The sequence below is a fragment of the Oreochromis niloticus genome, linkage group LG3 (assembly GCF_001858045.2).
Source record: "Oreochromis niloticus isolate F11D_XX linkage group LG3, O_niloticus_UMD_NMBU, whole genome shotgun sequence".
NCBI classification, from domain to species: domain Eukaryota; kingdom Metazoa; phylum Chordata; class Actinopteri; order Cichliformes; family Cichlidae; genus Oreochromis; species Oreochromis niloticus.
Genome location: NC_031967.2, coordinates 80,116,450 through 80,188,538, shown reverse-complemented (window position 1 = coordinate 80,188,538; position 72,089 = coordinate 80,116,450). Strand labels below are relative to the sequence as shown.

The following is a 72,089-nucleotide window of genomic DNA, read 5'->3' as shown; positions in this document are numbered from 1 at the left end:
AGCCGAGGGAGGTCAACGGTGATCACTGACTGTTTTAGGAGCTTTTTGAGATTAAATAGAAGAAAATACAAAACATTAAACATGTTAACAACACAAAAGCCATATTAAACGCAGACTACTTTAGGCCCGGAAGTAGGATTCGTCACGTCATCACTGAACAACCGGATAGCTTACAAGCGTGCTAAACGTCACTAATGTCTCACATCTGAAAACTTGCTCTCTCTCTCTTTCTTTCCGTCACTCCTAAAACGTCCCCTTCTCCCTAAACAACCAAGTGCCACATATTGCCATATCATTTTTTTTGATTGGTTGACATGGTGAACTCTAACACCAATAGGGAAGGGGTGTTTTTTCTTTTTTCACTCTCAAGCGGAGAGTGTTTGCTAGCGCTGTCATTAGAAAACTGTTTTGTTCAGAAGAAAACATTGCGTGTATTTTTTATCGTGACTCTGGTTTTACGTGGCCCATCGACACAATTTAAAAACATGTATAGTTTGAAGTCCGCACTTTAAACCCAAGTTGAAATGGGTCGCTGCATCTCGTAGCTGTGTCATCTTGAATTGGTCATGTGATTTTGATGCGCCAGAGCGTCCGTCAACCTCAGAGGGTTAACATAATGGTGTGACCCAGTCTGTCTTTGCATGTGATTGGCTGCATGGTCCCACCTCTGTCTCCATAGAGACCAGCAGGGCTGAAGATTCAGCTCCACATTAATAATTAATAATAACTGACATATGAACGTGTATCAGGGCCTGATGTGGCCCGCTGGCCGTATGTTGGACACCCCTGCTTTAGCTGCTAAGTCATGGCTGAACGGGCACAAACAGAGTCACGCTCACACTTGTTTCTCACTACGCTCTGTGAAAAAAGAAAGAAAACAAACCCACTCATGATCTTCAGAGTGTACATTTGATTTATTTGATGCTTCTGTCGACATGAACAATAGAAAAGCAGCTGCTGACATCAAAAATGCAAATGTTGTATTTACAGGGTCCCTGCAGTCAGCTGAGACTGTAGAGAGCTCTGGTGTGGTGGGAGCAGCGATGTGTGTGTGTGTGTGTGTGTGTGTGTGTGTGTGTGTGCGCACTGCACAGAGGTACTGTGGGGATGAAGGAGCTCTCAGGGCCTCCACAGCCTCCTGCAGGAGGTGGAGGTGCTGTCCATCATGCAGGACAAATACAGCTTTAGAATTGAACAGCTCGCTTGTTTAAACACAATATCAGTGAGGGTTGTATCATATGCACTTGACAGCCACAGCGACACAGTGATGTAGAATATGAGCCAAGAGGCCACGTGCTGACTCTGCTCTGAAACTAAGTGCCATTAGAGCTGATCCAGAGCAGGCAGCTTCAATGCTGACTCAGCAGCAGTGAGCCTGATATTTCTTTGTAACATAGCTCGAGTGCTGCTTTGTTTCCTTTGCTTTGTGTCTCTATCTGTAGCATCGTGACTGTACGACAATTTTCCTGTGATGCACCGTGAAACAGCGAGCGCCGTACAAAACACACTCAAGCACTTAGCCGTCTGTGTTTAACTTTACAAATCTTTCTCTGCTGTGCAGCTTTGCTACTTTCAAGAAACACTGTGTTTGTTCTCAGTAACTCATTTAAACACACACACACGCAAAACATGCCAAATAAATCTATTTTCAAACGAAGGTGTTTATACTTTAAGTCTGTATAGCTGCTGATACTTAACACATGAGTGTTGTCTGAAGAAGAGGACTCTGTTGCCATGGTAATCCCTGCATGAATGGATGCACAGATGAACTTAGCCTCATTTTTTCGCGTTATTATTTTTTTCTAACTTCTTCATACTTTCTTAACTTCGATTTTCTTCATTTATAAAACTTAAAACTTGAACAAAGAGGAGTTTAAATTACACACAAGGACGTAATTATCACTTTAAAGCAAATAAACTGTCTCTAATTTTATGGCAATTTGGTTTTAATGGCAAGAGAAAGAAAATCAACGAAGACTCCAGAAAGTTACAAAGTGTTGACTTGTTTGTGAGCAAACCTGCAGACTGAGCAGGTCTAATGATGATGTCCTTCTGTGTAAGTCATCGTCTGTTCTTTACTGTAGAAAAGCCTTTTTAAAAGCTGCCTTCGGCTCGTGTGCAGCCTGACACAGTGTTATCTCTGGGATTTCCCTCAGGTCTGCAGAAAGTGTCCTTAAAGTTGAATATTGTGACAAAGTGAATGTAACAGTGAGACTGAGCTGCTCCGTCTGTTTCTGCTGACTTCAGCTCCTTAAACATCCTGATTTATCAGCACTGCAGGGGCACGAATGTCACTGTTACAGAGACGCACACAGAGCAGGAATGTGACTGAATATGGAGTCACTAACAGGAAAAACACCTTCAGCCTCAAACATGCAGTCAGCTGCTGCACTGGCCTAATGACAGACGTGAGCTGAGCTCAGGGAGCAGCAGAGGGTGGAGGCTCATTTCATACGTCTTTAAACTCAGCAGTGTGAAGTCCAAAGAGACTGACATGTGACAGAGAAAAGCATCAGTGCTGTCGGTTCCAGCCTCACTTTATAGTTTGTTTTTATTTCTCTGGATGATGCAGGGAGCCTGGCTCAGCAGCTGCTGTCATGTTGTAACCATGTTCCTGTGACTGTAGTGTGATAACTCTGTGACTATGTGATGGACTTACTGTTGATGGTGTCCTGTATTAAAGTGTTACAGCAGCCGACCTGTCTGTGTGTCACTGTCTGTTCCTCCAACCTGTGGACTGCAGCCTCTTCAGCAGCAGCTGTTCGCTGTTTGCACCATCTACTCACATATTCTTCAGTTTAAACGTCTTTATTTAATCTGTGCTTAATACTCAACAATGAGGCTGCATCCAATGTTAAATGTCTTGTTATTCTCCTCATCTCAGAAACTATACTCAAATATAATGAGACTCAAACTGGAGTGTTGTAAAAATTGGGAGGGGGTGGAGCTTTAGGCAGGCAGCAGCGATGGGGTGAATGAGTGCAGCAGCCCCACCCACCAGCCTCTGAGTAACGCAGCTGGCCTCCAAGGCCCCATGTGTGTGCAAAATAACTAATTACTACATTATACTTTGCTACACTAACGAGTAAACAGGACTGTTAGCCAATTAAATCAGTGTTTGTGGAGCACCAAATATCACTGTAGCAACAATCAGCGTGTAGCACATGAACACAGTAACAGGAAGCTAGCATGGCTAATGCTAACTGCTAATGAAACTTTGAATAAACTTAATTTAATCTAATATTCAACTCTGAATTCTAACTTTAGTACTTTTAACAGAGGCTATTTTTATTCAGTGTGGTTTTATTTTATTCATAAAAGCCTTATTTTTATGTATTTGCTCCTACCAGGGAGAACACATGAGGTTAAAGGACAAGTTAGAGACCTTTTGTCTCTACAATGGAGAACAGCTTTTTAAACTCTGCACTCAGCTTTGTGTCTCCAACATCACTGAAATGCAGACAGGTGCTTATCTTAAATTTTTACTGCTTTCTTAACTTTTTCTCAACACTCTTGTCTTTAAATCTGCTCCCGTCTCTCTGTGTACCTGGCCTGTACCATTACACTTGCTGTCCTTCTTTAACATAACGGTGTGACCCAGTCTGTCCTTGCATGTGATTGGCTGCATGGTCCCACCTCTGTCTCCATGGAGACCAGCAGGGCTGAAGATTCAGCTCCACATTAATCATTAATAATAACTGACATATGAACGTGTATCAGGGCCTGATGTGGCCCGCTGGCCGTATGTTGGACACCCCTGCTTTAGCTGCTAAGTCATGGCTGAACGGGCACAAACAGAGTCATGCTCACACTTGTTTCTCACTGCTCTGTGTGAAAAAAGAAAGAAAACAAACCCACTCATGATCTTCAGAGTGTACATTTGATTTATTTGATGCTTCTGTCGACATGAACAATAGAAAAGCAGCTGCTGACATCAAAAATGCAAATGTTGTATTTACAGGGTCCCTGCAGTCAGCTGAGACTGTAGAGAGCTCTGGTGTGGTGGGAGCAGCGATGTGTGTGTGTGTGTGTGTGTGTGTGTGTGTGTGTGTGTGTGTGTGTGCACTGCACAGAGGTACTGTGGGGATGAAGGAGCTCTCAGGGCCTCCACAGCCTCCTGCAGGAGGTGGAGGTGCTGTCCATCATGGGGATAATTAAGCTTTAGAATTGAACAGCTCGCTTGGTTTGCACACAATATCAGTGAAAGTCGTATCATATGCACTTTACAATCACAGCGACACACAGTGATGTAGAATATGAGCCAACAGGCCACGTGCTGACTCTGCTCTAAAGCAACGTGCCGTCATGATGATGGAAATACTTGATGATGATGATGATGATGATGGTTTTAATAAAGCATTTATAAATATTTCGGTCCCTGTGTTTGAATCCTTCCTTTGTAGTTTCAAGACTTCCTTAGAAAAGGTTGTTTGTTGTCAATGAGCCAATTGTGCTGTAGCTCTCAAACCAATCCAAAGCTATTACTGTCTCAGTGCTCACACACACACACACACACACACATACACACACACACACACACACACAAACACACAGCTATACCTCCCAAAATAAATCCTTTTAGAAAATAGAAAAGTACACACTTCTGTATCTTCTGAGTGAAGATGACTCTGTTGCCATGGTGAATTCATGCTTTAGTGGACGCACCGACGCAGTAAGCCCACTTGTCCCGCAGTTATTATGGGTTTTTCCAGCTTTCTCAGAATTCCTCCAACTCTGAATTGATTTGTTAATTAAAGGAGCAGCAAAATAGCAACAAACACATGAAGGCTGTGTATGAAGAGACTTTCATGTCACTGAGTGAGAAAGTAAGTGAAGCTTAAATGAGCTGTGGGCCACTGTCGTCTCATTGGAGGCCACGTTAATGTTCAAGAAGTAGAAAACAAATAACCAAACGATAAAAAAAGGCACAAATATTTCAGAAAATGTAGCATTTTGTTTGTTATTTGCATTTTTCAATTATTGTATAACAAGACAAAACTGCAAACTTTTTTTCCTCCCTCTAAACTGACTGACTCCTTTCATTGAACTGCATAATAAACACATTGGTCCTCTGTTTCTGTCCAGACAGACAGACATCATTTTGTTTGTACTTAACAAAATAAAAGTGCAGACATAAGTGTACACATTAGTTTTTGAATCTCTCACTGAACTAACAGCCAATCCCTCAACCCGCGCCACGGGTTTGAGACCCCTGACCTAAAGGATTCAGAGCAGGCTCAGAGACATGGATCAATCTCCAGACCTCAGTCCTATAAAACCTGTGGAGGGAGCTGAAGCTGGGAGCAGCTGAGAAACCTCTGAAAGCATTCAGAGAGTTTCTGTAAAGAGGAGAGAACCACAGTCCCTGCAGGTGAGCAAACTGGTGACCACCAACAACAACACAAGTGCTGGCTGCTTCATGCACATTAGCTCGTGTGCAGCCTGACTCAGTGTTATCTCTGTTATCTTCCCTCAGGTCTGCAGAACCTGTCCTTAAAAAGTGTATTAAAGTGTTACTGCAGCCGAGCTGTCTGTGTGTCACTGTATGTTCCTCCAACCTGCAGACTGCAGCCTCTTCAGCAGCAGCTGTTTGTCAGTAAGTGTCTCACTGTGATGTGGACTAGAACACACACACCACACAGTGTGTGTAGGAGCTCCACAAAGTGTCTCAAAGCTGCTTTCCTCCTCATGTCCAGCAGGGGGAGCTGCTCTCAGAGGCATGACATCACGTACAGTTAGCTGAAGCTTTACACTCTTATATTTGTTCATCCTTATAACATAATCTCCACAGTTCATGTGAGGCACTCAGCAGTGTGATGTTCACAGTCCAGCTGTGGCTCTGATTCAAACAGTGCTTATTATTAGAGGCAGACAGAAATCAGCTACCCTCACAGAGCAGCAACCCCAGTCAGGCAGTGAGGTGGGAACATCCTGCTTTCTGTGTGTGTCACTGTATTCATCATCATCTACATGATCTCAGGCCTGCCGTCTGATGCAGGCTTGACTCTGACTATGAAGGTGGAATGTATATTGTCATGGTAACCCAAGTATGATCAGGAACAGGTGAGTGACCAGCCCGCCTACTGACCAATCAGCTCTCATGAGGGTGTGTCAGAGCTGTGTGGAGAGCAGCAGGGTCCACAGTTGTTCACAGCCTCTGAGTCTTTGTTCCTCTGATGAGCATCAGTGTTGATTATAGAAGCTCAGACACAACTTTACTCTCTGACTCTTCCTCCCATCAGCTGCTCTGTCAGCATTAATATAGGATCCTGCATATGACTGACAGACGTGACGACCTTTGATGACCTTTGATGACCTTTGATGACCTTTGTGCCTGTAAACTCTGTTTTTCTACTTAAATTGACTCTGAGCGTAAAGGATGAAAACTCAAACCGTCCCTTAAACATTAATTTAATTAAACATGACTCTTCCTCACATTCTCCTCGTCTTCATATTGATGGTACGTTCACTAAACATCGTTAATACTTCACACACACCAATGTTGTCTCAAAATATCCAACATAATAAATCGATGTGTGATATGGGACAGGGTTTAACGCCACTGTCACTACTGTGAACGGAGCGAGCTGAACAAAACTCTCAAAATGACACAAAATGTAAAACTGTGAATAGAACAAATAGAAATAGAGACTGAATGAAATCTGACCAAAAATTCTTCTCTTTAAACTGTAACACACCTGGATAACTGTTGTTTTATCATTACAGACACTCAGGTGTGATATGTGAGGACTCCAGCACACACCTGGTTACTGCTCTCAGGTCACCTGCTGAGCAGTCGTGTAACTGTGCAGAAGGTCGAGCAGCTGTTTCCTGCTGTGTCTGGGATTTATTTAGGAGGAAGAGAAGATGTGTTTGTCTCTTCTTCTCTGGAGCCAACAAAAGCTCAGCTCCACCCCTGATACGCTGTCCTTCAGCTGCAGATACTGAGTGTATGTGTAAACTGGATCTCATAACTGTATTTGTTGAGCCTGTAGTTTCAGAATGTTGTGAGTGTAAAGGCCAGTGATGTGGAGTAAAGCATTACTTGTAACGTGTAACTGTAATCCGATTACTTTTTTCAAGTAATGAGTAAAACAAGGGATTACTATTGCAAAAAGGGTCATTAAATCACTGTTACTTTCCTGTAAGCACGCTGCGTTACTAAACCGTGATTTTGTTTGCAAGATTGACTCATGACAATGACGTCTATTGTTTTATTACCTATTCAGGTTGTGTATCATGTTTCTAAAAAGTAACTAAGTAACTAATTACTTCTGAAAATAAGCAATCAGTAAAGTAACAGGAATTCTTTTTTGCAAAACTAATCAGTAATTAGTTACTAATTACTTTTTTCAAGTAACTTGACAAACACTGGTAACGGCCTCTGTGCTGCTGCTTTAACTCAGCTTAAAACTCTGCAACATAAAATGTTTTTACAGTGTCAGCCTCGTCTAGAGCAGGGCTGTCAAACATAAGGCCTGGGGATCAGAATCGGCCGGCCAAAGACTCTGATTTGGCCCATTGGACAGCTTTAGAAAATATAGAATAGAATATTCTTTATTGTCATTGTTACAAGTACAATGAAATTGAGAGATGTCTACGAAGACCCGTCCAGGCTGCACCCGCCTCTCCCCCCGTGGTGACTGGGATGGGCCGTCCTTGTCCTGTAGAAACACTGAGACGTGCTGCTGAAGCTGCTCTCCTTTATATTAACATGTCTCATGGATCAAAAGTGCAGTTAAACTTCTTTGCACGGACAGAAAGAGGAGCTTCACTCGTTCAGCCCACTTACAATCCACATGTATATGTGAATAATCATTTTGACGCGTAGAGGATAAGGACAACACTGCACTGACAGAATCCAGAAACTAGAACAGCTAAGGTCAGAAACCCGAGAGAGGCGCGAGCAGACCAACAAAGACGATCAGATATCTCCTGCACCGAGACACGGACACTAAAGCTGGATGTGAAGACAGAACATGTGAGAAGATAGCGCGTCCCAGAGGCCAACGAGGGAACAAGATGTTCCCACGTGAGCTGAAACAAACACATCTTAAACTTTATATCGTGTATATTTAACCTCAGCTGTGCTCTCAGACCGACTGTGGAGCGGCTCCCAGCAGAACTGGGTTCAGATTTTTGAGGCACGTTACATCACCTTCATGTCCCGGGTCCATGGGAGCTCTTATAACCACCTGGTAAAGAACTCTATAGGACCAGTGACTGTAATACAGAACCATCACTGTGTGAGGACACAAACCAGTATCTTTGATGGTGAGGACAGGACCCAGTAAACTATCTAAATACTGCAGATTTAATGAGGCTGTGCTAAATGATGAGGTCACTAATCAGGAAGTGCAGAAAGATTTAACAGAACAGGTTTTGTCACATGATGATGTCACAGTCTCTCTGTCTATCCTGTGGGAGGGGCCTAAAGTAGGCATGAGTATTACAGCCATTTCCTCCAGACTGAGAAAACAAAGCTGAACCAGAGAAACTAGAGACAGAGCAGCAGCAGCCACAGAGACAGGAGGTGTCTGCATAATTAGCGGTGGTGGAGTTTGGCTGAAATTCTTTACTATCCAACAGCTGATGAAGGTCACCATGCTCACCTGTGATCAGCGTGGGAGGAGTTTCAAGCCTTCAGACAGACGGCTGAAGATCCAGTGCTGCACCGACGTTGTTGCGTCCTGAGACATGGGGACAGCAAATGACTTGTCAACGCATCTGCAGGAGAAGAAAACTGAACTTTATTAAGCAGGAAAAGAACAGAGAACCACTAGATGTCAGTAAAGAGCTGCTCCTCATCATCGTGTGCTTTCATGCTGTAACTTCTACATCAGGTTCTAGTGCACAAACATGAACCTGAACTGAAACTGTTCAGCAGCTCTCAGTCTTTGTGTGTCCACATCTCTGCTGGATGGACTCACCCACTGAAGCCAGGACTCAGTGTGGAGCTGGGTGTGGAAATGTATCACCATCACATGACACAGTGGGGTCCACAGTGAGTGGCACCGGTGACGCGTGCAAGCTCACAGTCACTGGGAGGCTGAGTGTGGAGTCAGTGTTGCTGTGGTTTGTGTGTGTGTGGAGATGAAACACACCTGTGTGTGCTGTTCCCCTCACATCTGTTTGACCTCTGTCACAATGAGCTGACCTCTGCTCCTCCTGCCGTCTCTCACTGGACTAACTTTGTTAGCTGCAAAACGATTGTGTCCACAAAATGTTTCCTTACAAGGTGAAGAACGTTTCATTTAAACCAAATTTAATTTTAAATTAAACCAATTTTCATTTTCAATTAAACCAAATCATGGATTTTATTGTGAAAAACCTCCTTCAAACATGTCTGAGTGGTACAGAGTCTGTGGATTTTCCCACAGACGTTGCTCCTGTGCTTCCACAGCTGTCACACAGACACATTACCATGTCCGACAAAAGCTGCCAGATTTGTACTTTTCCACATCCTTAAATCTGTTTTCAAAGTAAAAGCAGCACTTCCTGTTTCCATGGAGGAAATGTAAAATGTCGTGGAAGGTTTAAACATTGTTTGTGATGCTGTTGACGTCTCATTTTCAGTCTGACATGTTTTATACTCACATATGTCTTGTCTGTGTTTCTGTTATGATGTCATCATTTCCCTTGTTGTCGTTCATGAAGCTTCATCCTGTTTTCTGTGTTGGATTTGATTGTTTATCAGCTGATTACAGCTCACGTGACCATCCACCATGTTTCCTCCAGCCTGTGATCAGACTGGTGCTCCACCTGGTGGTGGTGATGCCTTTCAGCTGTTGCCATGGAAACAGAAACTGCTACATGAGACTGTGTGTGATTCAGTCAATGTGACGTGTTTTCTTTAAAGATGAGAGATGCTGAGATCAAAAACATGTCGCTATGGTTTCAGTAAACAAATCCAGCAGGAAATGAGATGTTTATGGTGAATCTGCTGCAGCGTTTCAAACATGGGGGGGTTACTGTTGTCACGTGACGCTGATATGGCTCAGCAGAACAGACAGATGGAGGATAGAAAGATGATGGATGGATAGATGGATGGATGGATGGAGGATGGAGGTATATTGTGTGCGGTACCTCTTTGGGAGAGATGAGCTCAGTGCTGCCGTGGAGGGAAACCCCTTCTCCTGTCAGCAGGCTCCATGGTAACGAGCTCCTCGACGTCACAGGTTAAACTCCAACACGAACACTGACACGAGCATTTTGCAGGTATCCAATCCTTTTTATATATGTTCATAAATCGCGGAGACACTACAGCTACACACTGCTGCGTTTGAGCTTCCACACACGTGACTCACCGGGACATGTGGTCACGTGACGGAAGCTGCGGGAGGATATTCTTGCGCTTCTACACAGAGGTTTACGGTAATGCGTCTTCTTCGCTGATTGAGCCTCAAAGGAAAACATAATTAATGTTTGTGTTAATGACTAAACATGTGATAATTAGACCTATTATGGTTCACCGTTTAAGATAAAGGCTGTGTGTGTGTGTGTGTGTGTGTGTGTGTGTCTTTGTGTGTGTGTGTGTGTGTGTGTAAGAGAGAGAGAGATCTACCATTATGCATAAACACAGAGGCACATGGTCATACTTGCAGCTGACACCGTAGACAAACGCACAGTTTCAACTGCAGATAAAGGTCAGAGTTCAGAGGTCATGTTGTTACCTTTTCATGTTTCACCACAGAACAGTTAGTGTGTGTAACAGACTCTGTGATCCTCTCTGAGATCAGTGCTGTGGGTCCAGGTCAGAGCACATGTTGGATCTCTGATTCTTTCACGTCCATATTAAACAGCTGCTGCGATGAACTGTGACTGTTAGCAGTAACTCATTAAACATGTCTGCACACTGTGACAGAGCCGTCCTCCATCAGTGAGGCTGAGATTAGAAATGCTCACACTGGGAACAGGAAGCAGATTTCTGTCCGACTGTCATGATGGTAAAAGGATGAAATCCTCTGTAACACAGTCAGGCTCTTACAGCCCATAATAACAATGAACACTTATTAAATATGAAACAATCACGTTAGATAAAACTGTTTTTAATAAAATATGTAAACAGATCCAACAACATTAAGATCCAAATCATTAGTTCCAGCTGACATGGACTGGAGTGAGGACACCAGTGACTGAAAGAACCAGTGTTTCCATAACAGACTCATGAACATCATTATGTGTTATGTTAGTTTCTCATCCAGCACAGACACATTATTTCTGTTAGTTCCTGTCAGCTGTCAGCACTCTGTATAAGCACGACTGTGAACAACACAAACTTATTTTCAATGTGTCACATAAACATTAAGTGTGTATTTGATCCAGATATTTCTCAGTATGTTTCATGTAGCTGGAAGCAAAGTCACATCAGGCCTTAGAAGGAATTCATGAAAGTCTGAAATCTGTCTGCAGTGCAGTGGAGTGATCTCCTCCCTATGAATGAAGTTAGAAGTCTGGAAGTTCAGGAAGCACAAATGTGATGAAGGTGAAGGTGTGGAGCGCTGTGTCAGGCTCTGCTGTGGAAATGAACTTTTGCAATATTTTCAACTGGAAAAAGAAGCAGGGTATGAACTTTGTAGCTCAATGCAAAGCTCAAGGGTTAAAGGTCAAAGGTCACCCAGGCTGTGAGCAGAAGCCTTAATGCAGGAAAACAACTTTCCAGGATTTTTCCCCAAATTCCAGGTCAGATTTCATTGGTCAGAAAAAAGAACTTCAAATTTGGATCCAGTACTCGTGTCACGATGCTGACGCCCTGACTGCTGATCAGCTGATCAATCCTTTCATTGTTCACCAGAGGACGAGGAAACATTATCACTGAGTTCAGTTTGGACAGTCCACCAATCACAGAGCTCCATCAGTGACCTTACAGTAACTACATTCACCAGCAGAGCTTTGATTGCACTTGTCTCCACCACCACTAGATGTCTCCACACTGTGCTGACTCCAATGAATGATCAGAGCTGCTGAGTCTGAACCTCTTTACTCGGTTGGAGGCGGCTGCTGCAGCCTCACCCTGACACACACAAAGCTCCACCTTCAGTTCTGACACTGAAACATCCACTGTAGCTACAATGATGCAGATGTGACTGTCAGCAGCTGGATTTCCTCTCCACAGATTTGTTTCCATGCTGATCACAAAAAAGCAACAACTCAGACAGATCATTAGGTACAGCAGCTTTAACAGTAACAGTGTAATTGTAGAGTCTTTACAATTTAAAGTGCATGAAGGCAACTGTTGCTGTGATTTGATGCTATGTTAATAAAACTGAATGAATAAGTGATGATATTTATCCAGACCGTCTCTCTGATTGATCTCTATGACCTAGCCTCAGGAATAACTTCCAGCCAGCAGCCTCGTCCCTGCAGGAGTGCTCACACAAAGCTCCCCATCCATCAGTGCTTTAATCATGGTTTTAAACTTTCTCTAATAAATCACTTTCATGGAGCCTTTATTTCACCCAGCTCTCTAAGCTATTTATCTGATTCATAACTTTAATTTTATTGAAAACATTCAACCATTTAAACGATTATTAATTTTTATCAACAGATTTTTAACAGGGACTATAAGGAATGAGGACATTTATTCCACATTAGTTCCTCTTAACTGGACATAATCACATAACAGTAGGTCCCTGCAGATCTTTGTCCATGTTTTACATCCTTCTTTACACAGATGTCTTTTCATATTTGATGTCATGTTAATTTGAAAGCTGAGCCTCCATCTGCCACAGCCATGTTACCAGCATAATGTTATTTTATAGCGGCTGGAAGATTTCTGAAAGTCACCAAAAACAACAAAAGTGGGACTTCCTGCTCCTCACGAAGGACTTCCTGCCAGTTCAGACAGAAAAAATAACCAAAGTATGAACAGCATTTCTTCATTCACATGACCTTTGACCTCTGACCGCTGAAGCTGGCTGATCTTTTCTGCTTCCTTTTCCATCAATTTGAAATTAAAGGCCCTTCTAAAAGCTGCTGGACAGTTTTTATTGTGAAACACCGAGAAACAGTTGGAAACACTGATTTTGTTCTTAAGAGTATGTGTGGCTCTGACAAACGGTTCTTTGCTGTGAGAGACAGAGCATCTCCTCCATCTGTGTTTAGCTTCCTGTAAGGACAGGAAGTGATGCGAAGGTTTATGACGTGTGAAACTATGAGGAAGCTGAACTCTGTGGCAGTCTGCCGTGATGTTTGATTGCACACACTAAACTGAACTGAAAGAGAGTGTGTGTGTTTTAGTGTGCAATAAGAAGTGACATTGCTGTCGGTCCATCTTCCGGAAGTTGGCCCAATGCCCATTTATGGACATTGGGCCTCATTTATTAATGTTTGTATGGAAAAGTTCAAACTTCTTGGAGTTTTCGCACAAAATTTCCATAATCAGATTTATGATGTGCTGTTCTTCTGCCTCCCTGGCCGCTGTGTCAGTGGGGATGTTGTCCGCTCTGTGTTGTAGCGTCCTGATGACACCCAGTTTGTGCTCCAGTGGATGATGAGAGTCAAACCTTAAATACTGATCTGTATCTGTAGGTTTACGGTACACGTCAGCTTTTAGATGTCCCCCATTACTGATGGAAATCTCACAGTCTAAGAAGGCCAACCTGCCACTTGTTATTATTTGTATTATTTTGATATTATTGAGCCATGATGGCGCCTTTTAAACTCTGCGTCTGCTCTTCTTCTGCTCTGCTCCATCTGCTCCATCCAGATCTTTGCATCACCTTATCTTACACACTGACTCCATCAGGTTACAGAGAGCTAAATGATGAATGATTATTCTCATGGCGCTGATCTTTCCACCCAATGACATCTGTCATCACAGTCACATGACTTCCCCTTGTGTGAATTAATGTGTTCTATTTAGTTCTGCAGTTTTTTATTTCTAGAGTACATCTGTATTTTATTCATTTCACACAAACTATTGATGTAATGTCATCAAATGTCCACTAGATGTCAGCAGTCATCAGTGGACATCAACCTTCATGGCTCTGAATACACAAACATACATGTGCACTTAAATGAGCTCACATTATTGATCTGGACTGATGGATCGCCTTTGTTTTTATAAGTCAGTGTTGCCATGGAAACGACACTAACACACTATCTAAACATACAGTGGATTTAATAGACTTCAGTCTTGATTCTGTATGGAAACAATAACCTGACATCTTTGATCATAAGTTTCAGAGCGTCGCCTGTAACCATGGTTACTGACCTGCAGCCTGACGTCACTCTGAGCAGCTGCATGTATGAGTGCACACACATGTATGCAGCTGCTCAGCTGGGTGGATGTGCTGGTGGAAACAGTGAGTGTGACAGTGATGGGCAGACGCATCATGAGCACGTGACTGCTGTCAACAAACACACATGCACAAGTGTATAAAGGTCTGTACCCCTGTAGTCCTGCTGCTGTGAGCGCTCACATCACCCAAACCCAAGAGGACCAAGCAGCTCTGAGCAGCGTCACCTCCACTGCTGAGAACACAAACATGTCCAGGAAAGCTGTGCTGGCTTTGATTCTTCTCTGCCTGTTTACAACTTCTGTAGGTGAGTGTTTGCATAAATCGTGTGTTTTGTCTGCACAGCAGTGATCATGCACAGGTATATGTGTCTGTTTCTACACGTGTGCATCATTTAGACTCTTCTAATGTTGGAAGGAAAATGAAAACAGCATTTTCTTCACTTCTGTGACTAAAAAATCTGCTGTTTTCTTTTCTATTCTACATTTTTATTTTTTGCATTTCTGTGAAGATTCAGACATCAGCACTGATTATCTTTCACATGTCAAGAGTTTTTTATTACCGTGCGCTCACGTATAAAACATACGGGCGCGCACACGTACCAGCAGCCTGATTGCATCATATTCAAAAAATCATTAAAAATCATCCCTGATAGTTGACGTGAAACTTTGAACACATTCTTCCTCTGCTCCACCTGTTCTACACCTGCTCAGTTTCATCCCAAACTGCGTTCATGCTCCCGAGAAATTAAAGGCCAAGTCTGCTCAAATGTATTAACTTTAAAGGAATGTGATGAACTCATGTTAGACATTTATTAAAAACCATCTGTGATTGTTGATATGAAACTGTCAGTTGAACACTCCTTTGGGTTACCTTCTCTACATGGGTGCCAACTTTCATTACTTTTCACTCACAGTATATATCCTATAGCAGCGGTCCCCAAACATTTTTGCGCCACGGACCAGTTTAATGTCAGACAGTATTTCCACGGACCGGCCTTTAAGGTGTGGCAGATAAATACAACAAACTATAATGATACGACCACGACAAAAACTAGTGCATTTTTTAAATATAATAATAAACACGAATTCACTGCGTAGTTGTGTAACTTTATTAGCCTCCTGAAATACGCCAACAACTTTGTGAGTAAAATCCTTCTCTCTGCCCCTTAATGCTCTCTACTCGCTGTGGTAATGCGTAAAATTTTTTTTTCAAAATAAGACACACAACTACAACACGAGAAAAGACCCAGGGAAACCGAGTTAACGATATAAACCCTGAAAACCATAAATTTCACACCCGAGCCTCAACTCTCGCGGCCCGGTAATAAATGACTCGGGACCGCTGCCCCATAGTTCATGAAGAGGATGCAGAACAGAAGGATCCTAATGTTTTGATAACATGAAAATGTGGGTTTGCTCAAACACAGCACGAGGTTTTTAGACAATAATTTAAAGAAAAAATATCTAATTTTTTTTTTTTCCATGCTGTATTTACTCGACATATAATGGAAAGCATTGATGGGTTCAAGTCTGACCTACAGCCCTGTGATGCATGTCTTCCCTTCTCTCTTTCTTCTTACTATCGAGAGAGTTGGAACAGAGAGAGATTAAGTCCCCTCCGGCTTACTTATCATTACATCTGAAAGAGGGTAAAAGGACTAAAGAGCCAGGCTTTTATTTTGAAATGATAGAGTGCTATAACAGAGTTAATATATGTGCTTGTGCTTATAGTAAATAATCTTTATTCTTAATCAATCAATGGGAAATGTTACGTAATAAATATATATTCTCAGTGCTTATTGTCTGACTATATTGTTTTATGTATTTTAATAATAAAGGCCTGTATAAAGCAAGTCCAGCTGTGAGAGAGAACTAGATAAGAGGGTGACAGGTCGCCTTAGCAACAGAGGCATATTAATAAAATACAGGAAACCAGACAAAAAAATCGGAACAAAGTAACACAGAAGGAGTTGTTTTTATCGAAACTATGTGTGACGTGTAAAGGACCAAAATAACACCTATATGATACACATTTTTGGTTTCTAATGCTAGAGATCTGAAAAATGGCTTTGGGCTGTGCAGGTCTCTCTCTTCCGGAAGATGGTTAAATAAAATAATTATAAATATTTTGACTAACTGAGTCGTGTTCTCTCTATTTAGTAAAAGAATGACAAGAACCAGATTTATTAGAAACTAAAGATTTATATACAGACATGAGGTAAGGGTAGAGTGGAAACACCTGGGGAACACAGCTGAACAGAATTCACCAAGGAAGGCAAAGCAGAACGTAACACATGGGATAAGGAACTATCAACGGGAAACAAACACAGAGCGAGGCATAGCCTGTTTATAGTTCTTCTCTTGTTTTATTAGTCCCCACCTCTAACAAGCACAACAAATATATAGACAGCAAATAACTGAAACTTAACTGAACATTAAGACACTGATAATATTCAGTGCAGCCTGTTGAGTGGTGTTTTGAGTAACCTGTATGTGTAGTGCACAGATCCTCCTTCCTGCCTGGTCATCTACACCCTACTACATGTGGAGCTCGGAGTCCAAAACACTCTGATCTGTCATGTGACCGGTTTCTATCCTGCTCCCGTCAACATCACCTGGAACAAGAATGAGCAGAAGGTGACCGAAGGAACAAGCACCAGCATTCTCTTCCCCAACAAAGATGGTTCCTTCAAACAGACATCCAGGCTAGACTTGATCCCAAAGAAGAGAGACGTCTACAGCTGCACCGTGGAACATGTGGGCCTGACCCAACCAACGACCAAATTTGATGGTGAGAAAATTCAACCCAATTGTTTTACATTATACTGTTTCACAGCAACAGCAATCTCAAGGCACTTTATATTCTAAGGTGTCAATAATATGAATAATATTAGAGAGACAGAACTTTTATCAAAAAGGAAAGTTGTAAGCCGAAGCTTCTAGTACTACTATTTGATAATCTACTTTTAAATACTCTAGGAACTGTAGCATCCCCGGTTGAAAAGATGGTCTCTCAAACTGATGGTTCACAATCCTTTTGTTAAACAGTGGTGTATGTGAACACACCATAAGAGAAACATACAGAACATACATACAACATACAGAATAAAAGACTATTAGTAAATCAAACAATGTGTTACCTTTAACCTTTTGACTTATTCATTAATCACAAAGTAATTATCTTTAACTTACATAACATATAACAGTGAAATCGTTGCATCGCTGCCTAAACATGACGAGGTACGTTAGCACCCTCTAGTGGGTGAAAACTTAGCCTTTATCCTTAGTAGCGGTCAGCAGCTATATGCTCCGTAAAACAACAAAGTACATATCCACAGGACAAACTTTGTTACAAACCTTGTTCCCTCATCAACCAGGTGCTAAGGAACTGCTTACAGCTCAGGATTGCACCTTAATAGCCATTTTCTCATATTCTCGTCCATTAACCATTGAGCACACCTTCTCTCTGTTAGTGATGTGTCGTTCGCGAATGAAACGGCTCTTAGAGCCAACTCTTTGAAATGAACGACGCGAGCCGGCTCCTTATTGGGAGTCGTGGGTTTTTTTTCTTTTTCTCACCCTCTCTCTCGCCCTTTTTTCCGCTTCACTCCACATACGAGCCTTGTGCTTTGCGCTGGGCAGAGGGGGGAGGGGCGGTAGTTACACTCGCAGTAGCACAGGAACAGAGCAGCAGGGAGAGAGAGAGAAAGAGAGCCAGGGACAACAACGTCACATTACAAAGGTATAGTAATCCTCCACAACTATTTTCAGTTGCGGATGATAAATGATACAGAAAGTTTATTCATGCAGGCCCATATGACAGAGAATGTGCATCTTCTTTTTGTTTTCAGATCTTAATTTATATTTAATTGTGTTGTGGTTTGCAGTGTTTTGTGTTGTTTCACTTTAAATTTGTTTAAAAGGGAAAAGCTGAAAATTTAAATAGTTAAAAGTTTAAAATGTGAATAGTTGGTTTTTGTATTATATGATTTATTTATTACATTTTATGTGGAGAGAATAAATAAAAGTATATTTATGGCAGCCCTTAGAGACAAAACACGTACGAACTCCAAAACACGTAAAAACTCCAAAAACGTACGAACTCCAAAACACATAAAAATTCCAAAACACAACAAAACACGCAGTGTTGAGCTTTTGTTGCCTAGTGGCTACACAAGCCAGGAAGTATCAACGACCGGATTTGGTGTGTGGTAGTAACAAGTAAATGAACTTTTTTTTGTTTTTAAATTATTTGAATAAATGTCTTGATGCAATAAATATGAGTGCTTGTCTTTAAATACACAAACAATACACATATGTTTTCAATTGTGTAATTTAAGTGATCTAGGTAGCTCTGTTTTGGAAGTTCAGTTAACACTAGAAATGTGTTTAGGAGTTTGTACGTGCTTTTTGGAGTTTGTATATGCTTTAGAGTTTGTACGTGCTTTGTCTCTAGGGGCCACCGCATATATTTATATATAAACATATATAAATAAAACCACTTTTTTTTACATGAGTAATTCCTTTTGTGCATAATTTTATATTGTTGTTCATAATAAATTAAAAGCAACAAAACAACCTGAAGAGCCGGTTCGGAGCAAAAAGAGCCGGCTCTTTTTAGTGAGCCGAGCCGAAAGAGCCGGATCTCTAAAAGCATCCGCTCAAGCAATATAATAGTCACTCATAAGTAGGGATGGGTACCGGTATCGGCACCGGTTCTGACATAAACGGTAGTAACCAGACCGAAAAGCAGCGCACATTTCGGTGCTTTTTTTTTTCCTGAGATGTGATACACTTTAGATTCTAGCCAATCACTTTACGTTTCCGAAGATAGTGGGCGGGCCCAGGTATGTACGTTCTTTTAGAGCAGAGCTACAGATTAAAATTGCCCAAGGCGAAGCGGTCAAAAGTCTGGCTGTACTTCACAGCAAAAGATGCAAACTCAGCAGCCTGCAATACTGTGCAAAGGAGGTAACTCCTCGAATCTGATGAAACACCTGGCGACGCATAGCGTTGTTTTAAAAGCCGAGAAACGCGCTGTATTTGATAGCTTGCTGCGAGACCTCACACCTTGCACATCTACTGCGGGTGTGGTGCCTGTTATCGGACCTGAAGTTAGCAACATCCCCCAAAAACCCGAAGAGGAGAGTCCTGGCCCCTAGCCCTGCCAGTGTAGCAGAAATGATGACGGATGATGATGCAGCAGCAGCCGTTCTCCTCTGCGTGAGTAGCTTCATGTTGTTCGTGTGTAATTAACGTTGAGTACGCTAACCACATTATTACATTAATGCATGTAAGGTGAACTAGCAAACACCGTCATAGTTACATGCGGCTGTCTTCTTGTTTGATGGCAGATGCTCCCTTCACCCTGGCCAAAAAGACTAAAATGACCATGTGTTTGTGATTTGGCGCTGCATAAATAAACTTGAAGTGAATGGAATTTAAATGAAATTGTCTAAAATAAAGTCACGACCTGGCTTAACAGATGCAACAGAGTGGAGAGTGACACCAGAGTTTGTGGAAACATTAGTTTCATTTTGAAATACTCTGTTAAATAGTTAAAGAATAATAGTGAGGAGAGCATGAGTGGAAGAAGTCATGTGATTTAGCCCAACCTCAGGCACACCTTTATCCACACCTTGTCAGGTGTCAACTGACAATGAAGCCTTGGCAACTGAGAGTATATATATATATATATGTAGTCTCATCAGCTTCTGTACTTTATACAGAGGCTGATGAGCGAGGCTGGTCAGCAGGGCTCACAGGCCCTGATTTGGGCTTTTCTGAACAAAAGTGTTGGAGCCAGTCTGAGTAAAAGCAGGCAGAAAGCATCAGAGGATGAGGGTGGAGGAGCAGTCTCCATGCTGGCCAGGGTGGAGAGACAGACTGGAATTCAGTGTGGATAGACCGAACCCGGGTTCAAAGGGTTCTCATGCTGTACAGGTGGGGACTAGTGCCAGAGCCTTGCTGCCCTCACACCTGGAACTGGGAAGGGTGCAGGGTGCTTATGGAGGTTTCTTCCTGTTAAAAGGGAGTTTTTCTTTCCCACTGTCATCAAAACGCTTGCACATAGGGGTGTCATATGATCGTTGGGGTTTCTCTGTATTATTGTTGGGTCTAGCTTACAATATGAAGTGCTTTGAGGCGACTGTTGTTGTGATTTGAGGCTGTATAAATAAAGTTGAATTACAAAGCAGATTTACAGCTTGGATTAAAAATGGGTTTTGCCTCTGCGTGAGAGGGCTGATTAGGTTTTGTGTCCTAACTTATTCACCTGGATCATTGTAATTATTGATCTTAGTACAATCACACATCACGTTATTGTGTTACCTAAAAATGTAATGTGATTACAGTGAAATGATGCTCCTCACCAACTGTCTTAATATTTCAATACAGAACTGATGCTCTAGTTCAGTGGTTCCCAAACTCTTTTTTGCTAGGCCCCCCTTTGTCTCATGTGTGGGGTGAGTGCACTGCAGGATACTTTGTTTTGATTGTTCTTTCAGTTACAGCCCCTTGAGTTATTTAATTAGATCAAGTAAGGAATAAATATTAAAGAGAATTTAAAGCAGTATAAAGGCCAGCCTGTGAGCCCCTTTGATATTATGTCTGCACACATGAGGCCGAGGTACTAGGAGTTATAGGACAACACTGTAAAAAAAAATTGTTGTGAAAACGTAAAAACTCAAGGCAACCCACTGCATTTACGTTTTTAGGTTCTGATGGATAACTTATAATTTCAAGTTTAGGAGAAAAGTTGCTTCAATTAATGTTTTTGTGTTTACAAGACTAATAACTGTGCTTTTTCTTAACTCATATTTTATTGTTTTACCAATGTAATTCCTAAAGTTTACACAACATATATTTTTTTGGTTTAGGAAATTGATTGGCAAAACAAAAAAAATTAAAATAATCAATTATAATCGGACTGATTCTTATGTATCGCCTTTCTACTCTCCTTGAGCACTCAAAGCGTGCCACATTCACACAAGCACTGTTTCTATGCTTTAAGTGCTTTCTGACTACCATTCACACACATTCATACTCCGATGGATGCACCAGAGAAAACTTGGTGTTAATATCTCTCCCCCAAATATTTGGCATGCAGGCTAGTGGGAGCCAGGGATTGAACCACCAACCTTCCGATCAGTAGATGACCCGAAAAACATAACACCCCTGCTTGTGTCAAAATTTGATTGATGACCCTAGCCTTGACCTTTTGACTCTGGAAGTGTGTAATATGATCCATAAGCGTGACACCTGTTGTGACACCTGTTGTGAAAAATAAAAAAATGTTTTCTTCCTTAGAGGGAGGAGAATAAAAACAGAGAGGGGCGGCGCACTATGCGCAGACACAAGATGGATGCTTTCATTCTGCACCCGTGCGTTCCTCTGTACTTGGACGGGGAAGAGATCTGGGGATCAGAGAGGGAGGAGTTCCTGAGACATGGGGGTGACGCATCAGGTTTCTGCTGAGTCAGTGCTGTATAGAGAGACAGAGCAGCAGTTAGTTTTCCACAGACAAACTCATAGTTTGAATGTTTAAATATTATGACAATTTTCTCAGTAAAGAACTATTTCTTTTTTCAATAGCGGATGTAATTTTACTTTCTTATATTACAGGCACAATAAAATAAAAAAAACTTTAAGATTATCTGACTAGTAACGGATTACATATATATATTATATATATATGTAATATATATATAATATATATATGTAATATATATATTATATATATATTACATATATATATATCTGTCAAAACTTCTGTCTCCCATTGCTGATGTGATCCTCCTTTTTTGTTCCCTATTAATGATCTACGGTAATTTATGATATTGCCCTCATAAAATAATAAGGCTTTAATGAAATTATTGTGATACAGAGATTTGGATTCTTGTGCATGCTTTGATGCTTTGGATAAAAAAGTAATTTTGTCAAGACTGAATGTAGTTTACCAGCTGCTCCTCAGTCCAAACTGACTTTATGGTTCATACGTGTCAACTCAGGGAACTCCTGCCGTGACCTCCCCTCTGTGAGCGCTCACACACACACACACACACACACACACACAGAAGGAGAGAAACAGAAAGATCATTAATGCAGAGGCTTGCAGCAGCTCTTGGATTTTCACTCTCTGCCGGATTTCAGAAGAACGGTCGCATAAATTTCATTACAAATTTTTTTTACCTTTGCTTCAATGTGTCTTTAAATCCTTTCTCGTTCAAATTGTTTATTCACATAGTAAAGAAGTAGCTCAGTAAGTAGGAACAGCGATAGTTTAAAGACATTTTCTACAATAATTTCATCATCCACAGTTTGTGAAAACTGCCGTTAAAAAACAAATCTGTAAATTCACAAATGATGGACTCTTTTCAGAGGTACGCTTCATGTACTGATTAACATACACTTAAAAGATGTACATTAGGCTGCACACTGGTTATGCCATTACGGATTTTGCTCAAGAGTCTGTTTAAGCTAAAAACTTGAAATATATGTATGTATATTTTAAATCAGTAACATAGATAAAATGTTTTTGGATAACAAACGAGTCACAATTTAAACACTGTTTGAATAATCAAAGAGATATTTATAAAGGGCAGGCTTACCGGGAGCAGAGAAACACGCTGTATTGTCTCTTTTGCATGAGACACACCAGAAACGCTCTGTGCGTAAGTATAGAGAGGAGGAATTCCCATTCATGTACTCTGCAATGTGCATTGTGTCCTGTTTACTTTTTTTCTAAATAAATAGCTGTGAAAAAACTCATCAAAGTTGAGGTAAGTATTCACCATGTTTTTTTTATTAGGGTCAAATTTCTCTTTGTGTAAAAATTAAGCCAATATCCAAGTGTCAAAGGTCGGTTCTAAAAAACAAGTCAGTCCCTGAAGCTTATTTGTGCCACAGATGCTAATTCAGTGACTGTGTGTAAGGAATGTTTTGGGACCTGTCTGATCTTAAAAAACTAACTTTGTTGTTACATTACAGCAATATTGAGGAAAGATTTAATGGCTGATCATGGAGCTGAATGAAGGTCAAAGGGAAACTCCCTGCCACGCTTCCGGTTATGCTGCCGGAAATAATAAATAATAATAAATAATCAATCAATTAAATAATCAAATTACAGCATTTACATTTATGTTAGACTACTTTTAATTAACTGCTTTAGCCCACTTACAATGAAAATTAAAAAAAAATCTTGTTCATGACCTGTGTAGTATGTTAACACTATTGGAAGTAAAAATAACTTGAACTCCAATTTTGAAAACACAACTTTCTTTCTTTTTTTAAAAAAAAATAAAGCTCTGACTTGTATTATGAGTCTGTGGTCTGGGAGAGAGTCCTGTAACTCTCTGTCTGCAAAATACAGTATATAATGACCAATGTTGGGCAAGTAATTATAAAGTTACTTCTTCAAAAAAGTTACGGAGTTTTGCAAACAACAACGTTTTTTGCAGCTGTTTCCCTAAAAATGCAGCCAAGGTGTTTTTTAAACAAACATTTCAAACTATTTACAGAACAATCAGCTGTTCTGCATCAAATCTGATGCCACACAAATTATTTGTGCCACTCCAAAAAATAATTTCTGTCCACTATGAGATAAAGGAGAACAACAGCCTGATACCTGCAGGCCTGACAACAGGAGATGTATCACTGCTGTAACACCTGTAACATTCAGCAGCCGCCTCATTGTTCTGACACACACAACAAAACTATTGACTACACTACACACTAACTACACACTAACTACACAAGATTTGCGCTAAACGTCTCAAATCTCTCACATCTCAAAACACCGCAGTCACTCCTAAAACTTCCCCCTGTTTCTTAACAACTAAATGCCATGTTGCCATATCATTTTTTGATTGGTCCACATGGTACATTTTTCGACCAATGGGAAAGGGCGGGGTGTTTCGGTTTCGTCTTTGCTCACAGGCTTTCGAGCGTTTTCCTTATAAAACGCCGTTTTTAGCGTTTCTTCCCGCAGTAAATATAAACAACGACAGTATTCAGGAAGAAAACCAAACATTGCAGATATTTTTATCATAACTCTGGTTTTACATGACCTATCAACACTATTTGAAAACTGGTATAAAGTCCACACTTTTTCCGTCAATTGTTCGTCTGTCCTGCTCACATCTCCAATGGTTGTACACGTTGTCATTAACGTGGCTTCACTCCACATCAGCCACGCCACTTTGCTAGCTAAAACACCGGTGTTGGCACATATTTGTCGTGTTATTCAATTATACGCAGGTCCACTGTACGATTCATAACCACACTTTATTTATCCATTCTTGCTCTGCTCCCCACATAACATAACATTCTATTCAAAACACACCGGTCTCGCCCTCTAGCTGCCATCAGCCTAACTACACTGACTGCATTAACATCTACTGCAGGCACGTGCAGAGGGGGGGGCTGGAGGGGCTTGAGCACCCGCCCCTTTCCTGATGGGTGCCCAAAGTGCCCTTTTGTTGAGGCAACTTTAAAAAAAAAAATTATAATTTTTTTTTTATGTGTGTGTGCGTGTGGAGTCCTGTCTGTGCCCCTCAACAATAATATTTAACTATTAATCACAGTTTTGCTAAATAAAAGGATCTCGCTTGCATTAGTCACATGATCACATTTAACCAATGATCGCCCTTGACGGCTGGTTACGTGCTGGTTACGAGCTGGGAACGAGCTCACAAAGAGCACGCGCATTTTTTGCGGTCTGGAGCTGTAGGAGAAACACAAATTAACTCAGACACAGACTGATGTGACAAAACCAGTAAGTAGGTGTACAGCGCACACTGTAGTCTAAAGCAGCGGTCCCCAACCCGGTACCGGTCCGTGAGTCGTTTGGTACCGGGCCGCGAGAGTTGAGGCTCAGGTGTGAAATGTATGGTTTTCAGGGTTTTTATCGGTTTTCAGCGTTATTTTGTTATCGTTTTTAGCGTTAACTCGGTTTTCCTGGGTCTTTTCACGTGTGTTATGAATAAATCTTCTTTTTTTCGGTACCGGCACTAGTTTTATTTTGTTGTATTTATCCGCGACACCTTAAAGGCCGGTCCGTGAAAATATTGTCGGGCATAAACCGGTCCGTGGCGCAAAAAAGGTTGGGGACCGCTGGTCTAAAGCACACAGGAGTATTGGCTTATTACGTACACGTTTTTAAGCTGTCTTGTGGCAACTGACGAACTGAAACAAATGAGCGTGCTGTGTGTGCAACAGCGCGACAAACTTTACCTGTCCTTTTATTAACTGCAGAAGTAGTGCTGGTCATAGCTGCTGGCTCACTGTGTAAGGCTGTCGTGGGTCTGTAGCATATTTAGTTTTAAAGTACGTTACAGGGCTTTTCCTGCCTTTCTGGGGGGATTATATTTCACTAAAAAACGATCTAATATGCATGTCCACATAATTATGCATTATTATAATTATAATATTTTAAAAAAACACATGCTGTATTTTAAAGAGCATACATTAAGAAACAGATTATATTAGATTTATATTTTAAACAAGACAAAACTGGGATTTTACAGCAGTAAAATTATTGTATCTCTACAGTTTAAAAATGTAATAAGATTTCTGCCTGCACAGAGTGGATAGTGAAACAAATGGAATCATCATAAATACATTATTTCATATTTATTGCTTCCCCCTCCTCATTGCTTTATTATTGTAGCTCTAGTAATAAATAATAATGTAAGGATTCTGGATCAACACCATGATGCCCATATTATATACAGTATTCTGAAGAAGGTCTGAAATGTCACTATATGTGCGTGCATGTGTGTGTTTTATGTATATGGATTTTTTAAATTATTACTCATAATATAACATTGTCCAGACATGCCTGGTAAGGACATGAGGAGGAAACAGTAGGAGCTGTGTGAGGCTACTAAAGGCAGTGCTATAACATTTTTCTGTCATCATTTTATTATAGATTAAGTGTAAGAGTTGTTAGGTGTGGATAATTAAATAATAGTGTATTGCAATAGCAAGTTGTGCCTTGTTCTCAGATAGACAGCAAGTGGAGAGTGATAGATGAGATGAGGAAATAGGAGGAAGAGAAGCAGAGTGAATCACAGGCAGAGCCTAATTTATTTCTCACAGTTTTTTGTTGCTTTATGGTTCCAAGCGCTGTCACCAATCTTTGCATTTTGTTATTATCTCATGACACTTGTTTAATCAGCTACCATCTCTCCTATGGACTTTTTAATGTCTACAGTCTCAGATCAACACAGCCCTGCCCTCCAACACTATCAGCAGCAGGAGCAGAAGCAACCCCTCAACAGCAACATTGTACCCATCAGGTAAAACATAGGCTACGTTTGCTTTGCCTTGTCGCCACCTTACAACAGTGATATAGTATGATGCGGTCCCATATTAGATTCTTGATGAATGTGTGTTGTTGTTATTCAGCCTGGTTCAGTGTGCCCCTTTTTAACTTTGAGCACCCGCCCCTTTAAACATCTCTGCACGGCCCTGATCTACTGTACAATGCAACTACACCACAATATTTACTTTAATTTCAATTCAGGTTAGATTTTTTTGTCTGTATGCGCAACGCAGATTTTCTCTGCTCAGTGACCGTGCCAACAGTGCGCAATTGTGCACGTGCGCAGCTTAGAGGAAACATTGCCTGTGTGTGCTGTTGCCCGTCACATCTGTTTGACCTCTGTCACAATGAGCTGACCTCTGCTCCTCCTGTCGTCTCTCAGTGGACTAACTTTGTTAGCTGCAAAACGATCGTGTCCACAAAATGTTTTCTTACAAGGTGAAGAAAGTTTCATTTAAAACAATATTTGGATTTTATTGTGAAAACCTCCTTCAAACATGTTTCAGTGGTACAGAGTCTGTGGATTTTCCCACAGACGTTGCTCCTGTGCTTCCACAGCTGTCACACAGACACATTACCAACTTCATGTCCAACAAAAGTTGCCAGATTTGTACTTTTCCACGTCCACATCCTTAAATGTGTTTTCAAAGTAAAAGCAGCACTTCCTGTTTCCATGGAGGAAATGTAAAATGTCGTGGGAGCTTTAAACATTGTTTGTGATGCTGTTGACGTCTCATTTTCAGTCTGACATGTTTTATACTCACATATGTCTTGTCTGTGTTTCTGTTATGATGTCATCATTTCCCTTGTTGTCATTCATGAAGCTTCATCCTGTTTTGTGTCTTTGATTTGATTGTTTATCAGCTGACTACAGCTCACGTGACCATCCACCATGTTGTGATCAGACTGGTGCTCCACCTGGTGGTGGTGATGCCTTTCAGCTGTTGCCATGGAAACAGAAACTGCTACATGAGACTGTGTGTGATCCAGTCATTGTGACGTGTTTTTGTTTAAAGAGTGAGAGAGGCTGAGATCAAAAACGTGTCTCTATGGTTCAGTAAACATTTGAATAATTCCAGCAGGAGATTTAGATGTTTATGGTGAATCTGCTGCAACGTTTCAAACATAGGGAGTGACTGTGGTCACGTGACGCTGATACGACTCAGCAGAACAGACGGATGGAGGATAGAAAGAGGATAGATGGTTGGATGGATGGTTGGATGGATGGTTGGATGAAGGATGGAGGATGGAGGTATATTGTGTGCGGTACCTCTTTGGGAGAGATGAGCTCAGTGCTGCTATGGAGGGAAACCCCTTCTCCTGTCGGCAATCTCCATGGTAACGAGCTCCTCGACGTCTCAGTTTAAACTCCAACACGAACACTGACACGAGCATTTTGCGGGGATCCAATCCTTTTTATATATGTTCATAAATCACGGAGACACTACAGCTACACACTGCTGCGTTTGAGCTTCCACACACGTGACTCACCGGGACATGTGGTCACGTGACGGCAGCCGCGAGTGGATTTTCTTGGGCTTCTACACAGAGGTTTACGGTAGCTCGTCTTCTTCGCTGATTTATCCTCAAAGGAAAACATAATTAATGTTTGTGTTAATGACTAAACATGTGATCATTAGACCTATTATGTTTCACCGTTTAAGATAAAGGCTGTGTGTGTGTGTGTGTGTGTGTGTGAAGAGATTTATTCTAGAGACACTTCTTCAGCTAAGAGTCTAAGGGTAGAAACACACAGACGCTGCAGCATTTACTTGTATACAAGGGCGATCACAGAACGCTCACATCAGAGTGGGGGCCCTGCGATGCGCGCTCTGTTCTATCACTTGTCTTTATTTATATGCAAAAGTAATACAACAGTGAATACGTCTATTCATAGGCAGAGAAATGTTAGTGTGTAGGGAGTGAAGATAAGAGTGGTTCAGGTGTATGTGTGTGTGTGTTGTGGGATACAGAAAGACGCGGCCCCTCTTCTTGGGAGCGTCAGATAAAAGTGTCCAGCTCTTCTCTTCCTGGCAGGAGTGAAATAATAACAGCTTGTTCAGCTATTATCACTGTGAGAAAGAATTTATAAAACAGTCTTGTAGTGGACAACAGTCTAAGTCATCAAAAGGTCAACATACAGTGTTCTATCATATGCAAACTTATATCATTAAAAGCTTATACTGACTACCAGTACAATTTTCCATTGACAGTGTGTGTGTGTGTGTGTGTATGAGAGAGAGAGAGAGAGAGAGACCAACAATTGTGCATAAACACAGAAGCACATGGTCATACTTGCAGCTGCAGTGTTTTTAAATAGATTAGTTGCTCTAATGTTAAGTTTAAATGACATGAGAGTGAATATACAAAATAACTTTATTAACTATCTGCACCTCAGGCTGAGGTTCAGTGTCTGATCCTGGGTCGGGCAGATCTCCCTGGTTACAATGACAGTAAGTGACAAACGAGCAAAGAGAGAAAGGATGGACATGGACAGAGATGTGAAGGGGACAAGAAGTGTTCCTGGTCCCCCTAATAAAGATTGAATAGCGTGAAAAGTTTAAATAGACTGAAACACTGTAGACAAACGCACACTGTCAAATATAGATAAAGGTCAGAGGTCACGTTGATGGCTTTTCATGTTTCACCACAGAACAGTCGTCTGTGTAACAGACTCTGTGATCCTCTCTGAGATCAGTGCTGTGGGTCCAGGTCAGAGGATATGTTGGATCTCTTATTCTTTCACGTCCATACTAAACAGCTGCTGTGATGAACTGTGACTGTTAGCAGTAACTCATTAAACATGTCTGCACACTGTGAGAGAGCCGTCCTCCATCAGTGAGGCTGAGATTAGAAATGCTCACACTGGGAACAGGAAGCAGATTTCTGTCCGACTGTCATGATGGTAAAAGGATGAAATCCTCTGTAACACAGTCAGGCTCTTACAGCCCATAATAACAATGAACACTTATTAAATATGAAATGACCACGTTAGATAAAACTGTTTTTAATAAAACATTCAAACATTCAGAGATCCAACAACATTCACACAATTAAGATCCAAATCATTAGTTACAGCTGACATGGACTGGAGTGAGGACACCAGTGACTGAAAGAACCAGTGTTTCCATAACAGACTCATGAACACCACTGTCTCCGTCTTTGGGTTGTTTCAGGGTCCGACTGAGGTGGTCAGTCGGCAGGTCTTCATTCTTAATCCTTGTCCTGTTTCTCTGTCTTCTTGTATATGTCCCTCCATTTCACTATGGCCAGCTGGACAGAGCACTGATGGTCACATGACCTCCCTGTCCCCGCCCTTTTTCTTGGACTCAGACTTGTGACATTCCCATGTCTTTTTAGGAGGACTCTTTTCATAGTTCTGGTAAAAAGCATGCATGTATTTATTGTTACTCAGACATGTCTGGTATTTTAATTGACTTAGCTTCAGCTCTACAGCAGGGGTGTCGAACTCCAGGCCTCGAGGGCCGGTGTCCTGCAGGTTTTAGATATCACCCTGTTTTAACACACCTAAATCAAATGATTAGTTCATTATCAGGGTTGTGGAGAACTTTAAGACATGTTGAAGAGGAAATTTAGCCATTTAAATCAGCTGTGTTGGACCATGGACACATCTAAAACATGCAGGACACCGGCCCCTAAGGCCTGGAGTTCGACACCTGTGCACTACAGTGACCTCTGGCCTCTATCTACAGCTGTGACCTCTGACTTTCTGCTCCACCTCTTTCCCTAACAAGATGTCTCCCTCACAGATGCTTGTAGGTGGGATCTGACAATGGTCAATTCAATTCAATTTTATTTATATAGCGCCAAATCACAGGTCAGTCAACACCTACACCCTGCTGGTAATCAAATACCGCGCTGGGACAATAAGTTGGCCAAAGAAGAAGACAGAAACCACTGACATGAGGAAGGAAGGAGGCCGAGGACCAGTGAGTGTCAGCAGAGCAACTGTCCAGGATGAGACCAGAGACATCAGCCACAACTGACTGTGTACTTAGTGAATACCTCAGAAAGCAGAGAAAGAGGAGCAAGGAGAGCAACCATGATGGAGGGACAGGTGTCTGTGTGTGTCTGTACATACAAGTGTCTGTGTCATTAAAGTGTGTATCTGAGTGTCTGTGTGTATATGAGTTGTGAGTTTCCACCAAGCTTCTGTCACCAAACTGTACCTCGGCTGTTTTTCAGCTTGTGTTTATTTCTTTGATCACTTGCACATAAAATGACTGTTTGTTGTTTCACTTGTACATGCGCTGCCACCTGCTGGCGGTTTCCTGTAACTACACAGTCTTTGTGAACAGCTCCACAGGCATTCAGATTTAATCCCTGTAGTGTCTACTCCACAGTGGGGGCTTGTGCACTCGTACCTGTGTGTGAAACTGAGCCAGCTGAGAGCATCAGTGACCACAACTGTCACTCACCTCCAGGTGAGGATGTCCTGTCATTGACCCTCACTGGACCCACACAGGTCATTATACTGTAGCTGTAAAAAGCTGTTTTTCTACCAGCTGGTTTAAACACATACTCACGACTGTATTTATTCTTAAAATCATTTTCTAATGTAGGATCAGCTAAAGACGTAATAATAATTAATGTAATAACTGAGGGGAGTCCTGCTGTGTCCCTGAGGTCCAGGAGGAGGCGAAGGAAAGATGACGAGGAGGAGGAGGTAACAGTCCACCTCACAGGTGAGACTCGTTGGTACCAGCCGGTGAGGAAGCTGGAGGAGTTTGTGTGTTAGCTGTGTTAGCAACTACAGACTGATGTCTAATCCTCCTTTCATCATCTTTATAATGTTGCCATAGAAACAGCTGAGCTGTAGGTGAAAACTGAATCACCTGAAAAACTCACAAACAACATCAGACTAGCTCTTTATTAACTTTAATGGATTAAACTCATACAAATAAATGACATGCAGCCTTCCTGCAGCAGCGTCCACAGCTCCCACTCATGCAGACTGCTCACTGCCCACCCGACAGTCACAAAGTTTTAAACAGAGTCAAGACACAAACTGATCAGTAGGAGAATCAGAAGCAAAGTGTTTCCAGTATAATTGATAACATCACACCGACTCCACTCTGACATCACTGATCAATAATAAAGGAACACAGATCAAACATCAGCCATCAGAGGAGTCGGATCAATGGAGCTGCTTCTGTTCCTGATGTAATGATCTCTCCCTGCAGAGGAGACACGACAGCTTCACACACAAACACCATAAAATAATAAGTGAAAGCAGAGAGAACCAAGAGAAAGTGAACAAACACCTGTAACTGTGAGCAGCACGACTCTCCATCCGATGATGTTTCCCTGGCTCCAGGCCACACAGCTGTATCTGCCACTGTCTCTCTGTGTGGGGCGTTTAAGGGTCAGGCTGAACTGTCCGCTTTTCACACGCTCGTCCTTCATCTTCACTCGGTCTCTGTAATCCCGCTCCTGTTTGTCAGGCTTCTCAGGACGGTGCCACCACTCCACCTGAGTGTCTTCAGGCAGCTGAGCTGTGGTTTTGAAGGGCAGCTGGACAGACTCCGCCCCCTCCTCCACCTCCACCCGACACTCTGAGAGAACAGCAAACACACCGTGAGGAGTACAGACAGCAGCAGGTTTCAGAGGTGTAGAGAAAGCTGAAGCAGATCAGAGCAGAAGGTAACAGAGGGCAGCAGTGTAGAAGCAGCTGATGGAGCTCATCACAGTCTGATGGTGCCGGGATTTTTTCTTTTTGTCCCTTTGCTACTTTACAGTAAAGTCTCCTGTCAGCGTGGAGCTGCTGATCACCTTGGGATGTAAAAATGATCATTCAGCCAAAGGTGCTTCAAATAACTGTCTGAATACTTCAATAAATATTATATTTAACCTCCTGAGACCCGAACTCCTACATGCATTTTTAAATTCTCTTTGCTATTTGGGCTCATTGGGACCCGATGAATGCAAAAACACAGAAATTCCAGATTTTTTTTTTTTTACCTGATTTTTGTCTCTGAGATAAATGAGATCCACATGAGAGGACATTCATTTTAAATTTTGATAGAACAGCGGCAGTATAATGTCCTCATTAGTGGATATCAGGCCCTTGTGGAGCAAATTTTTGTATTTTGGTCTAGACGTCCAAATATGTGATGTCCAAATATGTGGAAGCCAGGTCCTTGGTGGTTAAAGAAACAATCGTAAAGTTCTGTTTCCAGTTTGTCATTATTACAAACAGACATCAAACAGGATCTATGGATTAAATGGATGGAGTAAACTGATAATGGTCCTACCGTCACAAAGAGTTTGACCTTTGACCTGTATCTACAGCACTGACCTCTGACAGTAAGCAGCACTTGTTTCTTCAGCAGGATGTTTCCCTCCCTGCTAATGGTGCAGGTGTAGGTGTTTGTGTCTCTCTCTGTGGGGTGTTTCAGGGTCACACTGAGGTCTCCAGTTTTCCACGGGTCTTCATTCATCTTTGTTCGATTTCTGTAAACTTCATCCTGTTCTTTATTCTTGTCGGAGCTGTTCTCATACACGTGGACCTTCCTGTCTTTCATGTCCTTCCACTCCACTCTAACGTCTTTAGGCAGGTGAAGTGTGGCTTTACAGGGGAGCAGGACAGACTCCACCCCTGAATTCACCTCCACCTTGTAAACTGAGAGGACAACAAAAGACACCATGATCCATCAGCTGTGATGGTCACATGACCTCCCTGTCCCCTCCTTGTCTTCTAGTCTCAGTCAGATTGTGTCTCAGTTTGTTCCTGATGTGTTCCTGACTTGTTCTTTGGTAACTAGTCTGCAGCGTCCTGTAAAGTGCTGCAGACATGTTGGATGAAGAGCAGAAGAACAGACAGACTGAGCCTCCACAGTCGGCCATGTCTCACACGGCTCTTTACTTTGGGCTTCAGCATTAGCAGCGTGTCTGTTTGAGAGACCATAACTGCACCTTTTTTGACCTTCACTTGAGGACATGCCATTGGATAAACGAGTTTCAGTGTCTCTGCAAACCAGATTATGTCTGAACCCACAGAGCTGCTATGTGGAGTTCCTCAAGGCTCCGTGCTGGGACCTATTCTGTTTTTTTTAAAACAAATACATACTTACTTAAGGCCAGATAATACAGCTGATTTTTCTTACCATCTGTTTGCCGATGGTATTCAGCTATACTGCTCACTTAAACTTCTGAGGTTCACAAACTGTCCCCTTTGAGAAACAAACATTAAGCAATGGTTGAATAACAACTACTTACAGCTAAACCCAGACAGAAATGAAACATCTGCCTACAGGCCCCTCCCTCTATCTCTGATTTTATTCATATATATACCTCTTCTTATTGACTGAGGTCATTGAATCCAAACCTTCTAGTGGTCCCCCACACCCGCTCCAGAACTCGAAGAGACTGATCCTGCTCTGAACATCTGAAGCTCTCCACCACATGACTGAGCACAACTCAAGGAGGAACATTTACTGAAGCTGCTGCAACATTTACTGTCAGCAAGTTTGTGTGAGCCACAGTCACAGGAGTCACCTGAGGACACCTGCTAACCATCTGCATTATGGATAGTGTGGTAGGAGACACTCACCTGACGTGAAATAGTGCCGGAAATGAAATAAAAGACCTCCAGAGACGATGAGAACAAGAACCAGGAGAACCAGGAGAGCTGTGGCCCAGGATGGAAATGGTTCTGTAGAGAAACACAAAGCAGCATGTGACCTTTGATCTCTGACTGAATGTAATTAATTAAAGAATATGCTTAGAATTAAAAATGGTTAAGCAAGCATGCTTATTGTGACAATATTAAAAGTTCAATTTGAGTGATTGTGATCGTCTACAGCAGGGTTTTGGTTTGATGTTCACCTTTGACCTGCAGTGGGACATCTCTCAGTCTCCATTCTCCTCTAAACGATCTAATGGAGCAGGTGTAGGTGCCACTGTCAGACAGTTGGAGGTTGGTCAGGTTCAGGGTGAGGTCTCCAGTTTCCAGAGCGTCAGTCTTCATGGATGTTCGGCCGCTGTAACGCTTGTTTTGATCTTTCAGTTCGTCTCCTTGAAGCTGACGCTGGTGGACGGTTGGAGGACTGAGGTCGGAGCGACTCCACACCACCGTGGGGCTGTCCAGTTCAAAAGTGGGAAACTCACAGGGCAGCAGGACAAATGGCTCTCCCTCATACAGCTCCACAGCCGAGGCATGCTGGGAAACTGAGGACACAGACAGAGTCCATGTGTCACTTTGAGGTAAAGATCAAATGTGGACACAGCTTCAGTTACAGAATATAAAATATCTACATATAGAAATAAAATCACCGTAACACATGAATAAACTGTGTGCAGGTTAAATAAATAAATGCAATAATGAAAGAAATAAGATGTGGTATAAGTGAAAAGCCACATCAGGCCTTAGAAGGAATTCATGAGAGTCTGAATTCTGTCTGCAGTTCAGCAGAGTGATCACCTACCTTTGAATGGCTTCAGGCCTCAAGCAGAGGGAAAAGAATGAAGATATAAACTTTGTAGCTAAAAACAAAGCTCAGGGTCACATTTGGATCCAGTACTCGTGTCACGATACTGACGTCCTGACTGCTGATCAGTCCTTTCATGTTTTATCAGAGGACGAGGAAACATCACTTAATTTAGTTTGGACAGTCCACCAATCACAGAGCTCCATCAGAGACCTTACAGTAACTACATTCACCAGCAGAGCTATGATCGCACTACTCTCCACGACCACTAGATGTCTCCACACTCTGTGCTGACTCCAATGAATGATCAGAGCTGCTGAGCCTGTTTGCAGACAGAGGAGGAGCTCCTGGTGATCCGTGTGGGACTAAAAAGCTCTGATAACGTCCATCCAGTAGCTGATAACAGGGACATTTGGTGCCATGTCAGAGCTGCACAGTCAATCATCAGTTTGGCTCTTTAGTTTGAAGAGTTCAAAGCAGCAGCAGAGAATCTAAAGTGTGTCACACAGCACCAAGTTTCCTTTGGTCACATATGAAATGTGAGTCAGAGCTTCAGCTACACAACAACACACACACAGCAGCTGATTGTAACATGAGCTCATCTGAAAGCCACCAAGAAGAATCCAGTGATTTGAAAGTTGCTGCTTTGGATTGTTAGTTTGATCTGAATCAGAATCCAGTGTTTGATGGAAATCTCCTCCTGCTGCACTTCAACACATTAAAGAGAGAGAGATGATGATGAGAGCAGAGAGAGGAAGGTGTACTTACCGTGCAGGAGGATCACAAACACCACAAACATCTTCATGTTCCTGTCAAACTCAGAGACTCTTTAAAAGCCCTTCAGGACATCAGCTCACAGCAGCTCTCACTTTCCTCTGCTGATCATCTACTGACACTCTCACACTGCTCACACTGTCACAGCTCAGAGTTCAGCTTCACACTTTGTTAAAGCACATCTGTGGAATGAAGTCCGGCCGGCCACAGATCACTTCTGAGGAAAGAGGAGGACGTCGGCTTTCCTCCTAGTTTCACGCCCGAGCGCTCCGGTTGGAGGCGGCTGCTGCGGCCTCACCCTGACACGCACAAAGCTCCGCCTTCAGTCCTGACACTGAAACATCCACTGTAGCTACAATGATGCAGATGTGACCCTCAGCAGCTGGATTTGCTCTCCATAGATGTGTTTCCATGCAGATCATGGACATAAAGGCTGCTCTGAGAAAAAAGCAACAAATCAGACAAATCATTAGGTACAGGACCTTTAACGTCTGCAGATTTATTTAGATTCACTTTCTCCTGTTGAGCACTCTAACTTCAGTCATTACTTTCTTAAAAAAAACCCAACATGCCTGTGAGACCCTGATGCTCAAAGAAATCTCATTATTCATTAATGCTTCAATTTTAAATCCAATTTAAAATGTATTTTTATTGACAGGCTGTTTCCCACCTCCAATTAAATAACTACTTCTAGAAGCTCTTACTTTATGCAGTGAGCTGTGATAATATCATTATATTTATAACCTTCCTTTTATTTAACACAGTCCTGAAAGAAGGTGGTGAAACATCTGCAAAGAAATGGTTAATTTACCGGACGGGACCTCTGTGAGGACAGAGGCAGGTGATACTGGCACAAAGTTGGTCACCAGGTGTGAAACTATGAGGAAGCTGAACGCCGCCTCTTTCCTCAGAAGTGATCTGTGGCAGTCTGCCATCATGTTTGGCTGCACACACTAAATGCGACTCACTGAAAGCTGACAGAGACAAACTGTGATCCAAAGATAAGCTCAGCTCTGTTTATGATCATCACGCTTTTTAAAAACTTTTTTAAAATCTTTGTGCTTTTTGAGACGTACAAAAGCCCTGGAATTATTTTAAGGCTTTTTTTCTTAATTAAAATGTTAAAATTTCAAATTTACTATCTGTATGCACAGTGCACACAGATCCTAAATATGATTGGAAAAGCTGCCAAACAGGACAGGATTAAAAAAGAAAGAAAGAAAAAAGAAAATATTTCACTCACGATTGTCTAATCATGAGTGAGTGAAATATTGAGACAAGGTCTTTACTGCAGTTAGTGTGCACACTTTGTTTTTAGAATATCTGAACTCCATCCTCCACACAGGAGTGGAGCAAAATGATGAGACCACATTGAAACAGTAATTTTGTACAGAAGAACCCATTTCATTTATTCGCGGAATAAATGATTCCAAATCCTGCTTTACTGAAACACAGAGTGGGTCTGAGAAGGCAAGCCACCCCTGAACTGCTGACAAGGCTGAAGAAAGGGAAGGATGACAAATAGTGTGTTGCTCTAATAAGTAGCATATGTTGTGGAAATGAAAATGCCAGCATGTATTTCTGAGCTGTTTCAGACACAGCGTGTTTTATGCAGTCCAGAGAATATAATGATTTCCCTCCATAAAGGTTTCCTGACCGCCCTGACTACTGTTGGTAAACAGCCATCCATCCATGTACAGTACTGAAGAAGATATTTAGAAAGTAGTCCAGAGCTTTGTTTCTGCATTGAATTTCAAAATGAATTTAAGGATTTTTTTTTGTTTGAATTCTAAATAAGTCTTTAGTATGTGACTGCTTCAATTACTATAAGTATTACTAGTGCTGCTTCTGTACTTCATATTACTGTTTATTGTCCTCTCAGACCAACAGGTGGAGGTGAAGGTGGAGGAGGGGTCAGAGTTTGTCATCCTGGCCTGCAGAACAAAACCTGAGCTGGCTGAGGACACCCACAGTGGAGTGGACTCACTCTGACTTTGGACTCATGATGGTCCATGTGCATCCAAATAACTGTAAAAAACAGGACAACCTTTACTGTGGTCGCACAAATATAAATGAAGACCTGCTGAGAACTGGAGACCTCAGTCTGACCCTGAAATACCCCACAGAGAGAGACAGTGGAGGATACATCTGCATCATCTACAGGGACAAAGACATCCTGAGACAGAAAGTAGTGCTGCAGGTCAAAGGTCAGTTGGGATTAGGGACAAAGTGAAATCGTTAAAATAAAAAAATGAAAGCAGTTTGAGAGGGATGTTAGAAGGGCTGTTACTTTTATACTTAATAATAAAACGAGCCGATACAATGAGAGTTATGTTTCTAAGGAAGTAAATGACATGAGAGTGAATATAAACAAATATTGTTTAGCAAAAAACGTAACCTCAAAAACAATTAGACAAACTTTACTGATAGAGGATGACAGATAAATGGTAAGCAAGAATCTACCCATCCCTGCAACTGGTTTTGGGGGTAGGCCTCACCAAAGTTCAGTGTCTGATCCTGGGCCAGGCAGATATACCTGGTGCCAATGACAGGAAGTGACAAACGAACAAAGAGAGAGAGGGTGGGACATGGAAAGTAGAACAGAGAGGTAAATGAGGTCTGGTCCCAGTATATTTATGAACTCATGATGATCATATGTTATGCAAGTGATCATTAGGGTAAATAGGAAGTAGATTGAGACACTATAGACAAAAACACACTAACTGTAGCTAAAGGTTACAGGTCAGAGGTCATGTTAATGCTTTTTCATGTTTCACCACAGACCCATTTCCATCCTGAGCCACAGCTCTCCTGGTTCTTCTCCTCATCTTCTCTGGAGGACTTTTATTTCATTTCTTGTCAGGTGAGTGTCTCCGGCTACACTACCCATAATGCCGATGGTCACAGGTGTCCTCTGGTGGCTCCCTGACTGTGGCTCACACAAACTTGTTCCAGAAGCTGAAAGAGTTGAGAGTTACAAACAGCTGATACAGAGAGCTGAAGAGAAACTTCCAGGTTTGTTCCTGAAGTCAGAAAACCTCCTTCAGACTCAGTCATTGATCAGTGAAACAGCTCCACAACATGACTTTACTAAACAGTGTGTGTGCTTCACTGCATTGATCTGACACAGAGGTTGCATGTGGACAAGCTGTTCTTCTTCTGTGGTGGTAAACAGCAGGCTGACATGGAAACATGTGCTGACAGTAAATGTTGCAGCAGCTTCAGTAAATGTTCCTCCTTGAGTTGTGCTCAGTCATGTGGTGGAGAGCTTCAGATGTTCAGAGCAGACACATGAGATCTTCATGGTTTCTGTGCTGATGTGTGTGAGACATGGCCGACTGTGGAGGCTCAGTCTGTCTGTTCTTCTGCTCTTCATCCAACATGTCTGCAGCACTTTACAGGACGCTGCAGACTAGTTACCAAAGAACGAGTCAGGAACACATCAGGAACAAACTGAGACACAATCTGACTGAGACTAGAAGACAAGGAGGGGACAGGGAGGTCATGTGACCATCACAGCTGCTGATGTCATCATGTTGTGCTTTGTTGTCCTCTCAGTCTACAAGGTGGAGGTGGATTCAGGGGTGGAGTCTGTCCTGCTGCCCTGCAAAACCACAGCTCACCTGCCTAAAGATGCTTGAGTGGAAGGACAAATATAACAGGAAGATCCATGTGTGTAAGAACGGCTCTGACCAGCCTGAAGAACAGGATGAGGATTACAGAGGGCGAACAGAGATGAAGAGAAACCTGCTGAAAACTGGAGACCTCAGTCTGACCCTGAAATACCCCACAGACACACACACCTACACCTGCACTGTCCACAACAGGGAGGAAAACATCCTGCTGAAGAAACAAATGCTGCTCAATGTCAGTGGAGGTCAGTGCTGTAGATACAGGTCAGAGGTCACTGTAAAAGCTCAGAGAAGATGAACTGCGAGGGTCCACATCATCCATGAGAGTTTCATGAGTTTGTTTAGCATGTAGCTAGCATACTGCTGAAGCTAAATCAGTTCAACATATATATGTATGTTGTTAGCACTCATATCTCAGTCACAATCACTACATGCATGCTTTTTACCAGAACTATGAAAACTTTCTGATATTCCACATAAACACACATGGAAATATCACAAGTCTGAGTCTATGAAACAAGGAGAGGAGGTAATGTTACCATCAGTGCTGCTGTTGCTGTCTGTACCACTTATACGTGCTTCGTTGTCTTCTCAGTCCCCCAAGTGGAGGTGGATGCAGGGATGGAGTCTGTACTGCTGCCCTGCAAAACCAAACCTAATTAACCTGAAGGTGCTAAAGTGGAGTGGAAGGTCCATGTGTATCAGGAAGGCTGTGATCAGCCAGATAAACAGGATCAGGATTACAGAGGCCGAACAAAGATGAATAAAGACCTTCTGAAATCTGGAGACCTCAGTCTGACCCTGAAATACCCCACAGAGAGAGACACACAACTCTACACCTGCACCGTCTACAGCAGGGAGGGAAACATTGTGTTTAAGAAGGCAGCGAATCTGAGAGTCAAAGGTCAGAGAGAATTTTATTTGTTCACACACTGTGTTCTCTCTGTGTTAGACCTACACTCATCTCACAGGATGAACCATTAATTGTGTGATTTTGATTTATAATCAAATCATCCATAATGAGAAATCAAAGCAAGCTTTGAATTTGATCATATAAACACATTAGTGTCATGGTTCCTGGATCATTGACCCAGAGTTTTGTGTTTTGTGGACTCTTAAGCTCTGCTATTCATTGTTTATATTCAGTTTGTCTCCTGGTTTCCTTTTTCTTTTTTTTTCAAGCCACTTCTGTTATTACAGTACATGTGCAGTATGGAAATGTCCAAGCTGACAGGCAGGAGGGAGAAAACCTAAAAAGACAGACAACAAATAGAAAAGCAATGAATCTCCGACTGCTACAGCTGCAACACAAAAACATAGAAAACAAAAGCATAGAGCATCTGGAAGAGAACAATATGAAAGAACACATCCACACAGGCCTGCAAGCCACCAGTGGACCCCCGTCCCAGGCAGGACACCTGAGTGTATTAAGGTCAAAGTAGGGATTTGGAATTGATAAGAATTTAGTGATTGCGATTCCATTATCGATATCAGATATTGATTTGGTTGCTGATCGATTCTCACTGGCTCTGCTGTGAGCGTGACCACCATCACTAAGCAGCAATAAAGTATTTACTGTATCTAGTTAAGTGCATGTGGTCAGCTGATCTGGTCAGTGATCAATGAAACAAATTCATCCAGTTGTTTTTATGCAGAGGCAGACATTCTCCTCAAACTAACGTGATCTAGAAGTAAATGAATCCCAAATTGCTCACAGTGTTACTGGAGGCCAACATAAAGCCTCCAGACTAAGTATCTGGTTACAAACCATATTTCTAAGAGTTTTAGGGCCGAGTACAATTACCTCAGTTTTATCTGAATAGCATGTATATAGTTATCAGCAGAGTTGTCTGTGGAGTAGGTGCATGTGTTTGAGTGTGTACGGCTCATTTTTCTGACATTACTGGATTGTTCAAAATTTAAATGGCATACGTTATTTTTAATAATTCTCACCGGGCTTTCAGAGAGGTGTTTATGTTGAGGCTTTTAAAGCACTTATGATGCTTAATACTGGAGCTTATGAAAGCCAGATTGCAGATTTGTACTTTTCCACAGAGTGCTTGTTCTAGGTCCAGCCATGGGCTGTCTAATAAGTTTAATCCATTCTGAAACACAGCAGTTTGTTGGATAAGAAGTAGCGGTAAAGAATGTGATAGTTGTAGATCACCATTGTGTTTTGGTCTTTGTTGAGTTTTTAGAGTTACACTCAGGTGTCTACCCTTGACTACATGTTTGGTCAGGATGTATTATGAATGGAGTGATTTTTAAAAAAATTTTTTTTTATAATCTTCTGCCATGTGCTTTGCAAAGTATTTTAAGGCCTACATTTGTGAGTGAGATTGGGCCGTAGCTGGATGGAAGCGTAGGATCTTTGGCTGGTTTAAGAAGTAGACTAATGATGACAGAGTTCATGTTTGGAGATATTGTGTGATTATTGTAAATCTGAGTTACCATCTTGGAAAAAGTAGGTGCTAGTGTGGGCCAAAATGTAAAACTCCTGGAAAACCATGTGGAAAACCTTTTCAGTATTCAGACTCTGAATGAGGTGAATCCAGAAATTCAGCAGTGGTAGCATTAGTTGGATTAATCTGGCACAGGGGGTTGGGGCAAGCACATCTGTAACCAGAAGGTCGCCGGTTCGATCCCTGGGCTCTCTGTCCTGTTGTGTCCTTGGGCAAGACACTTTACCCTACTGCCTAATGGTGATGGCCAGAGGGGCTGATGGCGCGATATGGCAGCCTCGCTTCTGTCAGTCTGCCCCAGGGCAGCTGTGGCTACAACTGTAGCTTCCCTCCACCAGTGTGTGAATGAATAGTGGAATTGTAAAGCGCTTTGGGTGCCTTGAAAAGTGCTATATAAATGCAATCCATTATTTTAACAGTCTTTAAAAGATTTGTTGTGGATCATGAGGAACATTCCCAGTGGAAGAGTTTTTTTCTTTATGTAGATTTAAGTGGTTAGTGAGGAATTTTCCAGATTCATAACCATGTTCAAAGTTCTCCAAATGCAACTTTTGCATCAGAAACTGTGGTTGCTTCTGAATTATTTCATTTCATTCTAGTTTACGTTTTCTCAGGTTGTTAACTACACGCCCCACGTTCCTATCTATATATGATCCCCAGTTCCACAAGCTTTTCGAGCCCCACCCTTCCTCCCCTTTTCAATCCTTTCACTTCTTCACTTCTCATTAGTACATGGGGATCTGCCAGGGCTGGGAGCTGCAGCCAGTCCCCTCTGAGGCTTGCCCCTAACCGCAGATCAATTCATGTATAAGCCAATCACCTTTGTCTGCTGAAAATGTTGTCAAACCTAAAATGAGGACGTGGGCCCAGCTAAGGGAACTGAGAGGATTACTGAAGGGAAGACGGTCACAGAGTTAAAGGTGAGTGAGAGAGGCTCTGAGAGAGGTCACATGGTGACGGCAGAAAATGATGCTCACAGCTCTGCTATAGAGACAAAGAATTCATCAGGAAAATTCATCAGGAAAACAGGCTAAATCTCACTTGAATCGTCCTGTTAGAGAGGTCATGTGACTTCAGGACTTCCTGTCTGCTGATTCAAAAACAGGAAGAATGAATCTGAAATATAGATCATGTTGATTGTTGGGGCTTCTCTGCTTTCTATGTATTATTGTTGGGTCTTTATTATTTTTGTGATTTGGTGCATTATAAATAAAATAGAATTGATGTGAAACTGCACTGATCCAGTTTTCACGGACACCTTAACACCTTAATGATCAACTTTATTGATGGATTTCGGTCCCCTGTTCCCTTCTGCTCTGATCTTTCTTTCAGCTTTCTCTACAACCCTGAAAACCTGCTGCTGCTGTCTGTACGGCTCATGTTGTGTTTGTTGTCCTCTCAGTCTGTCAGGTGGAGGTGGAGGAGGGGGCGGAGTCTGTCCAGCTGCCCTTCAAAGCTACAGAACTCACAGCTCAACAAGATGTTGTAGTGGAGTGGGGATATGATGAAACAAAGATGGTCCACATGCATCGGCAGGGCTCTGACCGGCCTGAAGTACAGGATGAAAAATACAAGAACCGAACAAAGATGAACAAAGACCTGCTGAAAACTGGAGACCTCAGTCTGATCTTGAGACACCCCACAGAGAGAGACAGTGGAGAGTATGAATGTGAAGTCAGCAACAGGGATGATAACCGCAAGAAGAGAATCTGGAGACACAAAACTGTGATACTCAAAGTTAAAGGTATGTGTGTGTGTGTGTGTGTGTGTGTGTGTGTGTGTGTGTGTGTGTGTGTGTGTCTGACTGTCTTGTGTCTCCTCTGCAGGGAGAGTTCAGGTCCAGGATCAAACAGGGGACATCAGGAACAGAAGCAGCTCCATTGATCCGACTCCTCTGATGGCTGATCAATCAGTTTGATCTGTGTGTTCTTTGATTATTGATCAGTGATGTCAGAGTGGAGTCGGTGTGATGGGAATAACGGCATTTCAACACACAGACAGCTGTCTTTGCCTTACCTCGCACGAGTGCTGCTGAGTGGCTGAGAAAGAAAAGTAGTCATGTTAAACCAATCACATGACCAATTTAAGATGACATAGCAACAAGATGCTATGTCAGCCCAAGACAACGCTGAGTGTCTATTTTTGTGTTAAATGTGTTGACTTCAAACTATAAACCAGTTTTTAAATTGTGTAAAACCAGAGTTATGATCTAAGGAAAAAAAAAATACAACCAATGTTTTTCCCTGAATATTAGTTGCTGACAAACCAAGATTTGTGAGTTTTTACAACTAATGGAAATGATTCGTTAAACATGTTTGTAGTTGTTACAGTAAAAAATATTGATTTTATTGACTTTGATTTTATGTTTTTTTTTTTGTCTGAATGTTTGTCTGAAAAAGATCAATTGTGTTAATACAGTATGTCAAAATGAAAACATAATTGTAAATTCAGACATGTGAGGTTGTGCTGAAAAGAATGATACCAAACAAGGTGAACAGTTTCTGAAGGTGAAATGAAGAGGTACAATCAAAAGTAGTCAAAAATGGCCAATTATATCCTGGACCTGCACAGAGGGAGTTCCCTCAGCTTCCCCCTGTCATCACATCTCAGAGAGGGTAAAAGTCTTAACATCCAGCCTTATGTGTTTAAAAATGAGCAAGTAAGTGTTAAAAGTCTTAAACTAAGAATGTCAGGGATTAGCTGTGTGCGGTAGGCAGGATTGGACCCAAATGCAGACTCACTGGCAGGACTGAACACAAACTCAGCTTTATTGCTGGATGAATTAATACAAACACAAAACTGGAAGAAACTCAGAACTAACTGGCATGGAACGCAAGACTGTCCCAATAAAACAACATTGGGAAACATGGATAAATATGACAGATGGAGGAGACACGGAATGAACAAGAGGAGAGGGAACATGGGAACGGAAAAGGGAACCAAGACACAAGGACATACATGCACATAAACACAGACAGAGAGGGACACAGAGGACAAAGACACAAGGCGAACCTAAAGGACAAGGAATGGGAATACTGGGAATACAAGAAACAGTCTTCACTAAACTCAAACTACTGAATCACCCAAAACCTAAACAATAATACAAAAATTACACCAAAACACAAGAAACTCAAAATGCTGGGTCAAAATGGCCCAGAGCCACAACACAGAAGTAATCTTAGGAAGATGTAAACAATAAAAATGTAAGAGAGGACATAGCATAAATAAACTTTACTTACTTAGTTACTAGCACAGACCTAAGGAAAATGGACTTAAATACACACATGAGGTAAGGGCAGAGTGGAGACACCTGTGAAACAAACCTAACAGAATCCACTAACAAACTGAAGGAAACAAAGGAGGACATAACATGAGACAGGGGACTAACAAAATAAACAGGAAGTAGCACGTGAGACATAGTGATGGAGCATTGCTTCTGCCAATTTACTTTAATAAAACCTGCAATTAAACTGTAAACCATGGACATTCCCTTTTTAACCTTTTGTGAAACAATGAAGGCATAAATCTGAGTATAAATCTATATTAATCCAAATAGCTTTAATAGGTTGCTCTAGACTTTCCCAGCAATATCTTCCCTTGGGACCTATTGTACAGGATTCTAAAACCCTCCCAGATTAAGAGGTAACATGCAAGGCTACTCAGGTTTCTCCATATCTGGGAAGACACCTGGACATCAAGGCAGTCAGCCTGGGCGAGTCCTTCCACCCACATTGGCTCCAGTTGATCTCTCTCTCCAGTTATCTACTGGGTAAGGCTCATCTGATGATTGCCTCCATGTGAAGCTCCCTGTGACGGTAATGGAACCAGTGTGTAATGTTTTCCTTGCTAACATCAGCTGTGTGCAGCAGTTCCAGCACAAACAGCACAAATCTGCTGCTCCATAGTTCAATGTAACGGACTCACATCTGCACTTCCTCCTTTAGTGTGTGTGAGTATGGTTAATGTCTCTGATCAGGTGTAAATGATTCTTTCCACTGTATGCTATCTATACTCTGTATATAAAAGATGGCTGCAGACACCAGGTTCATAGATTAGTTCAGTGTTGAAGCTTGGAGTTGAGTGTTTTGTCTTCTGTTTCTGGAAGTTTCAGCTTGTTTTTTGTCCTGGATGTTTGTAGAGTCTGAAGGAAATGATGTTTCAGTTTGAATGTTTTCAGTGATGATCTGCAGAAAAAAAGTGAAGACTTTTTTCAGGTCTCTGCACAGAGTGGAGTTTGTTCAGCATGTAGGACAGTTTGCAGATGAAGGGTTTGAGGGGTTTTTTTGTTTTCTAGCACTGAGCACCTTCAAACATTAAACCAATCTCAGCCTAAATGAAGGGAACAATGATACATAAATGATAATCCTATTGGTGTATCCATCACCGGTGCTTATTGCATATGCAAAAAGATAATCTAGAATAGAATGCCTTTATTGTCACTATACAGATGTACAATGAGATACAGAATCTAAACCTGATCTATAGTACTGTATTCTGGGGTCAAAGTGGGCCAGAGTGATAGGCATTTTTGGTTGTGGTTGCAGTACTTCTGCAAGTATGAAGGAAACAATGTTTTTTGTTTTTGTTTTTTTAAGTGGCAGGTAATTTCAAATGCAGTGTTTCTATCGGCTCGACAAATATCAGTAAACACACAAACTGTTTATATGCAGTCTTCTGCAAAAGGCTGCTGTATGTATCACCCTGATGTTTCACTTGACCTCTGAGTCCTTCCATTGAGTCCACTTCACCCAGTGTTCATGACAGAAATGACTATAGGTTGTGATTCTCTTTCCCACAGTGAGTCATTACAACCACTTTTAGGGTTTCCCCACCTGCTGAATCCCATTTTTTATCCCTGATTGTACATGTTCTTTTTTAGCAAAGTAAAAAAAAAATGTGAAAAAAAGTTCCTAAATGCATGTATTAATATTATATTATCATTATATTGATATAGCATGAGGTTCAGTTACCTTTGCTCAAAAATGGGTGAAAGAATTTTCTTACAAAGACATACTTTTTATTTTCTTTGAGTACATTTCAGAGCCAGTACTTTTTCACGTTTACATGAGTACAGAAGTCAAATCAGTATTTCAACTTTTTACCAGAGTAATTTTTAACAGAAGTATCTGTACTTCTGTTTAATTAGAGAATGTCTGTACTTTTGCCACCTCTGGATGTTAGAGACAGAGAGCGCTTTCACCTCTTCTCCTAGGAGAGCGCCTGGAGCTGAGAAAGTGCCAGAACACAAAGAAATGAAAATATCAAATCTATCAGGTGTCAAATGGACAGAAAAATGACTTGAGCAGCAAAAAGAGAACAACCTGAGGTTTCTCTGTTTTATTCTAGTCTGTGGGACATTAGCACATGTAGCAACAGCTGAGCAGTCACGCTTTCTGCTTTTAACACCTCCCTGAGCATGTATATGAATAAACACTGAGCCACTAACAGACACATGACTGTGACCACAGGAAGCTCACAAACATGGTGAAAGTAGAAACTACTTCCTCTTCTAACACAGGCAGATAAACAGCTTTGCCCTCGGCTCTGTGGGTCTGCAGGTTTAGTTCTGATTGGTCTGATTCTGACTTCCTGTCCAACATGTTTAGACCCAAAATAAAAGTAGTTCAGCTCTTCCTTTCTAAAACACATAGGGAAAAGAAATAATAACATTTTACAGTTCTCGTGCAGAAAGCTAAAGACATTGAGGAAGGATGCAGAGCAGCATTGTCTCTGCTTGCCTTTGTCACAAGAAGTCACACTGTAGCCTACTGATTGTTTATTTCAGTATCATTCTGTGACTGTAGACAGCAGCTCACAGTGTCTGACATGTATAGTCACTGTTATATTAACCTTATAGAGGTGCTGTTATCAAGCGAAAATCCCCAAAATTTCAGGGATGGGCTAAGCCCCCAGTGTTTCAAAATCCTAGTTTCAAGATCCTAAGTTCAACATATTGAAATGTGATTAAATAAACATTACTGCTGAAATATTCAAACAAAGTAATGGCAGATGTTTGTGTTTCAAATAAAAAGGGAATCCAGGAGAAATAAATCACCTTTAGACAACCCGCCAATTGTTTGAGGAGAGATATGGGAGTTTCCGAGGTGCACCTGAAGGTAGCATCAGTAAATTTCCTCTTTAAGGTATGGATGTGGCAACTACAGAGTTCAATAACAGGTGTTTTCTTCCTTGTGAAGCTCCATGCGAAGGTAATGTTTTTCCGTCTGTAATGTTTTCCTGGCTAACATCAGCTGTGTGCAGCTTAGTTCCTGCACAAACAGCACAAATCTGCCGCTCCATAGTTCACGGTAATGGACTCACAGCTGGACCGAGTGTTAAATACACTTCCTCCTTTTAGTGTGTGTGAGTATGGTTGACATTAAAGGTTTCTAATCAGGTGTAAATGATTCTTTCCACCGATTTAGTTTGAAGGAAAAAAGACTCCAAGATGAGTCATTTTGAATGTTTTCAGTGATGATCTGTAGAAAAATAACAGTGAAGGCTTTCAGTTCTTCGTACAGGGTGGAGTTAGTGGTAGTAGTAGTAGTAGTAATATACCTATACTTTTTTGCCCCCCCCACCCACCCCACACACACACACTTCCCCTTTCCCCCTGCACGTCCATGTGAGTGCGTGTGCGCGTGAACGGACTTTGCACGTGCATGTGAGTTCAGGGGTCATATGAGTTTACATGTGTTTAATAGTGTTTTATTTAATGAAACCATTATGTGTTTTAATTAAACTGTTTTTAAAGGATTGTATAGGTCTTAGAGCTCTGTTATTTAGACATTGATGATTTAATTTAACTAGTTAGGAACATTTTGCTTTTTCTTTAGTGCTCTGAAACACACAGAGGCTAATAGTTTTTAAACAGAATACCACAGACAGCAGGTATTCCTTTAGAAATAAACTTTTTTTGTGACACTTCTAAAACTACATGTTAGAGTGAATTGTTAAATGTTTGTCATTTTCATTCTTACCATTTGTACTTTAACTGTGTGTTGAAAGGAATTCTTTTGTTCTCCCCTCCTCAGATTCTCGAGGTTCTGGGTGAGGGGCTATAGTGTTTTATTGCAGATACATCCTATCTGGAAGATCTGCTTCTTTTGATGTGGTAAAACTTCCTGCCCTTTGTATGGCTTCACTGTGTTATCTAGGGTGAACCATAGATTGGGTGTGGGGAGGTTACCCTCTTTATGACCTAGGATGTTGTTCCTGCTTTATGACCCTTTTGGTCAGCAGCTTACACACACACACACACACTTACAAAACCACAGGCAGGGTATTCCTTGTTCACATGTGTACCGTTATATGTTAATGACCCTATGCATATTCAAGTAACCACAATAAAAGAAGTGCTATGGGGAACCTGGCTGAGAGTCTGATGGAGGTCAAGTAGGTGGAACGACACTTGGCTCCAGGCAGGCCTCCCTCATGCATGAGTAACACAAAGAACTTTGCCTACTCGTGTCTTGCTTGCTGTGTAACCACATTGCCTTTAACGTTCCAGCGAATAGGTTTAAGCTACAAACCTATCATTAATTGGTCCTTCGACGCCGGATCCCTGGAGTCGGCATTCACCGAGGAGAGAACCCTGACGTCAGCGAGATGTGAGAATTTGTCATCGGGCCGGTGGATTAGCTCTCTGTTTTCTCTCCCCGACGAATGACGATCGGCGGGATCCGAGGCTGATATTACACGCTAAGCAACACCGAGTAAGTTGAGAGAGCGACTCTATAGTCGCAAAAGTGGGTTAGGGTCCCGAAAGAGAGGTTTTGGTAAAATCGCCCAAGGGCCCAAGCGTCCGGTGAGTGTCCGGTTTTGAAATCGCCCTGGGTTTGTGTCCCGAGCGTCCCTTCACTGGGTTTTGAGTCGCGCGACTGGGTTAGGGTCCCAAAAGAGTGTTGCTGTGTTTGTGTGAATGCTGCGGAGCAGGCGCGGTCTGTGACACGGTTGTTGTTATCATGGGTTCCCGAGCAAGTAAGACTGCCTCACAGGGAGACAACACATTTTTGCAAGAATTTACTCCCAACAGTGCGAGGTATTTATATTCTCATAACTGTCATGAGCGTAAACTGGTCGCGGGAGAATCTCAAATGTTGGAAGTTTTCAGAAAACACAGCAGCCTTGAAGAACGTGCAGAGAAGGCCAGCCCACATCAGCAGCAGTTAAGCTATGCTCTGGTGAATGGCTTTCACCCACCCCGTGCTGACACAAAATGTTTAGATTATTTTTTTTTAGCTTGCCCTGATCAACAACAGCCGTGCTCCAGACCACAGATTTGATTGAGGTGGATAAGTGTTAAAGGTAATCTGCATTAAGCTTAGGGTTGCTCAAATTCAGTACGATGACATATGAGATGAAGTAAAATAGGTAAATATTTTACCTAATGACGTGCATAGAGGCACTTGACCTGTTTGAAAACTGTCATCCTAATATGAGCCATTGTTGAGATATAGAGCACACCTGTGAAAACAACTATTATGCTGAACCCTGTATGAAGCAGCTGAAAACTACATGATGGAGAAGCTGAGTTGAATATGAAAATGTAAGTCTTTGCCACTGTGGGCAAAGCACGCAACCACTGTGTGAGGTTGTGTTGCTGTCTCTTCTGAGCTGATGAGCAAGCTACACATTATCAGATCAGGAGCTGGCTGAGAACTCATCAAAGAAAGGGGAAGAGAACTATGATAACTCGAGTATGTAGCGTATCCGTGAGTTCAGCTTCTTCTTTCAGATGCGCAGCAGTTTTCCTGGATCTTGATTCATGTGTGTAGAGTGTTCATAGCATCAGCATCAAGTTTTTGTTTATTTGCTTTGTTGGGTTGAAAAATAATTAAATAAACTTGTGATCATACTTATGGATCACCATGGCACATGTCATCAGCCATATGATTTATTTATGCAGATGAAAAACAGTGAGTGTGAATGTGCCTGACGTCGCAGTGTGTGTGTGCGCTGTGTAAAAGTAATTATCTCCAATTGTGAGACCAGTGATTCTGCAGGTCACCAGTTATAAGAAAAAAAGAGTAAAAAAGAGACAAAATCTACATTGTAGATGGAAAATAATAGGAAAAAGGTTTTGTGTTTATTAGCCAAGAACAACTACAATCTCATTTTCTGCTTTTAAGAAAGGAGAGTTCTGTGTGTTGGTTAAGCAGTGATGATAATAATGGAAATGTCTTAGTTTTGTCACTTTCAGATGAAAAGCAGACCTGGATCAGTTTCCCATATGCAGCAGTCGGAATAAAGTTATAGTTTAACATCATTGGAAACATTCAGGCCAATTTCTGCAATTTTTGGCTAACTTATGTACAGCACCATGTGTCCCTCAACCTCACAAGCGAGCTCTCACTCCTCCCTGAAGACAAGGAATGCAGCTCCAAAGAGCAATAACATGGCAGATAAAGAGACAGCAGCAAAGTCCTGAGTAAAGAGACCCAGCAAGCAGCAGCAGTGTGGACAAACAGCAGTGGAGAAGAAGAGCAAACCATCATCCTGACTGACTGGATGAATGACACTGTGTTTCCAACAAGCTGCAACTTCACTGTGCTTGTGAAAAGGACGTTTGAGGAGAACTGAGGAGACTGTTGGAGTTTGACATTTGCCACTTTCGGAGTAAAATGGCAAGAAGAGACAGTGGAACACAGGACAAAGCTGAAGAAGAACTGCCGGCTATTGGACTGTTGAAGTGGGAGAGGACAACAGAGTGAGAGCAGGAGGTAAGAACACAGAGGAATGCTGTTGTTTAATGTGGGAAATCAAAATTTGGGTTAGCAAACCTGGGAAAAAGAAAATTGACTCCTTAAGTGGGAAAATTGTGAAAGAGTCTGAAACACTGAAAAAAGAAACATATACAAAATCACACACACAAGCAGAACATGCATTAACCCTACTAACACAAACACAAGAGAGCTCATGAAGATTAGACAGCATCTTGAGCATGTGAGTCTGTTTATCATCTTGTACAAGTCACTTAGTGTGATGAGGAGTGATGCAAAGACCAGTGGACTCATAGCACATTAGTTACAAAATGATCAATTAATAGCAGAGAAGTGTGTAGGAAAGGCAGCTTTAAGAACATGCCCTGCTGGAGATGCAGCTCCACAGACATTGATTAAACCTGCCTAATAACACAAACACACATGCAATGAAAATCAGCTTGTTATCTCTCATCAGTGCTAAAATAGTGTAAATTTAACAGACACTTGTTATCAAATGCTGAATTTATCCAATGCTGACAGTTAACTCTCCAAGTTGCAGGACAACAGTTTAACTTTTGTGGGAAAAAGATTCTGGTTTGACCAACCAGGGATCAGACAATAAAGTTAGTTGTTAATATAGTAAATTGGGAGATGCTTTCTGCCTGACTGATGCAGCACAAGTAATTTACTGTATGAGGGAAATTCTAGTTTTGTGATGATATTTTGAACATGCATTTCTGTTGTCCTGTCAACTTAGTGGGTTAATAGCTGATATGCAAATTAGTTGATGGTTCTTAGATTAATGAAAGGTGACTGAATTCTAGCACGAGTGAATGGGATGTGTTGGAGTTTGTTAGAGTGGAGACTCTAAAACACTGAGTTTCCTGTTGTGATGTGCGAGTGAATCCTGCACCCAGATACACAACTCTGAATACATGAGAACAAACTTCTTTTGTGAAATGTATGACAACATGTTACATGTTTTATGATGACGGGAAAAAGGAAAACTAAATAAAATCTGTGGCCTAAATGAGTAAAAAGTACAGTTAAAATTCATAGCTAATGAGACATGAGGCTTATGTTGTGTGTTGTGCGGCTGATGGTTGGTTTGGAGTTTATCTAGCTGATGATTTTTCTTTTGTTGTGAAGTTGAGCCTGCCAATTAGTATGATGGTTTGATAAACCATGCTAATGGTATGATTTACCCTCCTGAGATGAGGAGCATGTGTCATGACTTAACGAGGCCTTTTTATTTTGATACTTTCACAGTGCACTGAAAGTTTTGTTTGATGATCTCTGTTTGAGCAGATCTGCACGATTAGAACAGAAGCGCTATACGACACGTCGTCGAGAAAATTGTTACAAGTGAGTTTCTCCACAATAACAATGAGCTCTGGGGGAAGTCACTTTTTGGGACAATCAGAAAATAGGTCCCTACCCAAAAAAGGATTCAACGAGGTAATCCGATCTAAAGTTCTTCTTTTCTTTTTGAAATGACGTCATTTTGCTGAGAAGTGGAAATGAAAATGTGACGATAGGTTCCACTGTCAGCAAAGAAAGAATGAATGAATGCATGAATAAATGAGTGAAAGAAAAAAAGCTGACAAAAGCTGACAAGACTTTACTGATGTAACACGACTGTGCGAAGTTAATCCCCACCTGACAAAGGTGCAGATGAATCTATGTGTGTTTCTTTTTATTGGAGCAGAAAGATCACAGCAACATTCGAGGTTGCGTGATGATTTAACTTTTTAAATGCCACTTTCTGTGTCTGTGCATCTACCAGGGGTGTTATTTACTACCTTGTGTTGCTCACAGAGGTAACAAAGTGTGAGAAAGTGTGTGTACACCTGCGCAGCGCTAACATTTGCATTTTCTTTTCTACAGCATCACAGTTCTTCGTGTGAGTTGATCATGTGATTTATACCAGGACAACTGGTTGATGTTTTCTGCTACAGGATTTCTGGGTTCACGTGTGAAGAAAACTGTGTTTACAGGTTATGAGTTGGTGATGCTGTTACACTGTGTTGTTGGGAAAATGTTAAAGGTTACTTTGACGATGTGAATAACATGTGAAACATTCCCTGTGTGAAACTAGTGTCACTTCTTTTCACAGCTATGGATGGCTAACTTTATGGTCTTTTTATAGCACCTCTGGACCCTGTCAACTTGTGCCTGACCACCAGGATTGTCCATGTGTGTTGCTAATGTTTGTTTGTCTAAGAGTGCATGTAGAGGATTCAGCGGAGACGGACAAGTAACATGAGAAAGCAACTAAGAGATGCAGTGTTTGTGGAATAGTTTAATATGGGGCTCATTAGCTGGCCACTACTGAGCTCCTAGTGTTAAATACTTGGAGTGACTTTGCTTAAGGGAAGTCACCGATTACATTAATGTTAACTGAGTACATGGGATGATCCATGTTTGGGGCAAATTATGGCAATAATTGTATTTTTCTAATTTGAGAAAACCTGCACATGATACTTGTCCTGTTGATGCTTTATTACTCTTATGATACAATTGTTTACAAGTGTGAAGTTTGATTTCACTTCCAGATCTTGTTTTCCAGGCCATGATGGTGTGTATGCAGGCTCCAGGCAGAGCCAGATGTTGAGCACACTTACTGTGCAAAACACACTAACATGTTTTATTGTAGGGTTACAGAGCTGCTCCAGAGGAGGTGAAGCCCTGATGTTGCCTGGGACGTGATCTAGCTAACCTTTTTCTTTTAGACAGGAATCTAGGTTTGATGAGTTGACTCATGGGAGTGTCCATGCGTCAAGAGGAGGGGTCCAGAATTACATGAAACTATGTTTTCTATGTTTTCTAAACTATGTTTTTATGATTTTTGTGTGATTAACAGTTCATTTACGGGTATTAAACCTACGTAAAGTGGTGCATCCATGTTCAGATGAGGCTTTGATGGCCTATAAGTGAAGTTCACTGAACTAAAGAATGTGGTTTGATGATGGTTTACATGCTTTCCAGATAGAGGTTTTTCCTCCTAGCAAGGAAATACAGGTGCAGCAGTCAGAGTATTGCTGAAAGGAATCTCCTGAGAAATCTTCTGAGGCCCAGTGAGAAGCGAGAACCATTCCAGGCATAGCTGACAGTCCAGGCAGTGGTTGAGGTCAAAGGTCGAGCTGTTTGGGGCCCATCATGAGATCAGTTTCCACAGCCACAGCAAGGACCATGAAGCTGCGTTGAAATGAGAGCTGTGCCAAGGGGGCTTTCCAGAGGCCAACAGAGGAGATTGTGGACGACTGACGGGCACCTGAAGGATGAGGGGAGCGTGCCAAGCTCCACCGACAGCGCAGGGGGAGTCCAAGGATGACATCATGATTCTGTGAAAAGCACAGGAGCCAGAAGCTATGGTGGTGATGACAGCAGTTTCCTATGAACATCACCTAATGCTGTGTCACTGTACTGTGCATACGATGACACACACACACACACACACACACACACACACACACACAGGGTATTCTTTGTTCACATGTATACCTATGTAAGATGTCATATGTTAATGAACCTATGCATATTCATGTAACCACAATAAAAGAGCAGTGTTACGGGGGAGCGGACGAGAGCAACTGGGGTCAAGCGAAGGAACGGCGTTTGTCCGGTTGTCTCCCGTGCACGGAAACAAAGAACTTTGCCTACTCGTGTCTTGCTTGCTGTGTAAATACATTGTCTTCAACGTTCCAGTGAATAGGGTTAAGCTACAAACCTATCAAGTTTAGCAACAGCTTGTTGCAGTTTCGAACAGCTTTATTTACACATATTTTAGCCGGATCCAGCATTATTCCCTCCTTTTCAAAATACTCGGCTATGTACTTTTGCTGTTCGTCAGGGGTTTTCACATGTTCTGGATACCCTGAGGCCTCCTGTTTAAGTTTTAGAAAGGCTTTCACATAGTCTTTAAACAATGTGTCGGTCTTGTTGGGGAAATGCCACACCTCATCAATAGAAACAAGCTTGTATCCTTTCTCAACAGCTTTTTCAAGCTCAAATGAGACCCATGTACCTTTCAACACCCGTTCACTGTCACTGTGCCCGCATGCAGTGTGCTGGTTCTGGTCTTCAGCGCACATGCTGCAGAGTGGAAACATCAGTTTGCCATGGCACCTGTAGGGAAGGACGGGGTGAAAAAGCCCTCTTGGCGGCAGTACTGTGCATTTAACAAAGCCGAAATAATTTTCTAGCTTGTCAAAGTTGCTGTAAATGATTTGAGGGTGTCCTACAGGATAATCTTTTTTAGATTGCACTGTGGGATACAGACTGGTGAAGTCGTAGTAAAATATTTTTTCATCACATGCAACCTTGTGGTACAGTTTTAGAGCATTTGTGCGACCGCCAAAAAGGGCGTCTCGGGGATTCAGGCGTTCTGGCTTTCTGTATGTGTGCATGAAAGCCACAACTGCAGGGTCTGTCTGCTTCAAGGCAGCCCATTCACACTCACAACAACGCTCAAACTGTATTGTGATCTCAGTGCATCCACTTTGTCACAAAACATACGATGCAGCAGTCCGTAGGACGCTTTGCTGACAGGATTTACTTCACTCTCAGGGTAACTTTTAACACATCCGTGGTGAAAACATCCTGCAAATTCGTAAGCTGTGTTTCTTGTGGGGTCAAAGCCGTCCACAAAATATGGCCCAACCCTCTGTTCACCTCCTTTGAGAGCATGTTTTATCACTGTGTTGGTGGTGTGGGACACATATTGAAGCCATTCAATAGAGACCTTTGAAAACGTCTTATTCTGCTCAACGTATGCACCATCATACGTGAGAGCGAGCGTGTCTCTAGGCAGAAACAGTGTTTTATACACTCCCATACTGAATGCAGCCAGGGTGGTGTGCATGAACGGATCAACTTGTGTACAACCCAACAGAGTGTCACGATATATGGTACATGCTTTACGCAGGACATCAACATCGTTAACACAGTAGCGTCTGAGTTCAACCTGAAAATCAAATGTGTTCTGTGAGGCGGTCTGGTACCATTCCATGAAACTCGCCTTACCACTTTCAGACATGCGCTCATAGCCACAGAAGGAGGGGTCTAGGTATGGACCAATATAATACTCGTCATCCCTAGTGTTGAATCTGTGTGGGAAATGGCCCTTCTGCAGGTCTTGAAAACCTAAAGCAGAGGGTATTTTGGCAAGACCCATGGGCAAAAAGCTGAACGAATCAATCCACCGCTGGTCATAGGCCCTGTCATGCATCAAAATCACAGGGCTCCCTCTCATTGTGACGGTAGGTGTTATACACTGCTTGACAAAGTACTCCAAAAGTATGTAGTTATCAAACCCAGATGCATTATGTGCTATGAATGTGTACCCACGAAACCTCGGGCGTCTGTAATGCTGCACAAACGCCGCCACACATTTTAACGTATTAAATGAGAACTTGTTGCCCTTCAGATCAGACGCACACACAACCTTGGCCTCATGTTTGCCGTTGTGATACTGTGTCTCAAAATCATATAAAATATATTTATCACAAGGCTTCTGTTGTTCAACAGGCTGTATGAAACACTGATGCTCAGAGTCCCCGGCTAATTTAGGCTCGCGGCAGTGCTCACATTTAGGCTGGACACATCTGTGTGGTGATTTCTTTGATTCTTTATATGTGACACCACAACTCATGCAATGCTTCATATTGTCGCACGGGACCATGTTGTGTTTTATTTCTGGTAATTTGTGTTGTAGGTAACAGTGTTGTGATTTGCAGATGGGGTTACAGTCACTGCATTTCACTGTGGGACCGCTGTGGTGCTGACAGAGTGTGAAACATACACTGCATCTATGTTTACAGCTGTGATAGAGCGGTGCTTCATATGTATTGTAACAAAAATTACACACATAGCCTGCCCCGAGAAAAGCTGCTGGTTTTTTAATCAGGTGATAGTGTTCATTGTGTAGGTACAGCATTACAGTGTTTGGATTTGGCTCATGATGTGTGAAGAAACTAAGCAGACGTTTACGCCCTGCTGCGTGATAATAGATCACTATCTTAATGTTTAGGTGCTTCTCAAATTTGCCGACATCTGAGAATGATACTGTCTGTGTGTCGCATAGACCTACTTGAGCATGTAACTGTTTAGCAGTTAGGGATGGGTATTGATAAGATTTTCACGATTCCGATTCCATTTTCGATTCTGTTTAATGATTCAATTCTTTATCGATTCTTTTTAAAAAAAGAACACTAAGGTCGATTAGCTTAGAACTTTGTTTTATATCTTCTCTTTGAACAAGATAGAAATTTAGGAGTAACATGGCCTTACAAACCCAACAGTGAGATCTTAAGAGATCCACAGCCTACGGCTCTTCAATGGGGTGTCACAGGGTCCCTGGGGAAAAAATTGTAAATGTAAAATAATAAAATAAATATTCTTCTGTAGCAATAACAAAGTATAACATAAATTACTCTGTAGCAATTACACAAGAATATCCAGTATTGTCCCTGCCTACAATTAAACACATTCACTTACCGAAAATCGGGGGCATGTGGTGTGGCAAATGCCTTTTACCACAAACTAGTCACTGCTCGATGACATTCTGGCCTGAAAGGAGACGCTACCGGTGGACTGCAGCGACAACTGCCAGCATCTGAGCCATCCAGACTCTGTCTGTTGTGAGTACAAGAAAATAATTATTAGAATGTAATGTGTTAAATTTGTTTAGATCACAGTAATAAGGAAGGATTGGTCTGTGTTTTAGTTTGGCTTAGCTGTAGGCTTGAGAGTGTGTAATTGTTTAGAGGGAAAGGAATTTATGGACACTGGGGGTCTGCTGTCATAAAAGGAGACAGGAAGCTACAGTTGGAGGTTGCTGATGCTGATGCTTGTACCTTTAATAAAAACTCATAATTGCCATAACTTAGAAGTAGGCTTGCAGGAGACTCTCCACCTTATCTGTAAATGTAAGACAACAAGAGGCCAATGGCCCAGTGGATGCAGAGTGGGGGTCTCAGTGTTTGTAATATGTTAACTCTGTTTTCTATGTTGTGTAGAGGAATTTGGTTTAACCTGGGTGAGGAGATTACTTTTATGACCCCCAGGAAGTCACGTATACAGAGACACACACAAATAGTGCTTTGACTGTTACGACGCACCCACACCTACATGCACATTCACTCACACCGACATGCACATTCACACACGTGCACAGACATACACACAGGTACGCGCACACAGTCATTCACGTGCACTCACATAGACATACGGGTATGCGCACACACAGGCACTCACGTGCTTGTGCACATAGACACAGACACAGAGTTTGCAGCACACCATGGGGGTTTTATGATGGGGTTGCTCCTATAAAGCTGCCTGGAACTAACAAAGGGGTGAAGATTGTTTCAGAGGGACACCGGCCTCGTCTTCCCTTCTAGAAGTGCATGCTTAAATGAAGATGAATAAAGATGAATAAAGATTTTATAAAAATAATTACTGAGTTCCGGTGCCGTTTCTGGATCCCTCGACGAATAAAGAACCGGGGTAAAAACTGATTTCACAACAGTTTTGGTGCCGAAACCCGGGATTCGCTCGAGGCCCAGAGAGGATGAATTGGCAGAGCTGAGATCGTGAAACGAGGCGAACAGAGAGCTAGCTCATGATTAAAAGGTAAGCACGACCTGTTTATTTTCGAACCATGCATATTCTTTAAAGCCTAAATTATCTGTTCGCTAAGTTCAGCGTGTCTCAGTGTAAATTCACTGAAACGGTGTGTGATCCGTCTTAGTTAGTAATTAATAGAATCGGTGTTTCATCCGTGGCGGTGTGTGATCCATCCTCCGTGCGTTAAAGCAGGAAACGTGTTACTATTAGTTAGAAAGCAGGGCTGAAAGGCCTCGTCGCAGCTGTGGGCTGTGTGCTCAGAGTTTGGCAACTACGCCCTCCTTCGGATGCGTCGTTGGGACCTGTGGGACAGGATAGCCGGGGTGGTGACCTGGGCACTGAGGGCGCCTTAAATAACTAAAGCTAGGTGTTGGATCCTAGTCGCGGTTGATAACCTGCATGAGAGTGGGGGCAAGTTGCTTCGTTAGTGTGACTCCTTGGCTTAGCCCGCTGACTGCAGTGTGTGTAGATTGCGTAGAGTGAGTGAAACCGCAGGTAGAATCTGTGTCTCGTCTGAAGTACGGGAGTCAATTAAAGTAACAAAAAGAATTCGTGTCTAAAAGTGTGTGTTTGGGGAAAAGTGTGAGTGTGTGTAGGAACTAAGAGATTTGAGTTTAAGATTGTGTTTTTGTCCTGTATGTGGACGGGAGGCCGTGCCACTGATTGTTGTGTATTCTGAGTTTATTGGGGATTGAATTTGACTGTGTTTTGAGACAAAAGCGAAATCGCGGTTAAAGGCTGCGATCTGAAGATCGTGAGTTTATAATTTTGTTTTTGTTGAGTTCTAAAAAGCGGACCATACCCGCTCTTTGTGTTGATCAGGGCGTTGTCCTGAATCAGCAGAGGAAGTGTCTCGCAGAAAGTTTGAATGGGACTGTGAGAAGCATGAGGTGTGTGTGAGCCAGCCTCGAGGGGCGGGTTCACAGGTGGAACAAAGGAGGAGTAAGATGTGTGTGTGTGAGTGAGAGAGAAAGAAAGGCGGGGGGCGAGTGACCTGGCTGTGTGTGTGAGCTCCCTTGAGGAAAAAGGGGGACAAAGTAGATTAGTTGATTGTCTGTGAAATAATAACAGTTAAAAATAAACGTGATCAAATAGGAGAAAGTGAACTAAAATAAATAAATAAAACTAAACAGTGGATTAGTGTTAAGGTAATGATAAATAAATTGATAAAATTAATAGTGACATTTAAAGGTGACCAAGTACTCAAGGATGGATGGAGAATTTGATTGCTGACTGTATGAGAGCTGTTGGGGTGAAAGGAGAATGAGGTTGGAGGAGTGAGTTTACAGGTTAATGTGTGGGTGTAAAACAATGGGGTAAAAAAAAAGAGAGAAAAAGATAAAGAAAATAATGAAAACAAAGAAAATAAAAAGTGTGTAAGTGTGAGTGGGAAATTGTCTCCAACTGGGGGAAGCAGTGACACTACAGGTCACCTTCTTCCCCTGCTGGACACAAAAGAAAACATAATTTGGAGTATTGTGGGTGAAAAAAATTAATAACAACATCAACAAGATTTTTTTTGTGTGTTTGCTGTTAGGTCTAATTGTTGAATGTTGCCATTGTGTTTCTTAAATTTGTACAGTCTTAGTTCAAGCAGTATTATCAAAGCTATTCCTTTGATCCTGAGCACCTCTCCAGCCACTCTGTGCTGGGGGAGGTTTTATTGCAGATACATCCTATCTGGAAGATCTACTTCCTTTGATGTAAGCTTCCTGCGTTTACGACCCTTTGGTCAGCAGGAGGACCACACACACACACACACACACACACACACACACACACACACACACACCTGCATATACATACATACAGTGCCTTGTCTTTGTAACCAAAGGGGGTTGCGAGGGGAGGTGTTTTGTAAACTATTGTTTGAAGTTTGTCAATAAAAGCCAGCGAGAGGAGGCCCTCATCGGGGTCATTTTCGTGCTGGACACAGAGGAGGCCTCCCTTGCGCAAGTAATCGATCGATCGCTGACTGTCTTGTTTTCATTCATGATGAATAAGTCTCTAGAACTATCGGGGTTTGTGGGAACAGACCCAACATTTGCGGTTAAGAACAAATAAGGATTTTATTTTCGGGGTTTAAAGTCAGTAGAGTTCAAAACAAAATAAGTGGAGATGTGTTGCTTTAGGAGTGATAAAAATATCTGCAGTCACAGTGAATAATGAAAGTCTCTCAGTCTGTCGATTACAGGTGGGGAACGGACCTGGATCAATTCTCCACGGGCAGCAGTCGGAAGAAAATTGTAGGTTAAGATCATTAGAAAAAAAAAATAGAAACACCCAGACAGAATTTATGGCTGAATTGTTTTGCAGCTTCCCGTCCTTATCCTGAAAAAGCAAGCTCCAAGGAAGCTAATCTCTCCCTGAAGACACAGAGTGCAGTCCCAGAAGCACAAGCATGAACATCAACAGTGGACAGCAGTCCAAGAGACAATACCAGAGACCTGAGCAGAGAGGTCCAGCAGCACTATGGGCAAACGGCATCAGAAAGAGAAGATCCGTCATCTTGATTGGATGAATGGAGATGCGTTTCCAGCAAGCTGCAACTTCACTGTGTGTGAAGGACTTTTGAGAAGATTGTTGGAGTTTGACACTTGCCATGTTTGGAGCAAGATGGCAATGAAAGAGACAGTGGGAGCAAACACGGGACAAAGCTGAAGAGAACTGACTGCGATTGGACTGCCAAGTGGGAGAGGAGAATGGAGAGAAAGGAGCAGGTGAGGACAGATGAATGCTGTTTTAGTGTGGGGAATCAAATTGGGTTAAGGAATCTGGGGAGACAAACGACTGCCTTGAAGTGGAGGATTGACAAAGTGTCCAGACCACCACAAAAGGGGGAGGAAGACAAGCACTGAGGTATGCAAGAGTACTGTTAGAGAAAATGGAAAGACAACACCACACATGCACATGATATGCACTACAGAGAATATGAAATCATACAGAAAGTGTTACACATCAAAAGAGGGTATTTGTAGAAGGGGTTAATAACACACAGCGTGGTTGCCAATGGTAACCTGCAAGCATTTGGGGTTTAGCTGTTCCTGACTATGACAGAGATTTTCATTTAGATCTTTCTGAAACAAAATTTGGAGTGAACGGAGTTTTGTTTCAGAAAAAAGGGGGAAGGTACATAAAAGCACACACAGAAATAGAAAATGTATTAACCCGACTAACACACACACACACGCAATGAAGCTCATTAGAATCAAACACAATTTTAAGTAGGCAATCCTGTTACCATCATCCTGTCTGGTTTATTGAGTGGGTTGAGAAGTGATACATAGACGACTGAATTAGTATTATTTTGGGGAACATGATAACAGGGGTGAACAGAATCCTGCAGCCAGAGTTTAAATGAATAAAACTGGCAGATTTTTGTTTTTTGTTTTGTTTTGTTTTTGTTTCTGATGTATGGGGAAGGTTGTACCATGGCACCAAGTTTTAGATTTGGTGTGTTTTCACCCATTAGAAAAATAATATTCTGGGACAAGTCCTAAGACCGGGCTTCTGTATTTTTATTTACTTTTGTTTTTCATTTTGATCTGTTGTTTTTATTTTTATTTTGTTTTTGGACAGTGCACTGGGAGTTTTGTTTGACGGTTTGTTTGTTATTTTATTTTATTTTATTTTATTTTTTGGTTTGAACAAGTGCACTAACTTGTGTTTGTGAATTTCTTTTCTTTAAGCAGATCTGCACGACGGGAATTAAAAGCACTATACAACATGTCGAGAAAACCGTTGCAAGTGAGTTTCTCCAAAAATTACAATGGGCTCTGGAGAAAGCCGCTTATTTGGGACAATTAGAAAATGAGAGTCCCTGCTCAAAAAGGATTCAGCGAGATAATCCAATATAAAGTTCTTCTTTTCTTTTTTGAAATGACGTCATTTTGCTGAGAAGTGGAAATGAAAATGCGACGATAGTTTCCACTATCAGCAAAGAAAGAAAGAATGAATGAATGAGTGAAAAAAAAAACTGACTGGTAAAAGCTGACAAAAGCTGACAAGACTTGACCACTACTCAAGGTTAACCTCCACCTAGACAGGACAAAAGGGTGGATGAATTTATGTGTGTTTCTTTTTACAGGAGCAGGAAGACGACAGCAGCATCCTAGGTTGTGTGACGATTTAACCTTTTAAATGCCACTTTCTGTGTTTGAGAATCTATCAGGGGTGTGTTATTCATGGGCTTGTGCGTAGCGTTAACATTTACATTTCTTTTCTACAGCAGAGAGTTAATCATGTGTTTGATTATGTGAGTTACAGCAGGACACACTAATGGTTAATGTTCTTTCTACTACAGGATTACTGGGTTTATGAGTGAAGGGAACTGTGTTTACAGGGTATATGTTGATTATGCTATTACACTGTGTTGTTGGGAAAATGTTGACTATTACAGGGGAGAAGTGAAAATAGTGTGAAACACATCCTGTGTTGAAATCAGTGTCATTCCTTTTACAGCAGGCTTAACTTTATGGTCTTTTTACAGCACCTCTGGAACCTGTCGACCTGTGGCTGACCTCCAGGATTGTCCATCTGTGTTGTTAATGTTTGTTTTTTCTAAGAGTGCATGTAGAGGATTCAGCAGAAAACAGACAAGTGACATGAGAAAACAAATAAGAGATGCAGTGTTTATGGAATAGTTGAATATGGGCTCATTAGCTGGCCACTACTGAGCTCATAGTAAGTGGAGTGACATTGCTTAAGGAAAGTCACCGATTAAATTGTGGAATAAATTGGGATGATTCACGATTTGGGACAAATTATGGCAATAATAGTGATTTAATGATTTCAGAACACCTGCTCATGATACTTGCCTTTTATGCTGAATACTTTATTACTCTTATGATCTACAGTTGGTTGCAAATGTGAAGTTTGATTTAACAGATTTGCCTTCCAGGATACAGGCTCCGGGTGGAGCTGGGAGTTAGACAGGCTAAACATTTAACCACTGGCTAATGCTTTCTTATGAAATGGTTACAGGCTGTAAGTAGGGTTAGTCCAAGCGAGAAGCCCTGGGAATTTTTGAGAGCATGTGCAACTTTCTTGTGCATCTCTAATTGTGTGGGGGTGATGCATGGCGAGGACCATGTGTCAAAAGAGGGTTTTCTGGGGAGATTCATTTTTCAGTTACAGGTGGAACGAGGGAGTTATGGTTCTGTAAGCGGTACAGACACCAGGAGCATGCAGTGCCAGAGGCGAATTGGGTCTGTTGGAAAGGGCTCAAGAGGAAGAGGTCGGGCCCAAGCTGGACCAAAGAATTCGAGGTGGTGGAGAGGTTCTCACACCCAGTCCAGCTAAAGGGAACAGCGAGACCTGGCACCACGGGAACCAGTGTGCGGTGGCAGAAGAGCCTAGGAGGTCGGAAAGGCTCTTGGCAAAAAAGGGGGACTCTGTTGAGACCCCCTACATGGATCCCAGCCCAGGGACAGAATAAATCCCTGATCCATGCAACGACTGAAGGGTAGTCCACCCCGGAAGTCGAAGAAAGAAGAGAAGCAGATAATCACCCGACTCGGAAGATAGAAAGATCGACATCAAATTACTCCATCACAGGTCACGGTGGAGCAAATCAAACGCAGATGACATGATGACACTTTTGGGAAATGGGGAGAGCTTAGATCAACACATTTTTAGTAATAGATTTAGAATATTGTTGATCTGCCATGAGGCAGATCAAAAGAGGGATTTGTGAGTACAAGAAAATAATTATTAGAATGTAATCTGTTAAATTTGTTTAGATCACAGTAATAAGGAAGGATTGGTCTGTGTTTTAGTTTGGCTTAGCTGTAGGCTTGAGAGTGTGTAATTGTTTAGAGGGAAAGGAATTTATGGACACTGGGGGTCTGCTGTCATAAAAGGAGACAGGAAGCTACAGTTGGAGGTTGCTGATGCTGATGCTTGTACCTTTAATAAAAACTCATAATTGCCATAACTTAGAAGTAGGCTTGCAGGAGACTCTCCACCTTATCTGTAAATGTAAGACAACAAGAGGCCAATGGCCCAGTGGATGCAGAGTGGGGGTCTCAGTGTTTGTAATATGTTAACTCTGTTTTCTATGTTGTGTAGAGGAATTTGGTTTAACCTGGGTGAGGAGATTACTTTTATGACCCCCAGGAAGTCACGTATACAGAGACACACACAAATAGTGCTTTGACTGTTACGACGCACCCACACCTACATGCACATTCACTCACACCGACATGCACATTCACACACGTGCACAGACATACACACAGGTACGCGCACACAGTCATTCACGTGCACTCACATAGACATACGGGTATGCGCACACACAGGCACTCACGTGCTTGTGCACATAGACACAGACACAGAGTTTGCAGCACACCATGGGGGTTTTATGATGGGGTTGCTCCTATAAAGCTGCCTGGAACTAACAAAGGGGTGAAGATTGTTTCAGAGGGACACCGGCCTCGTCTTCCCTTCTAGAAGTGCATGCTTAAATGAAAATGAATAAAGATGAATAAAGATTTTGTAAAAATAATTACTGAGTTCCGGTGCCGTTTCTGGATCCCTCGACGAATAAAGAACCGGGGTAAAAACTGATTTCGCAACACTGTCTCTCTCATCATGGTCACCTAAATGCACAGTAATGGCAGGTTTTGTAATAAGGCAGATCGCGCTAACATAATATGCACTGTTAGTTGATTATTTACCTGCTGCATTAATGGGAGAGGACGTGCAAACGTTACCGCTGCTGCTGGGTTGAGATTCACAAATCCGGAGCGGAATTAAAAAGACGACATTCATTTGAGGTCATCGCGTGTTTTGTGAGCAAATGCTTTTGCATATTTGTAGTGTTTCCTCCCTTAAATGAAATATTATCTACTTTGCAAGTACTGCAAGTTGCCCTGTTGTCATCCGTTCTCGTAAAGTATAACCAAACTTTTTAGTGTTTGAGTCGTCATGTTTCCTGCCAGGTAAATGACGCTCCGCAACGTGGTGAAGTCATTCGGGGTGACTGGAATCGATAAGGGAATCTTCCCCCCCTCGGCCAAAGCGGATGCAGCCTGTGACTCTCTCCACTTAGTGGTTAGCAGAGTGCAAACACAATCTCCGAGAGCCCTTCTCGTAATATCAGGGGACTTCAATCATGCCTCACTGGACTCCACACTGCCCACCTTCACCCAGTATGTGACATGCCCAACCAGAGACAATAAAACACTGGACTTACTGTATGCCAATGCAGAAGAGGCATACAGTTCATCACCTCTCCCTCCCCTGGGCAGATCTGATCATAACCTGGTGCACCTTGTCCCTGTGTATGAGCCCTTAGTGCGCAGGGAGCCACCAGCCACCCACACAGTACAGAGATGGTCGGAGGAGAGCGAGGAGGCTCTTAAGGATTGTTTTGAGTCGACTGTGTGGGAGGTGATCTGTGACGACCACGGAGAGGACATCGACAGCCTTACTACATGCATTACTGACTATATTAATTTCTGTGTGGATAACACCGTACCTACCAGGACTGTACGGTGTTTCTCTAACAACAAACCTTGGATTACCCCAGAAATTAAAGCTGTCCTCAAGCAGAAGAGGAGGGCCTTCAAATCCAAAGAGGAGTTGAAAAGGGTGCAGAGAGAGCTGAGGGGACTGATAAGGAATGGGAAGGACAGCTACAAGCAGAAGATGGAGAACCAGCTTCAGCAAAACAACGTTGGTGAAGTCTGGAGAGGCCTCAGAACGATCTCAGGCCACAAACATCAGAACTCTCTGCCTGGGAGGGATGTGAGGTGGGCGAATGAACTGAATCATTTCTTCAACAGATTTGATTCAGCCATGAGGCAGTCTCCAACGTCGGCTGCAGACTCACCCACCCCCACTGTTGCTGTTCCACCTCAGACACCTCAGACACTTCACACCTCCTCTATTCACCCTGCTCACTCCTCCCCACCCCCAACAACAGCATCCAATACACACTCAACACAAGGCTCCAGCCTGTCTCTCTCAACCACCCAGGTTAGGAGGGAACTGAGGAGGATTAATGGCAAGAAGGCAGCGGGTCCAGATGGCATCAGCTCGAGGGTCGTCAGGTCCTGCGCGGACCAACTGTGTGGGGTGATGAAGCACCTCTTCAACCTGAGCCTGAGGCTGGGAAGAGTCCCACAGCTCTGGAAAACCTCCTGTGTTGTACCAGTGCCAAAGACTTCACGCCCCAAGGACCTCAACAGCTACAGGCCGGTGGCTCTGACATCCCACCTGATGAAGACCCTGGAGCGGTTGGTCCTGGCTCAGCTTCGGCACCTGGTGAGCTCATCACTGGACCCACTTCAGTTTGCCTATCAGCCTGGCATTGGAGCGGATGATGCCATCATTCACCTCCTACATCGTTCCCTCGCTCACCTGGAGACCGCTGGGAGCACTGTGAGAATCATGTTCTTTGATTTCTCCAGTGCCTTCAACACTATTCTTCCCTCGGTTCTGAAGGACAAGCTGGAGAACTCTGGACTGGACCATCACCTCACTACCTGGATTTTGGACTACCTCACCGACCGACCACAGTATGTGAGGACTCAGGGCTGTGTGTCGGACAGGGTCGTCTGCAGTACGGGGGCCCCACAGGGAACGGTTCTGGCTCCGTTCCTCTTCACCATCTACACTGCAGACTTCTCCCACAACTCCACCCAGTGCTTCCTGCAGAAGTTCTCTGATGACTCTGCAATAGTCGGCCTCATCACTGATGGGGACGACAAGGAGTACAGAGGACTGACCCAAGACTTTGTGGACTGGTGCCAGCTGAACTACCTCCAGATCAATGCCAGTAAAACCAAGGAGCTGGTGGTAGACTTCCGCAGGCACAAACATCCTCCACTGCAACCACTGAACATCCAAGGTATGGACATCGAGGCTGTGGACAGCTACAGGTACCTTGGTGTTCATCTGAACAGCAAACTGGACTGGACTCATAACTCAGACGCCCTCTACAGGAAAGGGCAGAGCAGGCTGTACCTGCTGCGGAGACTCAGGTCGTTTGGAGTGGAGGGCCCACTCCTGAAGACCTTCTATGACTCTGTGGTGGCCTCAGCCATCTTTTATGGTGTGGTCTGCTGGGGGGGCAGCATCTCTGCTGGGGACAGGAAGAGACTGAACAGGCTGATCCGAAGGGCCAGCTCTGTTCTAGGATGCCCTCTGGACCCAGTGGAGGTGGTGAGTGACAGGAGAATGGCGGCTAAGCTCTCATCCCTGTTGGACAACATCTCCCACCCCATGCATGAGACTGTGACAGCACTGAGCAGCTCCTTCAGTGGGAGACTGCGGCACCCACGGTGTGGGACGGAGAGATTTCGCAGGTCTTTCCTCCCCACTGCTGTCAGACTCCACAATAAAGACTTTGACTGATCTAACACACACATCCAAACATGTGCAATAATACTAATGTGAAATAATCCTTTCTGTCATCGTTGTATTTTTACTCAGTTGTATATAGCATTTGTATTCTATTTTAATCTTATTGTATATTTTATTCTATTTTATTCTGCTGTATATAGTATTTTATTTTATTCTATTCTGTACAGTTGTGTACTGTATTTATTCTTATCTTATTTTATTCTAATTTTTCCTTCACAACTTTTGCACTGTCCACTTCCTGCTGTGACAAAACAAATTTCCCATGTGTGGGACTAATAAATGTTATCTTATCTTATCTTATCTTATCTCATCTTATCTTATCTTATCTTATCTTATCTTATCTTATCTATCACATTAGCTAGGCAGCTTCTAACTCTTTCTGGCACTTGTTCCGGATCATCAAGACTTATGTCCCTAAAATCAAGGCGCTCGCGCAATTCTCGGGCGTTGAAATGAGGTATCTCTCTAATGCTAAGCTGACTGTGACTGCCAGATCCATACTGAACTACAGGCTCGACTACTGCAGCACCTGTTTGTGAACGGTTAGCACTTAAGGAATTTGCATTGTTTGAGGGGCTGTATGGTGACGCGTCAGCAGCAGCTGCAGCAGCAGCAGATGCAGATACAGTAGCGTCAGCACCCAGATAAGCGTGTGCTCTGGGTGCACCCACCCGTTCGGGGGTGAAAGAAGGCTCGGTAATAAGACAGTCATTGGTAGCCTGAGTAATAACGGTCCCTGCAACAGTAACATCCGTGGCAACAGTCAAATCCGGATGTGTTTCGGATGCATGATCAGCAGCATCGTCAGCAACGGGTTCAGAATGAGTTGGACAAGGACGCTCATTAGACACACCACTGCGTGCTGCAGCGAGACTACTAAGTGTTGCATGCATAACTTGACAATTGCTTACTAATTGTGCAGCCGCCTGGTTAAAAGCCTCAAAGTCAAACCATTTAGCTCGAGTGGAGGTACCATCATTGTGCTTGAATAATTTACAGGGTGGGTCCATGATGTGGATTTTAAAAGTCACCTATTTAGAATGGTGGTATTAATGAGACGTAATAAACCTGAGGTATTGTTTATTGCCTGCTGGATACTAGTTAGAACCTGTGCTATTTCTTGCAAGTTGCCCTGTGCTGCTTCTTGATCTTGGTTGAGTTTAGCTGCTATTTCTTGTTGATGTTGGCTGAGTTTGACATCGATCAAAGATAATATGTCATTTTTTGAAGTATAATGGCTCCGTTCAAAAGTAGAGGGGTTTGCTGCATTTAAGTATGCGTCATATGCCTGTGATATTTGTGAGTCTGTTATGTAACCTTCTTCAAAACCTATGTCTGAATCACTGTTGTTGTTTCTGAGACATTCTGGCGTGGTGGGTATGTCATTTATATTGAAATCTGATAGACTGTACTCGAAAACATCGCTGAAATCACTAGGCAGACACTCACTCGCTGGTATGTGTGGTCCGGTGATGAAGAATTCTTCCGAGTCTCCGATGTTGCCCAAAGGTTGTGGTTTTTCTTGTTGTTGTTCTGGGAGTTCAATATCACGTAAATATTCCAAAAACATCAAGGGGTCTTCATGGGGCCCATAGTGGTAAGGGGTTGTGTGATCGCTGTGGAGATATATGGGTGTTAGAAACATTATAAATATATATATGTATATATACACAGTGTATCATTTCAAAAACAGGATGTGTTTGGCTCTTTTTGATTTATTTATGCCTATACTCACACTTTGTTCTGTGTTATTCCGGATGGCCCCGGTTCTTGACACGCTGCGTACTCTGTCTCAGGCCTGGTGTATTAGAACATTTGTAAATATTTAAAACCTTTTTCCTTTAAATTGAGGTTCATGTATAGAGACTTGTATACATACCTAACGTAAGGCTTGGACTTATTGCTCCCGCTTCTGCAGGTTTTTCTGGACAACTTATTGAACCTGTGCCCGGGGGATAAGCACAGTTAATACAAGGTTTAAACAAAACACCCTTATATTTAAAACATGTGTAACACTGTATTTACCTTGTGTTTTTTAGAGGTGTAGTTTGACCTATATAGCTTTGTGATCCTGTAGAAAGAAAGAGAAATACACATTTTAATGTTACTATGTGAGAAACAGGTAAGATTGGTTCTAAAACAATGAGGCACAAACGGTTTTGTGTGAGCTGGTGACTGTTTTTAAAAAAGAAGAAGAAACACAAACCTTGTGTATGTGGAACGTATGGTGTCCCGTTGTGCCGAGTTCCTAAAAATCAGGCTTTTGTTTAGAAAAGAAAACAGTTTGAATATTTTATGATATACTGGTGTATAAATTTAAGAATCCATTAATAGTCTTGTTTTACTTACCATATATGTTGTCCATGTTAAAAAGAACGCTGTTAGGTTTGCTGCCCGTGCTGATGAACGAAGTGTTATGTTCTCAAGGGTCGATGTAAAGTAGTGAGGAAAGGGTCTGATTAGGGCGTTTTTATATAGGTGGGGCTTCAGTTGACCTCTGACATGATAAGATAAGATAAAAGAGCAGTTTGTAATGAAAAAGGTGAAAACTATAGAGGTACAGGTAGTGACTAGGAGGTGTAATTGTCTGCCTGTAGAGATAAAGGTGTGGGGGTGTAAGAAAAGGTGAAAAACCTTTGGAACTACAGTTGGGATGTGCGTGTGCTGGGGTGTTCTTGATAAGGATGGCTATTGGGGACGTAACTGTAACCCCTTCTGTCTAACTGTTGCAGAGTTAAGAATATGTAGTTTTAGAAGTGTCACAAGAAAAGTTTCTTTCTAAAGGAATACCTGCTGTTTGTGGTATTCTGTTTAAAAACTATTAGCCTCTGTGTGTTTCAGAGCACTAAAGAAAAAGCAAAATGCTCCTAACTAGTTAAATTAAATCATCAATGTCTAAATAACAGAGCTCTAAGACCTATACAATCCTTTAAAAACAGTTTAATTAAAACACATAATGGTTTCATTAAATAAAAAACTATTAAACACATGTCAACCCATATGACCCCTGAACTCACATGCACGTGTAAAGTCCGTTCACGCGCACACGCACTCACATGGACGCGCAGGGGGAAAGGGGAAGTGGTGGGGCGAAAAGGGGAAGTGTGTGTGTGTGTGGGGGAAGTATAGGTATATTACTACTGTGGTTCAGTTTGTAGATGGAGCTAGCAGCTCTGTAGGTGGACAGTTTTATTTTTGGGCTAATGTAAAAATTCTTGCTGATGTTTCCTGTTGTTTAGAAGTTGATGCTGCTCACAGATAAACATGAGTATTTTCAGCCTTTAGTCAGCTTTTGCTGCCAGAATTTTCCTGATGTGATGAAACGCTGAAAACATCTGGAGTTGGTGAAGACCAGTGTTGGGCAAGTTACTTTTATATATTTTATAAATATATATTTTATAGTTACTTTTTCAAAAGAGTAGCTGAGTTAGTAACTGAGTTACAATATTATGAAAGGAACTAATTACTAGGAAAAGTAACTACTGCAATACTTAAAAAAAAAAAA

General features: G+C 42.1%; 1 protein-coding gene and 2 long non-coding RNA genes across 3 annotated transcripts in view; 1 reads left to right on the top strand and 2 right to left on the bottom strand.

Moving 5' to 3' along the window:
- Nucleotides 1-10,498, bottom strand: part of LOC112846143 (uncharacterized) — a 15,747-nt gene extending 5,249 nt beyond the window's left edge. The window contains exons 1-2 of the long non-coding RNA XR_003218987.1: nucleotides 10,087-10,498; nucleotides 8,613-8,727 (exon numbers count right to left, since the gene is read on the bottom strand). This is a non-coding gene — a long non-coding RNA (uncharacterized LOC112846143). The remainder of the gene's footprint in view (nucleotides 1-8,612; nucleotides 8,728-10,086) is intronic.
- A 20,952-nt stretch (nucleotides 10,499-31,450) lies between these two features.
- LOC102082188 (uncharacterized) lies at nucleotides 31,451-36,198 on the bottom strand. Its single transcript, XM_019356777.2, has 6 exons — nucleotides 35,786-36,198; nucleotides 34,416-34,757; nucleotides 34,141-34,242; nucleotides 32,887-33,210; nucleotides 31,853-32,143; nucleotides 31,451-31,765 (listed from the first exon to the last, which is right to left on the bottom strand). The coding sequence occupies exons 1-6, from the start codon at nucleotides 35,820-35,822 to the stop codon at nucleotides 31,698-31,700; spliced, it is 1,164 nt and encodes a 387-aa protein (XP_019212322.1). The 5' UTR covers nucleotides 35,823-36,198; the 3' UTR covers nucleotides 31,451-31,697.
- Nucleotides 36,199-37,829: 1,631 nt separating this feature from the next.
- Nucleotides 37,830-46,402, top strand: LOC112846221 (uncharacterized). Its single transcript, XR_003219087.1, has 4 exons — nucleotides 37,830-37,998; nucleotides 39,217-39,221; nucleotides 39,382-39,384; nucleotides 46,392-46,402. It is a non-coding gene; the product is annotated as an uncharacterized LOC112846221 (long non-coding RNA).
- Nucleotides 46,403-72,089: the final 25,687 nt, after the last annotated feature.

Bases quoted from the DNA above. Each gene is read 5' to 3' on its own strand.
- LOC102082188 (XM_019356777.2), bottom strand. From the start codon at position 35,822: ATGAAGATGTTTGTGGTGTTTGTGATCCTCCTGCACG. The intron at 34,758-35,785 runs GTAAGTACACCT...CTGTGTCCTCAG, and splicing joins GTTTGTGATCCTCCTGCACG to TTTCCCAGCATGCCTCGGCT. The intron at 32,144-32,886 runs GTCAGTGCTGTA...CTGTTCTCTCAG, and splicing joins AGTGCTGCTTACTGTCAGAG to AGTGTCGGGTGGAGGTGGAG.